The sequence below is a fragment of the Rhopalosiphum padi genome, chromosome 3 (assembly GCF_020882245.1).
Source record: "Rhopalosiphum padi isolate XX-2018 chromosome 3, ASM2088224v1, whole genome shotgun sequence".
Lineage (NCBI taxonomy): Eukaryota > Metazoa > Arthropoda > Insecta > Hemiptera > Aphididae > Rhopalosiphum > Rhopalosiphum padi.
This window is the reverse complement of record NC_083599.1, coordinates 39,457,503-39,529,591: the sequence shown is the minus strand read 5'-3', so window position 1 is coordinate 39,529,591 and position 72,089 is coordinate 39,457,503. Positions and strand designations below refer to the sequence as shown.

The 72,089-nt window shown below is 26.1% G+C and overlaps 5 protein-coding genes across 10 annotated transcripts; 1 reads left to right on the top strand and 4 right to left on the bottom strand.

Moving 5' to 3' along the window:
* Positions 1-28,997: 28,997 nt before the first annotated feature.
* LOC132924436 (cilia- and flagella-associated protein 57-like) lies at positions 28,998-30,130 on the bottom strand (the record flags this gene model as incomplete). Its single annotated transcript, XM_060988749.1, has 4 exons — positions 29,988-30,130; positions 29,618-29,912; positions 29,307-29,522; positions 28,998-29,243 (listed from the first exon to the last, which is right to left on the bottom strand). Coding segments are annotated over exons 1-4 (900 nt in total), but the record flags the coding sequence as incomplete, so codon positions are not given.
* Positions 30,131-30,146: 16 nt separating this feature from the next.
* On the bottom strand, positions 30,147-41,512 carry LOC132925045 (cilia- and flagella-associated protein 57-like). The gene is made up of 10 exons (XM_060989476.1): positions 41,277-41,512; positions 39,036-39,387; positions 37,086-37,240; positions 35,610-35,870; positions 34,403-34,607; positions 33,103-33,525; positions 32,077-32,292; positions 31,372-31,545; positions 30,394-30,413; positions 30,147-30,330 (listed from the first exon to the last, which is right to left on the bottom strand). Exons 1-10 carry the CDS (start codon positions 41,510-41,512, stop codon positions 30,147-30,149), a joined length of 2,226 nt encoding a protein of 741 aa, XP_060845459.1.
* Positions 41,513-43,076: 1,564 nt separating this feature from the next.
* Positions 43,077-51,108, bottom strand: LOC132926849 (MPN domain-containing protein). 4 transcript variants are annotated; one of them, XM_060991256.1, is made up of 10 exons: positions 50,977-51,108; positions 50,608-50,799; positions 49,893-50,039; positions 47,610-47,700; positions 45,363-45,492; positions 44,931-45,100; positions 44,618-44,866; positions 44,385-44,545; positions 44,190-44,282; positions 43,077-44,123 (listed from the first exon to the last, which is right to left on the bottom strand). In XM_060991256.1, the coding sequence occupies exons 2-10, from the start codon at positions 50,797-50,799 to the stop codon at positions 43,737-43,739; spliced, it is 1,620 nt and encodes a 539-aa protein (XP_060847239.1). In that variant the 5' UTR covers positions 50,977-51,108; the 3' UTR covers positions 43,077-43,736. The 4 variants fall into 4 exon arrangements, with proteins under 4 accessions (XP_060847239.1, XP_060847242.1, XP_060847240.1 ...); XM_060991259.1 differs by lacking the exon at positions 50,977-51,108 and adding an exon at positions 50,150-50,268 and having other exon boundaries at positions 50,608-50,746; XM_060991257.1 differs by having other exon boundaries at positions 45,363-45,489; positions 50,608-51,107.
* A 3,471-nt stretch (positions 51,109-54,579) lies between these two features.
* On the top strand, positions 54,580-58,808 carry LOC132924692 (delta(3,5)-Delta(2,4)-dienoyl-CoA isomerase, mitochondrial). 2 transcript variants are annotated; one of them, XM_060989129.1, is made up of 9 exons: positions 54,580-54,631; positions 55,123-55,161; positions 55,233-55,359; positions 56,415-56,503; positions 56,852-56,979; positions 57,150-57,276; positions 57,442-57,595; positions 57,811-57,937; positions 58,372-58,808. In XM_060989129.1, the coding sequence occupies exons 1-9, from the start codon at positions 54,595-54,597 to the stop codon at positions 58,468-58,470; spliced, it is 927 nt and encodes a 308-aa protein (XP_060845112.1). In that variant the 5' UTR covers positions 54,580-54,594; the 3' UTR covers positions 58,471-58,808. The 2 variants fall into 2 exon arrangements, with proteins under 2 accessions (XP_060845112.1, XP_060845113.1); XM_060989130.1 differs by lacking the exon at positions 54,580-54,631 and adding an exon at positions 54,704-55,047.
* A 287-nt stretch (positions 58,809-59,095) lies between these two features.
* On the bottom strand, positions 59,096-65,863 carry LOC132924691 (arginyl-tRNA--protein transferase 1). 2 transcript variants are annotated; one of them, XM_060989128.1, is made up of 10 exons: positions 65,380-65,863; positions 65,148-65,274; positions 64,758-64,900; positions 64,377-64,493; positions 62,776-62,853; positions 62,526-62,704; positions 61,059-61,208; positions 60,531-60,712; positions 60,212-60,461; positions 59,096-60,148 (listed from the first exon to the last, which is right to left on the bottom strand). In XM_060989128.1, the coding sequence occupies exons 1-10, from the start codon at positions 65,477-65,479 to the stop codon at positions 59,999-60,001; spliced, it is 1,476 nt and encodes a 491-aa protein (XP_060845111.1). In that variant the 5' UTR covers positions 65,480-65,863; the 3' UTR covers positions 59,096-59,998. The 2 variants fall into 2 exon arrangements, with proteins under 2 accessions (XP_060845111.1, XP_060845110.1); XM_060989127.1 differs by lacking the exon at positions 61,059-61,208 and adding an exon at positions 60,859-61,014 and having other exon boundaries at positions 65,380-65,859.
* Positions 65,864-72,089: the final 6,226 nt, after the last annotated feature.

Here is a 72,089-nt window from a genome sequence, read left to right as displayed (position 1 = left end):
TTCTTTACAAATATAACAATTATTATTAGACAAAAAACAACAAACGATAGATCATTTTATTTTGATATAATATTAGTATAAAATACGGACATTAAAGGGATACAATTTGTTGTATCTCCTTTTATTTAATTAATACAAATTTAAAATTAAAATAATGTTTCATATTATATTATATTATCGTAAATATATTACTAGTGCTGCGTGCGTGGACGCTTCATAGGCTTCATATTGCCTTCGTAACATTTTTTTATGGTATTCAATTTTCTATCTTTATCTACATAATATACACACAAGGCGGTAAATATTAACGTACCACAAGATGCATTTTTTTCTGCATAAATATCAGTCAAGTTTAATAAAGATTTACGTTCTCTGTGATCTGTTTTCGACATTTTTTTATAAATCTAAGACCAAAAAACACGTAAGCTACTCACATATTATTTCAATATATTATGTGTATATTATTTTATTTATTTAAAACATTATATTGATATAAGCGTTGTACAATATTATATTATTATTCGTGCACGTGATCATAGTTTTATTATCAATAATGAATGAGTTGTGGTTTGAAATTACGTCATACTGTGAAATAACTACCAACTGAGATGTTTTTCCCATGTGCAAAGTCTACTTTTATTTTTATTTTTAGGCACAGATAGTTTTTAGTCTTTTACTCGATTGGTTTTAATTTTTTTTATTTTGCAACACCTACTTTGTATTATGAGTCTCCAGTAACAACACTAGAAACTCAAACACATTGTAAAAATAATAAAACTTGCAAGTTAATGGATGTTAATTGAGTTGATTTGTATAATATTTTATTTATTTTTTTTTTTTATTTATTTTAATATCGGTAAAAGATTACTAGGCCTCACTGAGTATAACTATTTGTATATTTTAATATACAAATTGGTATATGCATATATACTTAACCTTGGTATATATGTTTTAATTAATATAGATACTCCAGTATAGACACTATACGTTATAATATTAATTAACATCGCATTATTATTTTTCAAAAAAAAATAAATTATAAAAAAAAAAAACCAAAATATTTTATTTATTAATTATAAATTATATAATTTATATCATACTTAATTGTTAATGAATCATAAGATAAAAATCTCAAAGATACAAAAACTGTATCCATATTCCAAGCACTAGCACTAGTAGAATATTCTTATAGGACATATGTAGGTATTATATTATTAAATTAACATCAATGTTTAAAAGGATGCTACACCCGTACCTATGTGTTGTTTTCGTCTTACAACTTACAAACGTACGACATAGCAAATTTTCTTTCAGTAGAAACGATTTTGTATTGTTATTTTTAATTTAGATCTAATTGAATTACTATCAAACTTAAAGGTAAGAATTTATCTGTTAAATATTATCTGTTATTTCTCGTCAGTTTTTACGATATTTAAATTTTTAAACAAGTTATAAGTACTTTTATACTTTAGTATTATACAAAGATACTCATAATTTGCTAAAAAAAAACAAAATGTTGTAAAAATCCAACGATAAATAACAGGTATGTCCTACCTTTAGTTTGATTTAAGGTCAATTTGCTCCAAAAATTAAAAACAACAACGCAACATTGGTTGTCCTGAAATTTGCTATGTTGTACGTTTTTAAGACGGATACAACACATACAGGTGTTGAGGTGTAACATTCTATTAATCGATAATATCTAATAAATGTGTCTCCAAAATGTTTTTGACGAATGGGGTAACAGATGAAACTTCGTTATTATGTATTATTGCATTGTGTATTTAAAGTCATTATGTTGGATTTAAAATAAAATACGGGTACATCTACGATACATATTATAACCACATAGATTTTAAATAAATATGGTATATAGATGGTATGTAACTAATTTGTCAAACACATTCTATTTTTTACATCGCATTAATAATAAAAAAAACTACTTTCGGTAAGTTATGGAATCTTTCAAAACCTACTGAATTAGGGGTCATCCTTGAAAATACGATATCTGAAAGAGAAATGTCTTTCACTCCATAAATGTCAATTTCAGTGGCCAAATGCAATAAAATAGAGGTGTCGGCTTCCCCAAGTTAAACCTTAAAATATTCCGAAGGGATACGTATACCCTGATCGAGTTTGGAAGGGGCGATACCGTTAACTTAACGTGGTCACACAAAGATATTTTAGGAAAATTATTTACATGATTAAACCATCGATTTAAAACACAATAAAATAGTCTATTAAAAATGAAAAACAATTAATTTATTAAAACCTATATAGGTATAATTAAATAATAGTATAATTATTATTATTAGTTTTTTCTAGAAATAGAAATATCTCAAATATCATTATAAAAATCCAAATAATACATAATCTATGGACTATCTTTTACAATCATATTCATTGACATTTTCGTAATTCAAAATAATGTACGTACATAATTAATATTATAAGCATACATATCGTAATAAGCATATATCAAATAATAACATAATATAATAAATATATGTATATGTATTATGTATGTATGTAATGAATATATTTTTACGTTAATTCGTAGATATGGATCACTTCTAAGAAACTCTTTACAAAACATTGGCAATCAAAAATGTTATGTAACAAAAACTCCTATTTTTTCCGTATATTTTTCATTAAAATAAATTAACCTTTTTTTAATTAAATTGGTTATATTTTAAATATAGTTAAGATATATCGTAAAAAATTGTTTTTTAATTTATTGTATTGTTTAATATTAAAAATATTACACGAAATCGTTTTTAAAAAAATGATATTTATTTTTATTCATATTTATATAATGCACGCCTCACAGTGTACAATTCAATTACATCCTAGTGGAAAATTCTAATAAACGACCATATCAGAAAACAGGAAAATTAAAGTAAAAGTATATATTGTTCAGATTTAAGTTAAAGTTTATAATCAACTTTTTATAGAAAAATAAAAAATAATATATAAGCTTGTTTTAAATTTAAATTGTTTGTTAATTAAAATTTCCAATTTTATAAAACAATAATTGTAAGGAAACAACAAATATTAAAATTGTATAATTGTATAATGGACCTAAAAATAATTCAATTTCAATACATATAAACTAGAATAAGATACATACAATTCGAGGTTTAGTCATACTTAATTTTTGATTAGTTGTTTAGGCCGAATCCCCCCAAAAAAAATTACAAAAATTACCTCTCTTAAAATATCGTGTTGGTATTATATCGTATTAATCAATTGAAATAAAACAGTTTTGATCTCTCCTTGTATCAAAAATGTATAATAGACACAACTAGATAATTGAAAATAAATTAAAGCAATAATACAGGTCATTTTAAGATTCCATATGAGTTCAAAATCTAAAAGCATGTATTATAATACTAAGTTTAGAGCGATAGGTATTATGAAAAACAAAAACTAGTTTGGTTTTTCTATATGATATTGTATAAAATGATAACTAAAATGTAATAATCTGTCTACAAAATTACATAATTATTGTTGAACAAAAATATATTAAAACGAAATGCTATATGATTTATTTAATATTTTATTATTAATTTTGTATTCCTATAAAGTAACAAAATCACGTCAAGTTCACTGCACCCCATATAATAATACGAATTTAGTCGTGTACTCGTGTTAAACATCATAAGGAAAACAACAATCAGTGTTCTTAAAAAATAGACACCGTTGGGGATAGAGAAAAAGAATTTTTTTTCCAACATATACACCTACCTGCTGGTAATAATTTGTCACATACGCCACACACGTACCTAACCGAAATGTAAACGTGTGGAGTATATCTTCCACGATAAAATACACAAACCGGAGGGGAATTGTGTTTGCCAATGTCCCATAATAAATATAATAATTTGATTTCGTAATTTCTGTTAGAGATGGCCAGGACGACGTCGGGACAACCGTTACTCGCCGCTCTCCCGAACATTATATATATATATACGCATAGTATTATATTATGGAATTCAATAAGTGTAACCGAATCCGTTTTTTCCAGACGACGACGCCGTCGCTGCCGACGTACCGCGCTGGCAGGGTTGATCGAAACGACACTCGTGAATTATACGTGCAAGAAAAATGTTCCCCTGAACGCGTATTACTCGAGTTCAGCTAGACCCTTCACGAAAAGATTCGATTGACTAGCGGTTCAGAAAGTGGACACACTTGAACGTCTACTCCGTGGTCAGTTTAAGCCATACATAGTAATTATTATTACATTACAAACATTTACTAACGATATCGTACGTCACGTTGGACAGGTAATAATATGGTAAAGCCATTTAAATACCAATCGCTTTAAACTTTTGTATAAAAGTATAAAAAATAAATATATAATATATATAATGATAATATAATATAAAATTGTATATAAATAAATTATATCAAATAATTAAATTATATTTAATTATAACAACTGACGTGTGATAGATGTACAAAACAATAACTATACTATCGTGTGAAATGGGCCTTAATAAAATAAGAATATCCAAATGAAAGTTTTTAAATAAATAAAAACTATAAGAACGTAATCTAAATAATAAATATTTTTGAAATAGCTGTAATTTTTAAGATGGTATTGGCTTAATTGTAATAACAATAATAAATTTATTCGAAAATTAATGACAAATCAATCAGATATTTTATTAAACTACTATATAACTAAAAAGGAATTTATATAGAAAATGCATATAAGATTATAAAATATCTATACATTTTTCTAAATTCTTATAATTTTAACTTTATTTGGTATATTAAATGCAACGAAAATAAAAAAAAACATTGCGTATAAATATTTCATCATTTTAAAGTGTTTTATATCGATATCTATTTTAAACGGCAAATAACTAACATACCCATTTAAATTTAAAACGAATAAAAATAAAATCAAAAAAATGAAATCATGCCAAAGCCAAACAATAAAAGAAAGGAGTTATATTCATGAACATTTTAAATAAGTTTGAACCATTTAACTATATTATATAAGTAAAGAAACCTAAACGATAGAGAGATGAGTTAAAACATATATAGGGTTTCTTGACATCATTTTCCGTTTATTTTATTGTAGCATATAATATGTTGAAATATATAGATGCACATAATATTTTTGAGTACCTACTTTTATTCAAACTTAAATTATTTTTTTTTTTAATTTAATGGCAGGTACCGTAGTGCACGGTTAAAACCTTGCAAAAATGGAACTTTCCTCAGAAGTACTTTCCTTGCATTGTCATGCAGTTTTTTTATTATTTAAGTGGAAATGAATAAGAATGAGTTCTCGAATCTGAATATTAATATGTTATACATAATCTTGTTTTAAAAACTATTCATAATTTTTCATATCTTTATTTATGTAAAAATGTTGATTTTATCGATTTATATATGCAAATTTAAATATATAGAAAAATCGAAATTCTCCGTATATGTCATTATTCTATTGAGCCACAAAAGATGTTGTATAATCATATACAATTTATCATGACTAATAAAGTATTGTCGTATTTAAAAAACGAAGTTTAGTTACCAAAGGGTAAATTTATTTTTATTTAAATAATTTGGGGAAACAATTTAAGTTAACAAGTTGTATGCAGTACTACAGGTATATTAAAGATTATAAAATAAATATTGCAGATATCTGGTACACTCAAACCTTAGATTTATTTTTAAATTGTTAACTATAATTTCTAGTAAATGGAGGAAACCGTTACCGAAGTTAATTAATACTTAAAAACCTTAAAAATATGTATTATGCATTTATACATTTAAAAAACAAAAATACGCAATAAATAGAAAATATATGCTCTAAAAAAAATGTAATATATAAAAATATATTGTACCTATTAATTATAATATGTATAAAAAAAAAACTAAAATATGATGTTTTAATTAATTAATATTGTTTACTATCTTTAATATAACATTACCAAAATATTCCTTTATGATTTCAAATTAAAATAAGTGTCTGTTGTTTGCTAACAATGTTAATATTATATAGAATTATAGGTATATTATATTGGAAAAATAATGATTAATTTATCATGTCAATGTTATTTCATAAACTCTTCGGGTAATATATCTATTTAAGTAGACTTTCCATTCAATATTTTTAAATTTGTATTTAATGGTTTGTACCCGTAGTATTTTATACTAAAAAAATATTTATTTTTTTTATTATATTTTTCACTTTCCCATTGCATCTAGAGCTCCAACATTATTTGAAAAAAATAATGTTTTTTATACAGATTTTATAATATCTTTATTATGCTATATAATTTTACCTAATATAAAAACTATCCAAGTGGTGTGTTTCTATATGATCTTCGTTTATTTGAATACTCAAGTATACATGTATACACAATAACAATAAAATATGCAAAAATATGCAAAATTAAATTTTAAATACAATACCTTCTTGTGTTATGAAACATATTTGTACACCACTCACATTTTTCTGCGATCTTCCTAGTCAAATATGAAAAACTAGAAGTATTCAGCTCTACTAATTATAAGTACCTGTCCTAGACAACTCGATCATATTATATACCACATTTTAGTAAACGGAGAAGCTTAAAATAATTTCTCAATTTTAATTATTTTATTTATACAAGTGCTTTCAATAATATAAACTTAAAATTCCTAATTTTAGTATTATCATTTGTTTAGTAAATTATCGTATAAATAATTCAATTATAAGTATACTCATAATAGGTAATTAGATATTAATATATATTTACAGTTTAAACAAATATATCATTACACTTTAAACAACATTGTTTGAACTATTATATTTTAGAATTACATAATAGGTTTTTATAGGAAAAATATAAGACATCGGCAATAAAGCAAACAAGTTAAATTTATGTATGTATATAATTATTCCATCTGTTGCCAGTTACTACGGTATACTTTGTCAATAAAAATTAAAAATGGCTTCGTTATTTCCTACATTACTCATTCATGAATAATTGCAGCAATACTAAAATCGAATGTCCGTGGAGTAAGTACCCAGAATCTCAGGGGTACAACGCCCACTATTAACTACAATAATGAGTCTCTAAGGGATCATATAATATGTAATGAACACCGCTAAAAATTATATTTCAAACAAGTTAGTAAAACTAATTTAATACATTTTAGTACAATTTAAGCAAATCGATAATAAAATCAAATGATGATTTAAAATTCTGATCACTTTTAATTAATTCAATAGATAATATACTTAAATTTAAAGTACAACCAAAACTGTTAAATAAAATATTATGTGGGTTAAAAAAATAATAATTTCGTTTAAAGAAGTATTATTTTTTTTTAAAAACTTTCTAAAATTACACATTTTGATTTAAAATATTGAAAATTTAATTTATACCAACCAATTTGTTGTTAATGGTTAAATCATTATAATATTATGTCTATTTAAAATTTAATAAACGATATTACGTTAGTAACCATATATTAATCATATTATATGCGAGCATATACACCTATTATATACAATCGTATACTTATACATTATATAACGTATTAATATTTCCCAAGTATATAAATCAAATACACATGTATTATTTCGTATCTGTATACGTAACAAAGATAATAAATAAATTGAAAAGTAAAATGAGTAAAAAAAAAATGTAATTATTTATAATTTTTAAATTGATAAGGTTTTTTAAAAGAAATTGAAAAGAATTTAAAAAAATAAAGAGAAATAAGAAATTGTATTTTAATTCGATTTATATTACTACATTACAATATATAATATGCTCATTATTCGTATTCGGTTTTATCGTTTCAATATTATGTAATTATATAGCTCTAATTAAAAATCTCTTTTCTGTTGTGAACTAAAAAAACGAAATCATATTTAAATCAATCCCAGATTTAGTCGAAATATATGTATTATTTGTTTATTGTTACTGAGTTTAATGAAGGATAAACACAGTTTATTAGCCGTAAAATAAGGTATAATTTATATATAGGTTAAATAAACTAAAAAATAAAAGCTTTTTATAAATCCAAGCAAAGCACAAATACAATAATTGTTATTGCCAAATAATCAAAAATATAGTAGCTAATTGATTGTATTATTTTTTGTGTAATAAATTATACATATTTAAAAAATAAAAACTTTTTCAAATATACGGCTATGTAAGTAAATAATGATGAACTTGATTCGAAAGTGAACGCAATTGTAAATCGTGGAAAAATGAATAGAAAATCGACAATAACTTTAATATATATAGTATAGTATAGTGTTTATCCTTATTGTCAATAATATGATTTAAATGGGATTTTCTCTTTTAAATAATATTAATCATTTCACATTTGATTAAATAGATCTATACTTGATGCTTTCATAGTTAAACAGTATTCACACGAATTCAACATATTTTGTGTTTTTTTTAATCAATCAATCGCATTTGTTTATATTCTACTATCAGATACCAAAGTTTCGGTAGGTACATATATTTTAATAAATTAAAAAAATAACACGAGTTATTCAGACATAACCAGGTATTACCTACCTATGTAATAATCACTCCAATGTGAAATCCAAAAAATATTGTACGTGGTAAAAATTGTACTTACTCCGTCCAGAAAAAACAACCCACAGAAAATATATTGTTATTCGTCAGTATAGGTTGCCTGATATTATACTTGGTATGTAATAACAAATAACGCGATTTATTTTCAACTAAGAAATCCCATTGCTTGGAAATACTTTCGTTTATATATTTAAATATACAATACACAATGCACATATAATAAGGTACCTATATAATATGTATACAAATTTTTTTTTAAATCTATCCAATATAAATATCATGAAATATTCCGACGGTGGAGATGGCAGGTCGCCGCACGCGCGTTAAGGCTGTACGAATGGGTTTTCCGTGATGGTGGTGGCAGTGGCAAAGGGTCGGGAAAAACGTGTTAATTTTATCGGTGTCCTGTGTAAAATTAAATGGCAAAAGAAGAACTGACCACCACATCCCTCGGTCTACGCGCACACGGCACGTATATAAACATGTATACATAATGTAATATATATATATATTATATATAAGCCCGTTTAGTGACCGTTTACCGGCGTGTGACACAAACTGATAAACAAAATGAAAAGGGCCAATTTCGCAGAGGGCTGTGGGTAGAGGGCAGTGGCAAGAGGGTGCTGCTCTGCTGATGTGATCACCGGCCACTGGCACAGATCCCATAACCATGTCTATCCGAGCAAGCCACCGCCGCCGCAGCCAGTTTTCAAGAATACACGCGCGAGGTCGAGCGCACGTACAAACACACGCACACCGTTTACGCACATAAATTCCCCACTTACACGCGTCCACACACACACACACATATATGTGTATATTGTATATTAATTCGCACACACAGACGAACAAACGGACGGACTTCGGAGGCGGTGGCCCTTTAACCCTTTCGCCGGTTTAGCTTACAAATTATTATTATTATTATAATAATATTCTCCCAGGAGAAATGTAGAAAGAGAGAGAAAATGTTTACCCGCGCGTCCCGACGACTCGTTAAAACAACAAAATGAGCCCTTTAATGGATTAGTTCATTAGTCGGAAGTCATTGTTGTGTATGTTCAACTGATAAACTTTCGCCCACCGCACCCGGTACCGCGGCGGCCGTGCAGGAACCGTTCGCGATGCCGTACACTCTCTCGCCGCCGATTGCAATTTTATGTAATATTCTCAGCAACCGCCGTACGTGTTTAACAAGCATTATAATAATATAACCCGACCACTTCGTTTTATTTTACAAATCGGTCTATTTGAATAGTTATTTAAATACGAGCACTCGGAATTACTCGTTAATTAGAGATAACCGATTTAAACACGGGTTTTTCTTGCTAACGCCATCATTGCCAGTCGGAGGGCTGTAAAATCGTTTTGTTCGTCACGATGTTTGTCATTGATTTCAATTCACAACCATTTCCGGCGTTTTTAAATGTATTCATTTTAATTCCACTTAATGAATATTTTTAATTTCTTGTATTTTAAAGTTTTTAAATAAAATTTAGGAAAGACCAAAATATATAAAAACTCAAAACACCGGGAAATTCGATCCCGAACAAACTTCGTCAAAAATTCAGTTATATTTTCTGATATTATATTGTTTTATATAAGTGTGATCGATACTATATGGACAAGATATGTACATATTTTAGTAAAAAATAAAATATCTGTCTGCAATCCTTAACGTGTAATAATTTAAAATTATGAACATTTACTCGTATATACACATATTATATTATGCATGTATGGCATAATATGTCAACATGTATAAGACTAACTTTGAAAAAACAATTTACAAAATCATTAGCATTTAACGAGAACATAAGTGTCACTAAAGTTACACAAATTTATGGAATTTATAAAACCTATTCTGGTTTACTGTATAGTCCTATGTAAACTGTGCATACGGATTTACCTAAAAGCCCATTGACTACATACACCCCAATACCAATAACAATAATGATAAAATCTTTTCAGCCTTGAAGAGGATGTTTCGGGCACTATAACTTAACGCATGTAATAGTGTAAAACATAACGCAGTGCCGAATAAGATTATTAATTTATCACTATCAATTATCACATTAGCCTGCATTGATATTTTATAGAACATATAAATACTATTATGATATTATAATAAATTTTTGTAGACGCATACTATGTTTATTGTATATTGTATACATTTGAATTGTCTTATAATAAATATATTTTTAAATACAAATGAAAATTTTAATGATGAAATATTATGTAATTTGTAAAATTAACAATAATTAATCTATACAATAATATACCTGTATAATAAAATTTTAATTTTTATGACAACATTGAGAACAATAATGGCTTATATACTTTAAATTTTTAATTACAAATATGTGTATTTAGGTTTATTATAAAATTGCAATTTCGTATATTATCTACTATTTTTATGTATACGTTATCCTTGCATAATATTGAAAATTTAAAATCCTAGGATATTAATTAATTAATATATAAGTTTAAAATAATTAATATACAATTTATGTACCTAAATTCACACTATCTATAATTGAAAAGCATTTATTTTATATTATACTATGTACGTGTCTATAATCGTTTGATGATAAATCATGAATTTAATGCTATTCATTCATACCATCATGAATGAAAAGTATGTGATTCTTTGGGTCTGTTAAAAACACATCAATGAAATCCCTCTTTAATGTAGGGAAGGGATATTTAGGACCCTTGTAATAAACGCGGTTTAATCATTTAAAAGGATGATTCCGTAATAGGGTTATAATACAGTAGCAGTCCATAGAAATTATTTTCACTGTGGTGTACCTACTGGTTAATGTTTATTAATTTTAAATGTTTAACCAGTAATTGGCTTTTGTAATTATTCAGGGTAGTATACGTTCTCAATACCATTGTGTGACAAAAATACAAAATTATTCTTAATTTGTATTTGCAGCTTAAACGTGATTGCAAATATTATATCTTTAATACAACAATAAAAATTAAATATTTCAACTTATATATTAAACGACTAAAACAGTTATACTGAAAAAAATAAGACAATTATAAAATGTATAGGAAAAAAATAAAGATACTTTGTGCACTACGCTAATCCTAACACTTATTGTAACATCACAAACCACGGATAATAATCGAATTACAACTTATTAACTTAAATGTGTACCTAATAACTGGATTTCCAATTAAATATTTATAAGACATACAATATACATAATTAAAAATATGTAATTTTAAACTTTTTAATATAGTTGGTATAGTGTATGCAATTAATTAGGCAATATTTAATAGAATGATGGTATATCACTCTTAAAATATAATATATTTATCAATAATAATAATATATTCAAATTAATAAAGTACATTAAGCACTTCAATATTTTCAAATACAATCAAAAGCAGAATATCTGAATATATTACACTTAATACAATATTGGGTGAGATCTTCTTTCAAATTATACATTTTCAATTTAATATATCGACTTATTACTGATCTCTTTAAATAAAAACTTAAACATTTTATGTTTTAACCGTGGTTTGAATAATATAAATATGTCAAAAGCATAACATTTTTGTAAAATTATTATTTAAAATGCATTAGTACACGGAGAAGAAGTTCCTATAGTTCCTACCTAAATTTCAAATGACCATTTGAATTTCACACTATACGAAAATGTGGACAAAAGTGTGTTTTAAATAAAAAAAAAAAATAATAACACTTAACACGTCTTCTGGAAATGTGAAATTTGTTTATATTATCAAGAGTTACAAAAATCATAGGTATCCAACGCAAAACATTAGCTGTTGACGTAAAAAATAAAGCAAGTATAACTGGCGACTCTGGAATAAAAGGGGAAAAAACTAATAATAAATATGCTATACCACACGATACAGAGTGGAAGGGCCGTCGGTACTTTGTAAAGTACATAAAGCGTTTACAACGATGGTTAGGGGACTTATATAGGGTGGGTTTATTGTCGGATACGTACATACCTCCTCGTATCTTATCTTCCGGACCGTCTCAATTTTATAGCTTTCCAATCTGCAATCCCTTCCTTTTATAGTTTCCCCTCACCTTTGGCCACTGTACTGCTTTTTAAAAAAAAAAATAAAGAATCGACCTCACTGATCACACACACTCGCACAACTACGCCACACATATCCATACAAACACATATAATTCTACGTCTCCATTATATTATTACATTAATGCTCTTTATTACCGTGGTAATTTATCGGTAAAAAGAAACACTTTTTTTAACGAAATACTTAAAAAAAATGTCTTTACTTTACTATTTTACTATAAATTATACACTTAATACCTACACATATATCTATCAAAGTTATTTAAATATTGACATATATTATATTTTATTATATAATTTAATGTTTTATACTTTATTAGTCATTATACATTTCAAATAATCAAGAATTTCAATTGTTAGTCGATTGTATTGAACAATAGCAGTACAGCAAAATTGCGAGGCTTTTTTTTCTTTTTTTGACCCGAAAAATCATACTATATTATAGTATCATGATTTCACACAAATATGAAGTGTTCAGAATTTTAGAAACATTTTTATATAATATTATCTTATAAATGTTTTTAATTTAATACTATTGTAAATATACGACTATGATTGTAAATATACCAAAAAAAGTTAACTGACGTAGTTTAGTTGAGCAATAATTATATTATACAAAGTGATTTTTTCAACTCCTTAGATTTTATATATAACAACTTATTTTTATTTTTTAATCATAATCACCCATTCTCCTGTACATTTTTAAATAGAACATTTTATTAAAAAAGTTTATATATTCAAATAAAAATTAAAATAAATACGAGTAGTTTTTGAGTTACAACTTTTTGTAATAATGATAATAGCCCCATGATAATCAGTTTGGACGATAAGAAGACTATGCTCTAATGGCGATTTGAAAATCATAATTATTTATCAATATTTTATATTATATAAAAATTGTTTGGCTCTAATAAATAGTAAATACTAAATTAAATATTATATCTATTTCAGAATTTTGTAAAACTATTTTCAAAACAAAAAACTAACAATTAGTGTGTAATACAATGCTTAACGTTATTTGTATATGAGTTGTTAGTATTATTATCACTTATCAAGTTAAGTAAAATGTTAGTCCAATTTATAAAGTCCAAATAATTTTTGGTTTGTGTAATAATTAAATAATCGGGTTTTTATTTTATCAAAATTGATTATTTATTCCATACCATACATCTAAATCAACAGTGGTTTTATCCGATTTACCAAAATTTCGTATTTGTCAATCGATTATCCATTTGAATCATGATTATCATCAAACTTTCCGAAATCGTGACTGAACCACTGAAGCCAGTATTCACAAACTTAAATGTACCAACAACCATTTAGTTTTGTGATTGATCACCTAGGTGGTCGATCATCCAGCAATATTGCTTTCCGATGTTCAGAAAGATCACCTGCCCCGCTGCTTAACATTCAAATAGCTATTATTTGATTAGTCGGGCGATAATACATTGTTTCTAATCATTATTAATCACTATTATTGAAAACGAGATTACGATACAGACGTACTAGACCTTATTATCTTACATACGACACAAACAAAATAAATTCTTAACCACAAAAATATCCTTAACGTTCAATAAAAAGAAACCACAAAAAAAAAGAAAGCTATTGCAGGATTATCATTTGGATAAGTACAAAAAAGTTTAAAATACCAGGCCAATAGGTTACTTTAAAAATTATTAATTATTGTACAACGTGTATTTGTATTTTTTTTTTCATTGTTCATCAAATATATAATAATAATATATTCTATCTATCACAAGAACTTTTTAAAAAATATGGTTATGAATGTTGGTATCTTACAATATTAATAAACCGATATCTTTTTAGAATTTGAGATATTAACTTATATATATTATATATATTTTCATGTTACTTTATTTTTTCAATTGATAATATACATTGCTAATATAATACTTATTTGAGTTGACGTTTTTATAAATAAACTGTTAACTCGTATTGAACGGTTTTATGCACTGTGCAATTGTGTATGGAAATACGAAATGGTATCGACGAATTTTATTTTTTTTTATGGTTTTGGCCTTTTGTACTATTTAAAGACATTTGATGTTTTCAAATATTTTTTGGTTGATATTGAAACAGTTTTTTCTTAGTCTGTATGTACTCTGTAACTTAAAAATATCATATATAATATGTTTTCATTATTTTTTTTCAAAAATATTACTTTAACATTATTATTATATTTTTGTTTGTATTGGTAACTGATTTGGTTTTTGAATATCTAATAATGCATCATGATTACAAAGCTGATATTTTCATTAAAATAACAAGAATGTTATTATTTTTTCTTTAAATTGTTTAATTAAAAATTGTATAGGACTTAATAATTATCCCGTGTAAGAGTTAATACTATTTCATTACTATCAGATTACTTACTTTTGTAAGAGTTTACCATTTTTTTTTTCCATTTCACCAAACATAACCGGTCTCTCATCTGCATAACTAAACTGAACACTCTAAAATGCCTATGTCTTTATTTTATCCTCGTTTTTTGCCTTCTTCAACCATTATCATGCACGTTAGGTTGCCTACTCACCCTTTTTTTCGATACTAATATACATAAGTATTATTATACCAGCCGTATTATTATGACGTATGACGTTATTGACTTATACTTTATAGGTTAAAACAACTATTAATATTGTACTCGTATAAAATAATATTATGATATATTCAATTTGTTTTTATACAATTATTTCAGTCTCGTCGTATTAAAAATAAAAAAAAATAAATTATTAATAGCATTATAAATATAATAAAATAAAATATCCTAAGATGTTTAAGTTAAAAATAATATACCTGTCTGAATACATAAATTATATGTAACCAGATTTGGTAAAATGTATTTATAAATGAGGTTTTGTATGTAATGATATGAAATTCATGTTTAACACATACAATGAACAATTTAATGTATTCAATGATGAGGTACATTGATATTATATATACGATAAAACGATTTCCCGGTGTTAAGTACCTACTTAAACTTCGATGTATGCTTTAAAACAAACATTCAAAGCTGATATTTATAAATAATATATGCTATATTATTATCATAGAGTTTATACGATTTAATCATGTATTGTTTGTTCTACATTTATTAAAATAATTACTGTTTTTCAATTTTTATCAGGTGTCATGCATAAAGAATTGTTTTTATATATTTAAAAAATGCAGTTGAATATATAGAAGAAAAAAAATTATACCGTTTTAAAAAAAAGATTTTGTTGTTCATTATCACTTTTTATCGAGCATTAACCAGGTCCGTATTTCTAAAAAATTGTATATTGTTAAAAAAAAGTTATAAACAAAAAACATATTATAATATTGATTATCATATAGACACGTACAAGTATGTAGATAGAGGTATGACGATATGTATCTGCTATCTACATTATGAAGAACCTATAAATAAACTATAATATAAAATAAACTGTGATATTATTTTATTATGTTTAAAAAATGAATTGCGTAGCACACATTTCTACATGGATTACGGAAATACCAAGTACCCATAATAAGAAAAATTAAAACTAAGGCACCCCCCCCCCCAATCAAGTTTCTAGACAACATCGTTTGTCTTCAATCTTCATTTAAATTTCTAATTTCGACAAAATATATCATATGTCAATAAACAAAAATTATGCAATTTTTTTGACCAAGTGAAAATAATATATCAACTTTTAGAGAAATACAACAAATAAATGAAAATGCCTATAAATAACTTATTTATTACTCATTTTAACCTGTTTAAAGTATAAACCAGATCCAATTTACTATTATTAATTACCCCCAAATATTAAAATCATATAACTATTTCAACTACTTATCGTGTATATTATACATGAAATACACACACACACACACACACACATCATTGTTAAATCAATAATGCATTCATCGCTCCGCTCAAAATTTAAAAATATTTCTATTTTTTTAAATCAAATTAGTGTTTGATTTTTAAAAAAAAAAGAAAAAGAAATACTAGATTATTGAGTATGATTATTGTTTTATACCAAAAATATTGATAATTTATTTATATATTATATTTATTAAATAATTTAAACATCATTTAATGCTTTTTTAATGCCATTTTAAATTATATTTAAAATGTATTTTAAAATATCATATACAAATATGTATATAAATATAAATGTATAATTAAGTTGTTGTAATATTTTTCTTACGAACAAATAGATACTCCATTTATAAAATACAACTAAACATTACACATATTTCACAAACAGCCCTGACGAACCTGTGAATTCGATTTCGGACGTGTACCAAGAATCGTCTTTTTTCCGCTAAGATTATTTATCTATCTTTTATCTTTATGTTTTAAAAAATATTATCCTATTCTATCTGCAATCAATTCACGGTATCTACGAAAGTCGAAACAATTGAAATTTCATTGGTGGCGGTTCCTGTTTTTCAATAATCGAATCTTTTTCTAGACCAACGATGAGTTACGAGTATTCAAAGAAACCATCATCAATGGGTTTCAGTAAATTTTCTTCATAAAATTATTAAAATTATATAAAATGTATATTAAAATTAAAAACAATTAGTATAGATTTTAAATTATTTCTCAAGTCCTCCCCCTCCCATTACGAATTTAGAAAGCAAACGTTTAGTAAATACTTAACATGCAATTAGCGTGAATATGTGTGTGTGTGTGTGTGTGTATGTAAGCGATCTACAGCTAAGTCTATCGCACTCATGGTTCAAAAATTTTATACATAGCCACGAAGATAACCCTATATACTCAAGGATGTGCTCTCGGGGAAATCTTTAAATTTTGTATTTTAAAAGGAACTCGCACAAGAATTTATCGGTTCGTGGAAAACGAATATTTTTTTTTGTACAGGGTTGTCATTAGTAACATAAAATAAAATAGTTATTAATTAACTTTTTTAGAGAATATTAGCATCTTATTTTGGCTATTTTAAAAGAATATAATTCCGGCCCCTAGTTATTATGATTGAATATAATCTTAGACCTTTATTTTATATTTTGTCAAACCGCCGAAATGATGACCATGTTAAAAAATGTTTGGCTTACATTTTAACGGAGTTTAAATCAGAGCAAATCCACTAGCATTATTTAATTTGTCACGAGCGAGGCCGCCGTGCAAGAAAAACATTTCTAAAGCTCTTGAATTTATGTGGCCTACTTCGAAATCGTACACCAAAAAGCCTAATTTTTAAGTATACTAGGTATATTGAAAAAAAGCCGAAATTATCTCGTGCTATCTTTAAAACTGGAGTCTACGCACGCCTATGTAATGTGTATGCTATCTACTATAAAGTGCTATATAACGCGGGAACTACTAGTTACTACCACTATATACTATTATATAGTATTATATCCACTTTATAAATACTATTATATACGTCTAATACACTGCTACTATGTTTATAATTTCTATACTATACCCTACGACGATGGCAAAAACACATGTGTTTCCGAACGTATATTTTTACATTGTATACATATAATATGCGTCCGCGTATATATATATATATATATGTCGAGTGTATACGCGTTTATTGGCCTTATTTGCGCTAACGGGTCCCTTTCGCGATTGGGGCGTAAGCCCTTTGTTAGCGTCGCGTCTCGCGGATGTCAGCAAAAGCACGCCCGGCTGACACGTCCTGACAGATATCCAACACGTATAATAATAGGTATACACCATATACGACACCGTTTTATAATATATATATATATATACGTATATAGATTATACCCGTAATATTATTATGTATAGTGTAGTATATTAATGCAATAATAATGCACCGCCCGGACAGTACGGTCGCTGTCATCGCCGGACTTCGTAGTTTTTTGCTCTGCAAAATAAATATACGTAAACCTATAAAATATATACACGACGTGCGACAAACTAACGGGGCGGCAGTAAAAGAAATATTGATGCGAACTCGCGTTGCGTTATTTTAGGGTCGCGGTGACTCGTTATACTAGGAGTATAATAAATGATATACGAAAAACATGGAAGTATCCCTTGCACGCCGGGTAGATCAATTTTTTCAGCTAGTCCGCCTAGTAGCCGATTGTAATATTATATACATTAACAGTGTTAAATAACACTCAAAATTAATCTCGATTTAGGTGTTATAGGAATATAAAATCAAAAGTCAGTATACCTACCATTAGTTATACACCTACTCGTGGTCATCAGTGTAATCCAAACTTTTGCAGTGGCGTGTTTGATGGGAAGGCCGACTGAGCCCGCGAGAGCGCTTAATTTTCATTTAACTATTTACTTTTAATAGGGTTTTTTGTATCACGTGTAAAAATGTGTTTATTTAAATACATCAGATATGGTCAAAATATATAGATAATATTATATTTATCTCAAAAAAAAAATATCTTTTACTCTTTAAATTAAGTGTTATTTTATAATTTTGTAATTTTTTTAAAAAGTCTACAAATTATAAAAACTGTCGCTATGTTATTTTATGCTTACGATTATTTTTTTTTTAATTATATAACTTTCTATAACTACAAATAATTATTACTATTAAACAAAATAGTATATTAGAGTTCATAAATATTGTTATACATTTTCGCTTTTCAAATATTTTCACAGTAAAACATTAATCATGTTACAGAAAGTATAATAACCATAATTAAAAATCCAAAAATTCTCACCTCGTGTATGATAGGCTCATCATTTATAAAACCAACAGACTATATAGGCCCTACATTAATATTTCCTGCCACAACACTTTCGACTACCGAAAAAAAAATAAATATATTTTAAGACCAATAGTCGCAATAGATAATATAAGCTAAATATATGTATAAACTCCTATCTCCTAATTTAAAATTTGAGATAATTTACAATGACTTAATGACAATGTATATACTTTTAGTGGATAATGTGTTATCTCGTGTACACGTGTTGTATAGGTATCTTATTATGCGCGCACTTATCTGCAAACGATGATGGGTTTCGGGTTAAACGACGAAGCGCTTATATATTATGTAGTCGGTATACTTTTTGGATTCGCGCGTACACGCCATAGTCATTAATAAGTTTAAGTCATCGCCCGAGTCCGCTCTCCGTCTCACCGGCTGGTCTACCTTTCTTTTTCTCGGCGGAGAAAAACGAACCGAAACAGATAGGGTAAAACTACGTGAAAGGAGTCAATGGCGTGTGCCCCTCGATATTCCATCATCTTTTTGACGTTGAAGAGGTTATAATGTTATACCACTGCCTGCGGGAGACTCGTGCATTATATAACGGCCGCCGCCTCCGTTGGCGTCAAATGTCAACATATAAATATTCAGCGGGTTTCCGGGGGACGTATTAATGAATGAAGATGAGGGTGCTTCACTATCGGTTCTGTCAAATGATACAGATTTTTTTACCTCTTTTTTTTTATTTTTCATATATATTTATTATATATTGATGACGTTCGTATACTTCGCCGAACGATAATGTCTGTCATGTAGTGTTAATTTTGTAACGTCTTTTTATATTTATTTATTTTGAGATGACTAATAACTATAGATGGTCTAGGCATATATCAATCCATGTACCTAGTTTTTGTTATTCTTAACCTAATCAAACGACTACCCGTGACATCAATTTTCGTTATAACAAATTATTATCCTATTGCCCCTTTAGAGTGTATAATTTGTATTTAGTTATTTAGTTTTACTGAAACATGCAATATTATGTGCATAATGAAAATGTCGTCAAAACCTTTAGCTTTGGAGTACTTACCTATAAATAGTATATAACCATTCACGTTTATGCAAGTTGTATGTATATTATTTTTAGAACGTTTATACATTGCAAACCACGCACGTAAGTTTAATCTATAATAATGGCGTATAAATAATGCATAATTAATGACAGATTCGTCGTCATATTCATTTGTTGTATACCTATAGTGGCTATATAACTACCTACCATTCCATATTGGTTTTATTCTAGTTACAATCATAAATTATACTCAATATTCACATTAAAATTTTATTGCTATTGAACTTTTTAAAAACTATTGGATAGTAATAATTATCATAGGTTTCATTTTATATATGTCATCAGCCATTTCTTATAAAAAAAAGCTTTTAAAATATTTAAGTAACCTGTAATTTTAAAACTATAAATAAAAATAATATATTTTAACATTCAATTTGTTTTATTTAAGTTTAAAAGTTAAATATTATTTTTACATCAAAAACATCCACTGGTTTTAAACGGTCTATATTGACTCATATAATTGAAACCTAAAGCTTACTCATTGAAGCCGTACTAATCCAAGTCTAGGGTTATTTTACTATGAAGGTATTTATTTACTCAACAGTAGTTTTATATGAAAATTCATTGACTAACAAAACGGACATATTACATTTCTTAGTTAAGCATTAACTCAATTAACTACATTTTATTTTAATTTAAAATAGATACAATAATACAATTATTATTTTCAGTAGGTATGTTATGTTATAATTTATTGGAAACTAACATAATGTTTATATTTTATACCTATACAATTTTAATTTATTAATATTAATAATTATTTGTCAATTTTTAAATTCTAAACATTTGATACACATTTAAACATATACATAATTACCTATTTTGGTTTAACTTAGATCTAAAATTGTTAACTAAAAATATTCGGTATCTTAACCTTATGTTAAGATGTATTTTAAAATAAACTTAATACGTATATATGTTATGGTAATAATAATCGACTTTATATGAAAATATTATATTTATTTTGAGTATCTTTAATTTTTTATATTTAAACTTAAATTTTCAATACAAAGTTATTTGTTTAATAATCAAATACCAATTTAAGATTTATTATATAAAAAACACATGTTTGTATTAATCATTTTAAATATATAGACGCAAACAATGCGGTATTATTATTTATTATATATATTATTATAAACTAGCATTATTGTTTAATATTTATCCAATAATATATGTGAAATAACAAACATTATACCTACTATAATAATTAATATTCGATTATAATACATAAATCGTACGTACTTTAAGTCTAATAAAATTTATGTCAAAAAACAAATAGGTACTTACCTATAAGAAAATAAAAATGTATCTGCAAATTTTTGATACAAAAATAATAATAACTAGGATGCTGTAAATAGTATTATAAGTCAGATGTTATTCATTTTATAATAATATGATACTAGTCATACAAATAACTCGCGTAAACGGGTGGGTCGGTCTTTCCTAACGAACATCAACCCAACTTACCCAGTATACCCACGTTAAACGTTTGACAAGGCATTCAACCCTCTTTAAATATTAACATTAAAGAAAAAATACTTATAAAGAAACTTCATTAACATCGTGGTGATATAAAAGATATTCGAAAATAATGTTGGTCTTGATTAATGGTTATTAAATCAATGATTTAGATATGGGCCGTTGAAAGAAAAATTAAAGTATTTTAATTTTCATGTAAAGCCTCTAAATATTCAAAACTATGTAGTTTAATATGAAAAAACCATATTTTTATACATATTATTTGATAGGTATTATAACTTATAGATATTTATAGGATTAATATAATATACTATAGACTACCTAGTACCTATATATAATAGGTACCTATACACATTTTTTATAATTAGTCATCTATCACAGTATCACGTACCAATTATACATGCATTACCAGATAGATGATTTTACGTGTATTTTATTATAATATTATTGTGTGTACGGTATGATGATAAATACAATTTAAAATTATTATATAATTTAATACACACATTTATATAATAAATTATATATACACTGTTTTCATCGACGATATTTCAGATTTTAGTTGTAACACGTGAATATAATATAATATAATGTTAGTGAAATATATTCGATGAAATGCAATAGATATCTAAAACTATATTAGTTTTCTGTATAACAGAAGTGTTAGTGTGTGTTACCGCCAGACCAATGCGTAGTTGCTACTTGTTATACAGCACATAAAAATACTGGCCTAGAGGCAATATAACATCTCGTTGGCAATCAATATTTTTTTCCAGACCTCTATACACTATATAGTTATGTAATACAATATAGATTTATACATAAGGCTCCTTTTATTTTATTGCTTAACAATGTTACGAATCCCAAAGAGATATAGGTAAATATTTAGATATTGCACGAAAAGTTGACGATTGACGAACAATGTAATAATAACTGACAACTGGTGTAACACACATACATATCAGTATGACCGACTTATTGACCGAAACTTATATGAACAGAAATAATAAGTGGTTAGAGTTTATAACGATGTAGAGAATGTTGATACAAAATACCTTTACTTGAGAAAAATTTGAAATTTTAATCAACTACTTGGTAATTTAGGTGGTAAAACATGGAAATGCAAAGCGGAAACTAAAATAGTATTGCTATTAGTTGCATGTATACAACTTTACAACATCATTATCCTTATCATAGTTGAATTGATTTTTAAAATCTTTCATTAAAAAGATAAATGTGTTTTGTATGCTTTTTTCGTTGATATTTTTAAATAAAAAATTTATAAAATTAATAACACGTCAGATTCCGTTATAGACTATAACCGTTATAGTTAACTCGTTCTGTTATTTTTTTTCGATTCGTGACACTTTTACTCAACAACGAAGTGTGGTAAGTTTACACGTTTTTATTTATTAATATTCGAAAGCTATTCTTTGATTCTATATAATAGACATATAGTATGTATAATTGTTGAATTATATGACGAATAGTCATATAGGTAAAAATATATTAAAGATTTACTTGAAAATTTATATTCGAAAAATCAAATTTGTAAATACTTTCTAATTGATGAATAAACTAAACTATCAATTTGCCATACCCTACTGACTACTATAAGTATAATATATGACATGTGACGTTTCAGTAAATTCACTATCCACCATTCGACGAACGTTGACATTATAACTCGAGCTTTATTTCAGGATATAATGAGCAAAACTTTTAGTTACCTACAATACTTCGTAACTGATGATTATTATAGTTGATATGAAAAATACTAGCTAGAAGGAGACCAATTTCCATTTTAAAACGAATTATAGAGATTTGAATTAGAGAATCATAAGCCATAAGGGTATTAAATTAAAAACATTATAATTGAAACGAATCCCAATTATTGATTTGTAATAATAGTGTAATAAATATTTAAATGTAAAACACAATACTAAAGCTGCACTTTTTTTAATTTATAAATATATTAGATTTTGATATTACATTTGCTAGTTAGAACGTATGATAAATTACACATTACACAACCCAATTGTTAACTATGGGTTTTTTCTTACAGCAAAGGAAATATACATTAAAACTAAATGTCGCGATTTCAGTAAAAACGTAGTATAGGTAAGCGTAGTGAACCAAGCCCAGAAAAAAATATTTGTAACGGAATGTAATTTATAACTATTTTAAAAGATAGGAAAATGTAATTTATGTAAGAAAATATTAGGGATGTTGATAAATTAAAATAACTGAAGTAAACACACAGAAATTTATTGTGACTTTGTACCTATATTTTATTAATTTTATGTAAACCTTTTTTTTATAAAATTCGTTTAATTGTCTAACTATAATGTAGATACTTTAGTATGAGCATAAAGCTCATATATAAAGCTTTATTTTTTCTTTGTATATATGTTTCAGTATTTATTTTTAAGTGATTAAGTGATATGTAATTGTTGAGAATGTCGAGATATTATAATGTATGTTAATATATAGTTATAATATAGTTATGATATTAATATAATATACTAAAATGAGAATAAATCACTCATTATATTTTCGTTGACAAAGATAAGAGGTAGGGCAATAGCAATTTTAACACACAATAGGTACTATGTTATTTTTTTGTATATATAAGGTGTAACAAGACTATTTGACAAACTTCCATTACAAATATTACTATTTTTTTAAATAGTCCTGTTATACACTCTGTATATACGGCCAATATATTTAGAAATTAGAATTTGAAGATATTTTAACAAATATTCCTGACCCAAATAGAAATAAAATTAAAGATAAATTTATGTATATAATTTAAAAAAATAAAGGATATAAAACTATGAAATCTTACTATGAAGTCATGTCAGTTAAAGCAGTTGTTTATTTAGATATAACGCCTAAATTATTGAATTTGTTTAAACATACACCAATAACTATATAGTGTAGTAGAAGTATAATGTATTTTTTCTTTGCACAAACATATTTTAAGTAATTAGAGATTTAATTTTAATGAATATAATTTGGAAATATATTTAATTATTATTTTAAATTCAAAAAAGTAACGCCACTGATAATTATAATAGATATTCAAAACAATAATATTATTCGGATAATAGATAATAGATAATTTATTTTTAAATGGATAGCACATACATTACATTGTACATCAATTTACACATTAAAACGTTTTATAAATAATGTTTTTACTTATTCCATTATAGGTGCGGATTAATATTCACACTATCCAGCGAATAATAACAAAATAATAATAAGGTATAAATTACCTTTTGTACCTTACCTGTCACATATACCTACATAAATATATAATATTACATTTTTTTTTTTAATGGGATTTTAACAAGGATATTATAATATCTCGACAAAAATATTACATATTCTTATTAAATTATAACAATTCACCACAAACCATACCAAAAAGTGCCAACTATCAGATATTATACGTACTAATATTTACACAATACTACCATCAAGGCTTCAAACCAACAACTAATTAAAAACTAATTAGTCCTAAAAAATAATATGCCTGGACCCATATCAAATCTCTTTCACTCACTTTTACATCTATGAAATCTATTTCCATCGGGTATTCGGATCTGGATAACAATCAATTGTAAATACATCAAATCGGCTTTAAATGACCATTTTCGTCAGTTTTAAAAAAAGTTTTGATTCCACTATTTTGGTAAAACCATTATATTTACATTTCATATTTTTGGAAAAAATTTTTCATTTCCATTTACTTATACGCATGTATAATAATAATAAATAACCAGTAAAAGAATTAATATAGTAGGTTAAATTTAAAAAAAAAATTAAGAGATTATTTGCAAGGTACTTATCTATGTTTAAATGTTTGATCAGAAAGTCTAACATGATCCATATGACAATTATATTAATAACTTATAGTTCAAATAAAAAACTAAGTACTACTATTTTTTTATTATTTCAAAAATTTCACTTAAAAACAATAATAACTAATAAATCATATCAAAATATTATAATATATCATATTAATATTTAAGTTATATTATATTATATTGTATATGAAGATTTTACAAAACCTTAATTTTATATACAACTTCTACAAGTAAGATTCTATATAATCCTTAAATAAAAAGAATGATACATTTTCATTGATATTTGATTGTGTCAATATATGTCGAAACGGAAATCAAACTTATTTTAATATTGATAGAGACAGGTATTTAAAATCTTGTCGAAAATAGGTAATTGTCAATTCAAAGATAAATTTCTTGTCTATTAGTACATATACAATGCTACAAATAAAATCCATAATAGGTATTCTAGTCTTCAACAATACCTGCGAAATTGTATACTTCTATGATATAAATATCATTTTTTAAACTTTTATATTTATTTGACTCCTAAGCGCATATTTTGTGTTTGGTACTCCAGCTAATTTTACCATTTTAATTTCTAGATTCAATACGGCAATATTACTTAATCGATTTTGACACATAAAATACTTATAAAAGCTGTCCTGGGAATTTTACAAATTATGTATTGTCTGTTAGTTGTGTCATGATTTAATAAATTCATGAGCTGTACGCCTGTACTAAGACATTACTATATAAAAACTATATCTAATAACAAATTCCATTTTAATGATTTCATTCATAACATACAACTTCGTGCGCAAATACATTTTATATTTTCTTGGCGATTATTGTGACTTAATTTTTTCAATTAATTTTTAAAATAATACATCAAATTAAAATTATATACCTAAATACATTTATGAAGATTGTAGCTATAGTTAAAATTAATAAATTTTTTTATTATTATTATTATTTAATCACAAAGTTTACAGAGTGTTTCACCAAGCATGCATATTGCATATAACTTCTTTAATTCTTAATAATGCATTTATTCAAATTCAGGATCTTTTCAGATAACAATTATTTAAGATTTTGTACACAATTTAAAATGAGTCCTGTGGTTACTACCCATTACCGTAAATTGTCAAACAAATAATAAAAATAATATTTTAGGTATGTATCTAAAACGAAATTAAAACGAGTAGGTTTTGAGTTATAAACTTAATACACCTACTAATAAAAACGATAATTTATAATAGTTAAAAGTTAAAATAAAAATAGTTATTAATTATTATGACCAGGAAATTTTTACAAATTATATATTAGTAAATAGAAAATGTAGAATATATTATTAACAAAACATTTACCTAGTTAATATTTGAAAAAAATAAAAATTGCAAAATCACTATATATGTAATACAATCACAGATAATAATAAAAATAAATAACCTTATTTATTTTTAACTGAGCTGTGTTCAATTTTTTCTCTATATATAAACTTAAAATTTTTGAATTAAATTATGTATTGTAACAACTTATATTTTAACATTCTTAAAGTTGACTTTACTTACCAGTAATACTATTAATTAACTTAACTATAGTTTTCATTTACTTGTCCACCTTTGCATAAGTAATTATATATTTATATTCAAATATTATATCTAATGTGTAAAATCAAAATTTGTCAAGAATCCACGACTTACACTTATTATTTCACTACAAATACTCGTAACGAATAAAAATAAATCAAAATTTACTCACATTTATATAAAGCAAGCAGATACGTTTCATAAATTTATTACCACCTACATTGATAACATACACACATGTTTTTTATAAGTGGTATATTTTATACATTTATAATATGTAATTTAATTATTTTTTGTACATGTGACTTAAAATAAATATTTTAATTAACCTTTCACGCTCAAACAGATTCGTATAAACAATATTAATTATGATTAAATAACGATTTTAGACGAAACATTTTACTTTATATAAATCCATTTAAATTATATTTAATTTATACATTTCCATAACACACATACCCACACGCACACACAAGCATTTATATAAACACATATAATATTATGAAGTGTACATAATCATTAATTGACATACAAAACAATATTTTTTAAAGTCGTAAACATACGCATAGCAGGAAACTACAATTTTAGCAGACTCATGTTTTTCGAAAACACGGTAGTTTTGGATTGTGTACTATATGTACGAACTTTAATGAGCGCTCCAAAAAAGTGATGATACAGAACATTATACAAATTTAACGTTCGTGTGTGATTGCGTTGAATATTTTTCGGATAATATTGTACGTATTAATATTATTTATACATACAACATAATATGTTAAAAACATTTACAAAATTAAACGATCGACCATTTAATAATATGTTATTAAAAAATAAATAATGATAATACGTTATTAAAATGTAAGCAGTCTAGTTGATATTGAATTGAAATAATTTCAAATCGTATAGTGATAATATTATCATTTGTTTATTTTGTTGAAAAGATCCGAAAATAAAATTAAAAAAGCTCAAATGCTGTGACACATAGGCGATGGCAGGTTGTCTATCTACGTTCACGTATTTCGAAAGCAGCTGAAAGCAATAAATTGGCGGGATGCGATATTTTAGATCATGGTGTACAGTATGCACAATAATAATAAGTTATCCTAATACTCATATTGAACTACATAACTGTATAATTAGTTAATTTTCTTTTTTTTTCTTTTTTACTTATAACATAGTAATTTTTTCCAATACTATATTTAATAAAATGATCTACGTTTAACAGTAATACCATGTGCTCTCGAAAAAAAATTATTATTTAATACTTATAAAATCAAATCTTATTTGTTGATTGTTCATACAACTAAAAACTATTTTTACGTCATATATAATTATTGTATTTAAATAATTCATTCACAAATACTACCATACCTTTAATTTATAATTTGTAATATTTCCCACCAATTTTAGATTGATGTTTCTACATCTAAAAGTTATAAAAGTTGTATTTTTCTTTTTTAACTAACGAACTACATTCAAATCATAATAATATATTTTATTTATTTTACTTACGATTGTTTAAATTATTTTCTTTTTAATGCCTTTATGCGTTCGAGTTCTTTTTTATATTCTTTCATCTTCAATATAGATTTTAAATCATTGTACTTTTTTAAATATATATTAGCTTCCTTCCGTAGATTACTAATTTCGTTAATGAGATTCGTGTTTTCTTCCATTATTGAATAATAAAATTCAGTTTTCTTGCCAAATGCGTTTAACATAGCTTTCAAACTATCAATGCGGTGTTTCAAAAAATCATCCTGCCTGGTAAATTCTTCTCTCCCTTTTATTTCTTTTTCTTCGATTTCACGAATCTCGGTTTCGCTAATATACTTCTCGAATAAATCCTAAACAATATTTATGCATTTTATTTTTTAACTTTTCTAACTCCAAATAACCATTCAACTTACAGTTATTAATCTTTTGTTTTCATGTGCATTATTATAATCCCAAAAAGCCTCTTGTATGTCAGTTTCCATTTGTTTGATAATATTTGTCAATTTGTCTAAATGTCGTTTTTTTTTATCTAGTTGAAATTTGGTGTAAAATTCCTTACTTGATAATGTATGCAAAGATATATCTAAAGTTTTTGATGCTTCAATATCAACTTCGAGCTTAATGTCTATCTGTATATAAATACCGGTACAAAAATTATAATTTAAATAGCTGTCTATTTTTTAACAGCAACTATTATAATATAAGTAAAATAATTTTTAGTTACTTGATCATTCGTATTTTTCATTTCTTGAATCTCCAATTCTAATGGTTCTGTGGTTTGTTCCAATACAATAATATCTTCCTTTATCACTTTCAAATCTTTTACTAGTAATGACATCTGTTGCTTAACATTTAGAATTTGAATATTTTTTTGCGGAATAATGTCCTTGCATTGTTTTATCAATCTTATCAAAACAGAAATTCTATTTTTTTTTTCTATGTTCGCCAGATTTAATTCTTCCATATCATTTTCAAGGAGTCCTATTGATCGCCTTAGATCCTCGATACTTTGTATATCCCTTTAACAGTGTTTAAAATTGATACACCATTTGTTTATATACTGTTATCTATTAATACGTCATAAAACTACATACAAGGTATATTTAATTTTATCCTCTGCTAAGGTACTCATAGTTTTTGAATATAAATCTTTCAAATTATCCAGCTTATCGGTGAATTTATTTTTTATACTGAAAACATTTTCATCTACATCATTCTCGGTATCACCTACCAACATTTTAGTGTTATTTTTTTCATTTATCAGTTTTTCCTTCGACTGAAAACAATTCCATCATAATTTTAACTTTGAATACACACTTTATTAGTAAATCATATACCTGTATTATGTCTTCAATTTTTTCTTTAAGCTCTTTCTCGTAGTTACTTGCCGTCTCTTGTAATTCTTTGTCTAAAGTATCTTGTACTGCTTCTAAATTTCTAATTCGATTAAAGTAAATTATATATTATTATATTATAATGTATAAAATCATAAAAAATTACTTTTTTAACCCAGAAGTCAACTGAAATCCGTGATTTTCAAGAATTGAAAATTTTTTATATTTGTATACTAATTGTTTATTATAATATGATTCTAAATTTATTGTACTCTGCTCATTTATTTCACTTAACTGATTTAACTCAAATTCAAGTTTACTTATTACATTTTTTTGTTTTTCTTGCTCCTCCTTAAATCACTTATATATTAATATTATTAATATTTTATCATATTGAATATAAAATCTATTACTTCGTTTTTTTTAATAGTTTCATAATATTGCATTATATTTGCTTTATTTATATCTTTAATTTCCTGTGCTTTTGATTTTATTGTTGTATTTATGTTAATTGTATTTTCTGTCTCTAATTTATTCACCGCTGCTTCAATTTTCATATTATTTTCATGCAATTTATCATATTCCGACAAATTAACTAGTATTTCATCAGTATATTCATGCGTTTTTTCAATCTTTCTAGTTTTATTCTCTGTGTTTTTTACCTCCCATACACATATATTCGAATCTTCTGAACAAGAAACCAAAACTGAGCCGTCTGTTGCTAAACACATCTTGTCGACAAATAAAAACGATTCAATAAATACAATAGTCGATGATAGTAATAAATAACTAATTATATTTATTACATCAAAGAAAAATAATCTTATAAATTCATAAGCAATAAAATTATGAAATGTGTAATTTAATGTTGCGCGTATTTGTGTAATATTCTTGAGTGTATTTTAAATTTAAAATAAAATAAAATTTTTATAAGTTAATATAATCTTTAAAGTAAGTATAATCAATATAGTACTAAATAGTTAATTTAATTTAATTTTTCACTGTAGTCTGTTGATTTAATAAATTATTTTAATTTTCACTCATATTATGATAGATTAGTTTTAAATACTTTTAATACGCTACGTTTAATTTTAAAATGTTTTTTAGCCATTATATCCTAAAACAACCTTCATACTTAACATACCTTCTTTATACTATGACTATGGATTTTGAATTCTTTGTATTCGATTTGAACTTCCATAGGTAATATTACGGTCAATATAACACCATTTTCAGCTGCTATGAATAAAATCAAATTTGACTGAGAAACTGATACTGCATTCAATGGTGTTCCATAAAAATTCACTTCGCGTTTAACCTTAAACAAAACATTTTTCAAAACGGTAATTATCTATCTAATTTACCTTATCTAATATAAGACTGTTTTAAATTACTATGACGCCACACTAGAATTCGTTGCATCTATATTAATTATTAAATAGTATATAAAAACATTATTTGGTATTATAATTTGAATTTGTTTATGTACTACCTCACTGATTGATTTTTGAACTATCTACCAATTTGTACAACTTAAAAAAATAACACTGTCTACGCTTTGTTCATATCAATTCTGGAGATATTTAATTTTGAAACTTATTTTTTGTATAATACCATTTATGTCATGTTATTTAAATTTAATCTAATTTACAATTGAAATTATATCAGCATTAAGTAAATGCCAATAATGTTATTCTCATCTAAAAAATGAACTATAAAATTTGGAACAAGAAAAAAATATTTTGGTTCAATACTTCAATATTGTGCGTACCCGTACCAGATATTATTATGGAGATGGCACATTTTAGAGCGACGTCTTCATAAACCAAACATGAACATAATTGATAACCTTTCGGTCGTAGACTTCTTTCAAACTGCCGTCCTTAGCAATGACGAATAATTGATTAACGTCCTCTCCAACTGCCAAATCCGTATAGGCTGCTCCCGAGTAGGGAGCGATATGCGTGAGTACTTTTCCGGTTTTTGTGTCGAATGTACATATGGCACCAAAAATGTCGTAAGCGACTATGTTCATATCGTGGTTGCACCAGACCAACTTTTCAATCTAGTTAGAGTTAAATTTGCATCATATAAATGGATAGTATAATAGATGCCTCGGTGGCGAATTGGAGGGAACCAGAGGAGCCCTTGACCCCCTTCTAAGCAGTTATATTATATTTTTAACGCCTAATATCAAATCCTAAATTGTGTTTACAAAATTAATATTAAAAATGTTACCACTCCCTCCCAACCCCCAACCACCCACCAAAAAAAAAAAAAAAAAAATTCGTAGATCCGCCACTGAAATGCCTATAAAGTTATCATAACTTAAAATTGTATTGATTAGGTATATAATATTATAATATAATGTTTAAAAAAACATCACTATTATAAAAATATAGACAATTGTTTTTTAATTTTTTTTTTTAATGAAAGCATATTTATTTATTTACTAAGATTTCACAGAAGAATATACAGAACCTCACTAAAATAATTCAAATGAAAATTCTAAAATAGTAATAAAGAATAAATAACAAAATGCATTATTTTTTAAATTTTACTATGAGTGCATATCTAACGAACCATTATACATTGGCATTACAATTTAATTTTAGACTGTTAAATTTTAATGTATCGTGAATTTTAAAAAAATCAAACGAATAATGTTTTTTATTGTTAAATAAAACTAAAATCCATGACGTTTTCATACATTTTTTGAATAAAGATTTGTACAAGGATTTTTAATGTTTTATTTCTTTAATTTAAATTCTTTTTGTCATTTTTTTAATGGTTCAAAATTTGTACCATACTTATAAGTTAGCCAGTTCTTTAAGTCATATATGCTTTATGAATAATAAATACATCCGATACTTACTGGTCCCAAGTGTCCTAGACACGAAAAACATTTAACGAACATTAGTGAACAGTAGACATCTATAGCGCCCGGTTTAGCCACAGCGAACATGTGACCAGACCCGCTGAACGTAACTGCTGTGCAGTTCCTGAATGGGAAGATTTTCAACGGTACCAGATCGTTCATCTGTACCATCTGGAACTCTAAGTGGTCCAAAAACGCTGCTAAGGAATAAAGCCCGGTGGGGTGCAACGAAACGATGCACACCGGTTTTGGGTAGTGTTTAGACAGCAACAACGTACACTGCACATAGTCCCACACCTTGATGGTATAGTCCAATTTGCCGCATGTCATTAGAATCGGTTTCCATAAGCTCGTTGATAAGCTCTCCACAATACCATGATGCATATCAACGCCAAGTGGTCCGGGTATGATGGGCAAATTCTGATGAAGAAATAAAAAAACACTAAACCTGTAGTGTAAAATACATTCATTTTCTGCGCAGGTAAACCAGAATAATAGCATTATACCTATAGACATTATGCTAGTTATACCTCTAAATTGTGGTATATTGATTATATCATATAATACATATCATTAACTGCAATTAATAAAATTATTTTTCGGAACGTCTTAGATGGATGCTTCCCTAGCTAAAAATACGTTATAGGGTAGCATATACAAATCTAAAAAACTAGTTTTTGTTATGTTATGTAAGAAATTTTAAATTATTTCTTATTTCTCGAAAAAAATATCTCCGGTGTATTTTATTTCATTACAGTTAGGTTGGATTTTTTTTAGATTACTTTAAGTTTAGGATTTTTATATTGAGAAGTTTACTCTTTTTGTACTTGAATTGTCTCTGATACATTTTACTTAATCTGTAAAACACATTTCCAATTTTAACTTTAAATATTTACTTGAACCCTAAACATTGAACTCGGAATTTAAGTAAAATTAATTTAATTGAATATTTTAATGTACCATCAGCTCAATTGATAAAAGCATTGAACGCTATAGTAGTCAAAGTAAAAAAGAATACCATGTTTAAATGTTGAAGGCGATTCGTGAACACACTGCACAGGATAATCAAAAGAAGAAAATTTGAAAAATTGCAGCACTGAATAAAAACACTAGCCTAATAATGGTTTTCTAGTAAAACCACAAAATACGGTGGAGAATCTTTTAATTTTAGCAGCACCGAGATTTTGTCACTATAGATGTTCCTACGCTACACGTTACAGGTATTTCTGTGATAACACCGATTGCAATAATAATATACGAGTAATAGAAAAAAAAATATAGTAATATATTGTCGTACAATCATCGTTGATTCGTCATCATCATCGTCCAGTTGAGACAGTAGTGCCTGGTACAGTTGAGGCCGTTTCGTTATAAACGTCAATATCTTGCTATTGGGGCTAACGCATACGCTCTCTATGTAATGCATAGGTAACTCATCCTTTACTTCTACCTGCTGCAAGTACCGGTACTCTTCCTTAATAAACTTGTCAATTTTTTCGTATCTGTGAAAATTAAAATCAACTTAGTCCGTGAACGGTTACTTAAAATTCCATGTTGGACTCAAAAACTCCATCACTTTTCTAGTTGTCACATTTTAAATCCTTAAGCATATTTAACTTACCTAACTTCAGGGCCGTATTTAAGGGGTGGTTCGGAAGGGCAATAGCCCTCCCTGGAATATGTCAAGAGGCGCCAAAATTTTTACGGAGACTATAAAAAAGTAGTAATATCGACTATCGTCAAAATTGTACTGTGTTGTGTTCTGTCTTCTGTAGTGCTGTTTTGTGAAGTCCACTGTAAAACTGATTTACTATGTTAAAGTTTCATTTATAAGATTCATATTAAAATAAATTATATCTACTTATATAGTTATACTTAAAATATTTATAATTTATATATAATGAATCAAAAAAAAAAAAAAAACTTACACCACAACTTACTACCACAAATCCCTATAATTAGTATTAGTAGTATTACTCACCAACTAGTTTTAAATTTAATTATAAGCAAAGTGGGGGGACGCTAAAATTTTGTTGCCCACGGGCGCCAAAATCTTAAATACGGCCCTGCCTAACTTATATATTATACAATCTCATGAAATGATTTCTTGATTGCAGGTATGAATACCAACACGTCTGACCACTATATTTGTTAAATAACTTTGTATACAATAAATAACTTAACTTTAAATATAAAAAATAACACTACAAATTATAGTGGACTGTATATAATATTTTATTGTACTACCGCACGTACGTAATGTGTTCGCACGGGAGTTCACATTCGAACTGAACTACATGCTATTATTAACATGTATATACTAATTATAGCGGACAAAATTATCAAATAACACTCTATTATCGACTTCAGCACTAACAAAATTTATAACCACCATTATAATATGATGGTGCACCTATCTAATCACCGATAATCGATCGATTTGAAAGATCCGTTACCGAGTGTGTGTGTGTGTGTTTGTGTGTGTTGCGTATGTGCGTACTTACCTCCGTCCTTCATCAATTTTCTGGAAATGATAGATGGTAAAATCACCAACCAACATCACCAGACCAAATTCGAATGTAAAACAGCTCCGAATGACTTCATTCCGTGATGAATTAGCGAGCGTTGTGGTCAGGGATAGCTGATGGGTCTCTGTCATTATCGTTGTCATATCGATTTCACTGATCGCGTCAACGCGGTATACAGCTTGTAGATCGCCGTTCTTGAACAGAACAACATTGCCGTCAGTGGTGCCCGCCAAACACCTATACAACCCCGTAAAACAAATAATCAATAAATATTATATAGTACATTACACTTATAATTAAACGCTCAAATGACAGGCCTATCCTGCAAGTAAGAGCAAATTTACTTGAGGGACTTTTATTATGTCAGAAATAAAAATATTCAGTTATTTTTTTCTACACACACGGATAATTCAAAAATTGTCTTGAACTTTTTATTTTTTATTTAACATCTTTAAAATATTTATTCATTATTTCTTAAATGTCATTAACAAGGTAATTTCCAAAAATCATCAAAAAAGTATTTAAAAAAGGCTCACAACAATAATAAATTTTAGTAAGTACTAAAATAAGCATTTAAATACTAATAAAAGAAATAAAAGAGAAAATTATTATCCCCTTCCCCGTGTTCGAAAATGTCTGTTTTTATACATAAAAGATAGAATTAACATGAGGATAGAAAAAGAGGAGTGACCTGGGAGCAGTGAGAGTGGCTATGGAAATAAATAAATATAGAAGGAAAGAGAGAAGAGGAAGATCAAAAAAGTGATACATAGAATAGAGAATATTAAAAAATAGGTGGTGTACTGATGTAGATAATAGAGCCCTATCCCCAATCTTAAACACTTTGTTGAACAAATGTATTACTATTTAACTCTAGAATAGACAAAGCCTATATTATTATTTATTATACTTGTTGAATATTGTATTTTCAACTTTTAATAAATTAATGTTATTATAAATAATTGTCTCATAGTATAATTAAATACATTGTTTTATATTATAGTTATAGTCTTATAGTAACTTTATTACCATAGGCGCAAATAAGGGGGGCTGTGGGGCTTAACCCCTTTTAATTTCCATAGTCACTCCTAAAATAAAAACTAATGATTTCACTATCACTACATAATACGTAAAGTATCATAAAAGTATCTAGTATAGACCTGAGCTTCAGCGTTCAGCCCCCCGCCACAAACTTCGAACACTATTTTCACCAATGTGTATTACAATAGGTACATTATCATTTATGATTATTAATAAAAATACAAACCTATTTCTACTTAGACATTTAGTTAAGACAATTATTACTATTATTGTTATTTATTTTTACTGTGATATCCACGAGCATTTTACTAAAGGTATTTATTTGGCAGACACTGATCAATCAACACAACAGTTATTATTTATTAAATTATATTATTATGTAAATATAGATGCTATAGACGTATACAGTACCTGTCTCCGCACAACCAACAGACGCACGTAAAGTGTATGCCGTCAGCTTCGCGAAAACCATATTGCTGCCAATCCTTTTCGGGTTTGGTCATCAACCGAAACAACTCTTTGCCTACGAAACAGCATATTGCAGTGTCGATCGGATTCAATGCCACCTGCGGATACACGATTAGGCCATAAAGGTTGGAGTGAACCATAGGTGGAAGATTGAATATAAACAAATGAGAAATATTTACAATTTTTTTACTCTCAATATTTATTGTTAACTATAAACAACTAAAGTATATTACTATATTACTCTGTTTCAAAATTAAAACATAACTCAGTACCGCATTTACTAAAATGGGGGATATGATGAATTGACCAATAATGGAAATTGTCAATAACCATCCGTCTATAACTATATGCTTCTAATAATAAGCGTTTTATTGCTATTTTAAGACAATAACTCGTGGGTCCATAGTAAATGATAAACATTATAATATACAATATTTGAATACTTAGCAACCCGTACTTTTATATTACAGCCTAAAATGCAACAAAAATGCAAAATATATTGCAGGGTGAGGGCATGTATTAATTGGTGTGTTATAAGTAATACCAAATAATGTAATACACGTATACCTACTTACATATAAGATATAAATAATAAATACATATTTTCGTTCTACGTTCTAAATAATTCCATTAAGGCAAAAATCAACGAAATATAGATAACAAAAAAAAAATACGAGTTATCCTTTATTTTTATTCCAGCATAACTCACTACTAACTATAAGCATTGATTATAGAATAGTCTATTCTATAATCAATGCTATAAGTGACAAACTCGCGCTAGTGCACTACTCCAACGGTTATCATTAACCATTAACCCTAAGGTTATGTTTAATGTTCGATTATTCGAGACTTCAAGTATACCTACCGTATACCAACAAGCTATTACTGTGATTTATTTTTAAATTTAAAAATTAACTGTTTTAGTGGTTTCATTATTGTTAATTTATGTGTGCATAGTAGTCAGTAAATAATAATGAAATCACTAACGTCCTATATAACAATTTTTATATTTATTAAATTATTTTACATATTTTCATTTGTCGATATTTTTTATTTAAAAAAAAAAACAATTTTATAAATAGGTATAATAAGTATATGTGTATACTTACTGATAATATCAACCCTCGAAATATTTGAGAAACTGTAGTAATGCCGTAATGGCAATGGTAAGTGTACACCCTACTCCCAAAAAAATAAATCCCAAATTCGCCACTGGCTTACATATATTATTAATGTATTGACTTAAAACATAAATTACTCCCAAAAAAATAAATCCCAAATTCGCCACTGGCTTACATATATTATTAATGTATTGACTTAAAACATAAATTACTTTAACATTTATTTTATACATAGTTTTCATTATTTATAAAAATATTTTTGGTTTGAACGTTTTATCATGCCTAATGCATAGAAGCAAGACATAATAAATTTTAATAATATAATATACCTATAACATGTATCCGTGTAGGTGTAATAACATATAGTAAAGGGTAAAATTGAATTAAAAATAATTTATATTATTATTTTGTTTATACTAATTATTTAAAATTTATAAATCGAATAGATAAATACATTCCAATTTTTATATTATTAGAATATTTTTATTTAATTTATTTTTTTTTACCTATGTGAGAATATGAAACTATATTTAATTATTGTACTGTAAAACACCAAAGCAATAGATATTATAAATTTGTGATGTCCAAAATATGTGTAAAAATATTTGTAATGAATTTGGGGATTGAATCCTCAATAAATAGTTAGCACTTAGTTTTATGTAAAAAACACCCTTTAGAAAATATTATTTTTATTTTTTACCTAGTAATTTTGCAAAGTTCGCCACATAACACATAGATACACACACGACATGCGTTTAAACTCACAACTTACGTCGGACACAGGACCGTCGATCCGCACGTACGTTTTCACTGTTGAATTTCTCCAGCTGTAATAATACAGCGTGCAATCCGACCCTTCATGACCGCCAACGACGAGAGCCGCCATGAAGATATTGTCCCACAAAAACTGAATTTTAGTGAACCGCCGCTGAAAGGTGTTTTGCGATCCGTCGTCTTGGCCATCGCCATCTTCGTCACTGTTGTTAAAGTCCGGCTCCTTGAACACGTGCTTCAAGTCCAACGAATGCAGATCGTAAATGCTGATCACCGGTCTTGCGCTACCACCGCCTTCTGTCTCATCCACAGTGTCTTTCTCATCTGTCGTTGCTACAGCCAAAACGTGGCTGCAAGGTCGTTCAGAGTACTTAGGTATAAGCAGTGATGTAAGAGATACTTAAAAATAAATATTGGTTTATAGCGATACTATGGATACAGATACACCATACTTAAAATCTCATTAAATTAATACTATTAATTTAAAAAAATTATTCAAAAATTCAATATTTTGCATCGTGTTTATTTTTTTATATATATATTTTTAATATAGGTAACCTTAACGGATGAGTTTTATATATAAACATTCAAAGTTAGATGCAAATCGGTTCATTATCTGGATTTAATAATTTTATTATTATTATAAAATAATTTACTCCGATTATGCACATAAAAATATAAATATAAATATATATAGATGGTTATGAAATTAAGAATACAATTAAAAAAATGGAAAAAGTAGGTAACCGATCTGCTATATATTTATATATATTTTTTTATTAATGTAAAAGCTTCATTGCTTCAACAACAATGGTAGTGAGCCTACTTAAATTAAACAAATAAATATAATATATAATAGTTATAGCAGGTATAATTTATAAATCTGTACATTATATATATTATATACTGCTATTATTATAGTTATTTATTATACTATACCAATTAATAACACGGTTGTTTTAATGTTTTCTAAAAAACATTACATTTACGATTTACTTATTAATTATTATATTATTAATATTACCTATGATAGTACCTATTATATTCACATCGTGTAGGTATATAGATAATAATTGTTATACATTTTTAAACTATTGTTTTTAAATTGCATTTATCTATACCGTAAGGTATAAAACGACTAAGTTAATCTAACCTAAGCACTAATATAATGACAAAGTCGGCAATACAACGTTATGACTAGTTGTTCTCCAGTTGGTATATTTCTATAGATTATAAGTGCGAGCATAGGCGTAACTAGGGAGGCTTGGGTGGGTTTCAGCCCTGCCCCAGAATTTTTGGGTACATATTAAGGTGCATATAAACATATTAGTATGTTAACTTTATTTTTTCCTTCAATATAACAAAATATAATGTTAGATATAAACGAATAATCATTCAAATCAGTTGTAAACACCAATAGAAACAATAAATAATAATCAAATTAAAAAAAATTTGCTATAAAACATTTTTAGGAATTTAGCCCCCTAACTTAAAGGACTAGTTATGCCTATGAGTGCGAGGTACTCTATAATATTTCGGCACTGGTTCTCAGTTGATTTTCAGACAGTTTTGGATTAAATTAAACGTTATACACTACACGTATACACATAATAATAGGTAGGTACCTAATCACAATATGCACAGTAGTGTTTAACAGCCTAAAACTGTTCAACGTATAGGAGCTATACAACTAATACAGTAATACCATTTATTACAAATACTAATAGTGCCTACCAGTGCTCGAATTGGAAAAAAAATTGAAGACGAACGCTGGTTTTAGTTCAGAAAACAACGTTCCATAGCAAATAAATTGTAAAGTAACCTATTGTAGACTTCGTCCCTCACACCCCCTGTACATATAGTAAGGTGCTATAAAGCTAGTATTTCTCCTCGCTTAATTAAATGAAGGGGGACGAAGAAATCTATGAAAAAATGAAAGCGGACTACGTCCGCCTGCGCCCCCCCCCAATTCGAGCACTGGTGCCTACCTACATGAACTTTGAAGTATTCGTAAATTTGTAATCAATGTCCATAGTGGCTCATAGGTACATATAAAATATCGTTTGGTCAAAAAAATTAACATGCTGCTCGTGCAATTAGTGACGAACTGCATAGATTAGGTCAATTTTGAGGGGCTGTATTTTATATTATATCGGTGGTATGGGCTGATAGACGAGCGAAAGATCGTTCAACAACACGTTGGGTTAGGTGTCATACACTCATGTTTCATACTACATACTTGCTGGAGTTCAGGTCCATTGCCGTGATGACTTTCCGCGGTCCTTCGGGCAGGTTGATGAACCTCTGTGTGTTGTTCTTGGTGTTGTAGATGACGATGACCGACATGGCCGGGTACACGATCACGTCGTTTTTCCAATACAGACAGTTTCCCACCACGTTATTGGTCATGCCAAACACGAACTTGGGCTCGATTTCCAGGGTCGCCGACGAGCCGAAAAACAGGTTTGCGGTCATTGTCGGGCCGGTATTATTGCAAAACTCTTTTTTTTAGCGTACACAAACTGTAATATGCAACGTTTGTGTCGGTATGGCTAGCTGTACGGAGAGGTAGATACCTATTATTTTTCTTGTTGTCGTCGCGTTTGCCGAATTTTCCAATTCGATGCGATATAATAACATAACAAATATTGTGTGCTGCGACGATATAGTCGTACGTTTTGTATCGGCGTTTTGTTTCCACGACGCCGAAACGTTACTATGTTGTTGTTGTTTTTTTTTTTCATTACGGCCGTGTTAGATTGACACAGATTATATTCTAGGTTAGATGTAAAATATATGCATTCATCTTTCCCGATATAACACACTGAATTTCTGTGCCGGATATCGTTGGATTGTTGTCCCGGGACTTTTATGACTAGCTAAGGCATAGGCGCAACTAGAGCTCTATAGTCTATTTCTGAGTATAGGCTAAATTGATATCAGCATCACGTGGGGCTTTGCCCCTCCCCTGGTGTCGCCTATGACGTTAAAACAACGTTGACCATTGGGTCAGATACCTAACGAGTATGACGACGACTACAAATTAAATTGCATAAATACCGCTAGAAACACGCAGATGCATTTGGCTGTCTATCTACTCTATCTGTTTATACAGAAAAGGCTTCAATTCTTCAAAACAGATAACCCTTATCGATGGCAATTGCACGGGTAGCTACGTATTAATCGTAGTGTTATATTTTATATTTCCATTGAAACAACAGATTAATTTTAACTCGAGCCGAGCAGGTATACAGCCAGTTCTATATTATATACCTGAATTAAGTTTTAAACGTTAAATATTTTTCCTACATAGGTAACCTATTATATAAAAATATAATGAATGCTATTGTTTTAACCGAAGTCCAATCGGATCATCATTGGTAGTAATTGAAAAAGTATTTCTCTTTTAGTAATTTCCACTAGTAAATAAGTACCAGTCTTCATTAATGTATTTATAAACGCACATAAACATTCCATGTGTCATACAAAAATATAAATGTTCAAAAGTTTTTGCTCCAAAAGTCCAAAATCCTTCATATTAGAATGGATTGGCTTATTATCAATCTTTAAATAAAAAACATTATCAGTGCTTGTAAGTTGGTTAATTACACAACACTTCAATTGCTAAAAGAGTTATTAATTTATTATTGTTATTAGTATGTGCATGATTGTATGACACATTTTAACGATCATAATTCACTTATAAAATATAAATTACTATTTAGTACATTTAAGGATAATACAGGCCAAATCACTAAAATATTATAGCCTACACCCAACAACACTAAATTGGTTTGGCTTAATGCAAATTTACCAGGTTGTGCCTTGTGTGAATGTAAGACGAGACAAATACAAAATATATTCCTCTTAATGAAAATATTATCCTTATACTTTTTTTTAGTGTTATCTCTTTCATAACTGAAGAACAGAACCACTAAAAATGTTTATAATAAATTACTATAGATGTTTTAAAAAATCAAATTTTAACTTACATTATGAATAAATATTACTGAATTATATTTTGGTATAATAAGTTAAATAAACAAAAAATATTTTTTTATTTTTATCCAATATTTAAAAACACATACACATACTATTATTTAGCACATTTAATTATAAAAAAGAAACATTAAAAAAAAAATAATAATAAAAAATAGGCTGTTAATTAATTATTACATATTTTTGTTTTAATAAAATTAGATTGTATATGAAGATCATTTATAACAAATTAATAACAAAATTATTTAATCATAAGATCCTGGTTATAACAAAAAAAACATTGCCATGATAAAAATTTTAGATATTTTTTAATCATAATTTAAAAAAAAAAAAAATTATCTAATAATTAATAACCAATAACTTTTTCTTAAAACCAATTTTACTGTATTTTAATAATGTAAATTTTTCATATTGTAAATTTCCAAAAAAAAAAAAAACATTGTAATATTTAGATTACATTCAAATAATAAGGTACAACTTTCAAAAACAGATTTTTATATTACACAATACAATACATGTTTCAATACAAAAATGTTTTCTTATTTAAACATTTATGAACTTATATTGATATTAAGTTTATTTAAAAGGATTTATTTTTTATTAATTAATACATAATAAGTATAGATAGATGAAGTATATAGATATATATTTCTAATATTTATATAAATTACTACAAAAATTTAATTAAAAGGTTGTAAACCTATTTTAAAGGATCTGTTTGATACCGTGATGGAGATAGCCCTATCAAAGACATTGCTTTAGAAAAGTCTAAATCGTTAAATAGAGAACTGGCAATACTCGCTGAGGTTATGTTTGAACAATCACTAGTTGTAGGAACATCTTCTAATGTCAAATTGTTGGCATTACATGATTGCAAATAGGACTCTAAATGTTCAATCAAAGGATTTGGTGTTTGAAAACTTGATGTTGACAGCAAGAGTTGACGCGATGAGATTACAGCAATCAAATTTTGCAAATTGTTTTTGGCAGTATCACCTGAACTACCAATACAAACTATTTCGCTTAAGAAATTCCATAAAAATCTGTGTATTGTATCATCTTTTGGAAATTTGTCCATTAACGAAATCTATAGTAAGACACCATATTAAATAATATTAATTATTATTTTTAACAATTGAAAAATAATGTATACCTTTAGCTTTTCTAAATAAGTCACGTCGTTTTTGTATTTATCTTTAAAATTAATTACATCTGGATCATATTTATTAAAATCAACACACTTTTTCTGAAAAAAAAAAAATATATTTTTTATAATATTTGATATGAAAAACCTAAAACATTTACAACAAACTAATTAAATTTAGGTTTATGCTTGATTATAACTTACTAATGCCATAACAATATCTAGTGTTAATGATTTTTCTGGTTTAGTAGTAAAATGCATGTTCATTGGACGTCCATAATCGTGTATTTCATTTTCAAATGATGGCAGTACCCAATAACACGTGATAGTTGAATCAAGGGTTGATTTTCCTTTATCATAAGGTGCTAAATCAACATTTATGAAATTAAATCAATAATTTTCAAAAGAAATAATTAAACAATAAGAAAATGTCTTACAACAAATGATTCCAACACATGGGATATATGATTCAACAGTCGGTCCTTTTATTTGTACTTCATAGTCAAGTTGGGCTTCGATATCTCTTAATGTAGGTGTAGCGATTGTTTCAGGATGTGAATGATACCATCCAACTAGAACCATATTTTTGGCTGTAAATGTGTTTCTTATTTCTTCTTCAATCAATGAAGTGAGTTCCGCATCATGTAGTCGACTTCTGAATGGGTATGCATTTTTTACAGTCAATGCTATAAAATGTATATTACATTGATTAGATATCCATTTAAAATTATATTAAATTGAAACACAAACTTTGTGTTGAAAAATCCCAATTTCCGGCAAGAAATCCAACAACTTCTGAACTCATCAAATGACAATGAAAATCTAGTAACAATTTTGCGTTTGCTGATATATTAACATGAAATGGTTGAACTTTATTAATGTAAGACCAATCTGTACATTCCACTAATGTATTCAGATTTCTGTAAAATGTTATCATTGAAACTATTAGCTTATAATATTATAATAACTCAAGATAAAAGAATAGTTATTAGGAAATGCATTATAAATTACAGTTATTTTATTTTAACCAAATTTAAAAATTAAACTAAATTGTTTTTTTTTTTTTATTATGTTAAATAACTCAGTTTTCTAAAATTTATAGGGTATTACAGTTTTTAAATATATGTATAGAAAACTTTGTAAAACATTTGTAACTGTAGTGTATTGAGAAAATTAACTTACTGATTACTAGATCTTGAACGGATTTCGCTAAATTTGATAGGTTCTTTTGCAACAGGTGACTCAATTGGTGAAGTCAATGGTAAAATTTCATTTTGAATCGCATATGTAACATCAGATTCTATATCTTCTACTAAAAACAGTTCTTTATTAACATTTATTATTATAGAATTGTTTTTACATAAAATAAGCAAATATATAAAAATATTAGAAATTCTGACACAGGATGACATAACAGCATGTATGTGTTCATTGTTGACTCCTTCATACAAAAAAACAACATAGCGAATTTGAATTCAAAAATCAATTTTATGTTTATAGCTTTAATTTTAAACTGAATTAACTTATTATACAACTAAAAATAAACAAAATATTTATATTTTTAGGATTGTCTTTTATTTTAGTTTTTAAGTGAGTTACAAATAATCAGTATGTAAATTTAATTAAACAAGTCTAGAACTCAATATCGTAAATCAATGTCATTTTTAAAGAACATATTACTGTAACATAGAAAATTATATAATTGAAACTTTAACAGTTGATTTATATTATGTTTGTTAAGATCATGAATCACGTAGACATAATTTACATATTTTTATGAGTATGTAAGATATTACAATTTAAAAATGCTCAAGATCATAGATAATACTCTAACATTAAAACTAACAACACAAAACTTATACTGCTATACTAAACTTTGTTCTATTATATGCGAGTCATAGATAAAGCAAATTGTGCGTAATTTTGACATCAGTGGCAAAAAAATGGTGGGAAAAGGACTCCCCCACCCCATTTAAATTCTTAGGAAATGTATTTTTTTTTTCAATTATAACAAAAAACTAATATATATTATACCTATTTGAATTAATTATATTTTACTTAGTTATAGCAAATTGTCTATCATAATAAAATAAACGTCTTAAACTATAAAATATCTTTCCAATATTGTTTTATGTAATTTAGATTACAAATATTAAATAATATATATTATATATTTATAATAAATTAATATTTATTATTATGTATTTGAGTATTTCTAAGAAATCGCCGTATCCATGTATTACTATGGCACTACATCCCAATGGCCAATAATAAGTATTGATTATTTTATAAAGACATTTTTAAAGCATAATTTATTAAATTTTACGAAATATTTTGTTTAGTTCAGGTCCTCAAATGTGTTAATTTAAAAATTAACCCCTCCCAAATAAAATTCAGGTCTCAGTACACCACTGGTTGACATCCTATGTAAAATTAACATTAAAAAAAAATCTATAGCTTCGCTATAACCAGTGCCAGCGCTAGGTATTACGGGGGCCCTGGACAAAGTATTAGCCATTAGGTACCCCAAAGTAGCCCATTCTAATGTTATACATGTGTGATGTGTAGTATAGAATAATCCATTTATAGACTTATATAATTTGTTAATTTAAATTGTAATTATGTAAAATGTCAATGTGTCTCATTGTATTAAGATGATAATTAAAAATCGCGGGGCCCTTTAACAAAAGCGAAGCCCTGGACATTTGTCCCATTTGTCCTCCCCTAGCGCCGGCACTGGCTATAACTGCAATCAGTTAACTAGTCGTACGAATTATGACTGATTACTTATTAGTATATTATTAATAACAGCAAACTTATTATAATATATGACCAAAATATTTTTAAGGGAATAGTGAAATATATATATTTGTAAGAACTGAATAAAGTAAACTGTATTATGTACTGTATTACTATTATGCTTAATAAAGTAATAAATAACTAAAAATAATATGACTGATTAACTAATAACAATATTAATTGGAATAATCAAACATTTATTAAATTTATAATTGCATTAAAATAAATACGTGGTGATAATTGCAAATCTAAATAATGTTTTATGAAATATAACAAAATAATGAAACTTGAATTAATTGTAAACAGGTAAGTTGTAAAATGCTTCCTTAATAAAATATAACTAGATAAAATAACTTATTAAAAGTAAGGGTCATAAAAATCTTTTAGAACAATAATATTTTTTAAAAAAAATGATAACTAATAAAAATACTTAGTTTAGTTGGTAAATTTATCTAAAAAGAATTAAAATCTAAAAAAGTTAAAAAGACTATTAAATCTTGATAATATTGCATGTGCCTCAATGTTTTTATCAAAATAACTGTTTTTAATTTCAATTATAAAACAAACTGTTCCAATTAAATTTTATAATAATAAACAGTTTTAAATAAATATATATATTTAAATTCTTACCTGGAACTGTATTGTGTTCTATACTTGAAGATTCTCTTTTTCTAAAATATGCATGTTTATATGCATCCAATTTCTTACCTTTATACCGAATCTATGAATAAAAAATATTTATTTTAAACATTCATGTTTTATAAAAATTTAAATAAACTATAATTTCTATTTAATACTAAGTACCTATATGTTATTACTTTATTAGATATTTTATTCCGTATGATTATGATATTGCAATTATGTACAACTATAATATAATATACTACATTACTGCATAGTACCTACACAAACTTTAAAAGGTGAAACGTAAAAATGTAATTACATTACATGACATGTACGCAAAATTAAATTTTAATCGTTATAGACATCTATGTTTTTTTTAATATAGTAATAATCATTATTATTTATTAATTAATATATTTATCATCACATAATATAATTGCTTGAAAAATAAGCTACACAATTCAATAAAATAAAGTTTCTGTAATGCGTTTACTTTAATTTGAGATGTAAATATTAAAAATTAATACTTTCAATTATTTAATGCTTTTTAACATTATACTAATAAGCTATTATAAAACAGTTTTGTTAAACATGTATGTGAATTGTATTCATATATTTATGATTATTACATAGTATGTTATACATATCTATTTGTCAATGTGTTAGCAAATAGGACACGTATATAACCCATTCGGTCCACATGATAACATGCCTATAAGCCCAAGAAGACTAGATTAGTACAATCTAAAGGCTTTGGATGGATCACTTACACGGACCATTTAGACAAGTTAACAGTTGATTAAGCCCAATCAAGGGAGTGATAAGCATGTTAGTGGATAGAACCTCTTTACAAAACTTCATAAATTGTTTATTTTCAAATCATCCATTATGTTTCTTAGGTCCTCTATTTCTGAATACCTGTCTTTCATCATATAGTTAATTTGTAAGTTCTTAATTCATACCAAAATTATGGGTCAGATTTATTTACATATATATTTTGTTATTTTATGACTCAGATATGTACATAATATAATGTGAGTTAAAATATAAGTTATGAATATGATATGGAAAAACTATTAGAGATGCAATGTATTAAGCTCTATTTGAATTAGAGTACTTTAGGTGACAAATTAAAAGATGAAAAACTTTAAATTTGCATATGTATCCCAGATTCGGTTAGTCACCATTCACCATCTTCCCATCATATATGCAGATACAAAATTTTATACTTATAAATTAAAATTTTGAATAAAATACAGTAAAGGGCGTCGGTGACATAACCAGGATTTTAAAATGGGGGGGCGAACCCAAAATACTAAAAAAATAAAATCAACAATTAACAATAACATTTCATTTTTATACTAAGTTTATACAACTAATGTGGGGCATGTCTCACTGCCCTCCCCCCCATGGCTACGCCACTGAAGGGTGTAGTTACTAGTTGGTATAATAGCAGAAATTCACTTTGGTTTATTAACCATGACAAGGCATAAACACATGAGTGTGTTCAATATATCTAATGATTGATAATTGTGGTTAAAATATATTTTACTAACAATTCAATAGGATAAGCATATAAAAATGAATTATTAAGATGATATATCTTAATTAAATTTTTATGTTAATAGAAAAAAATGTATTTCTTTTCATACAAGTTTTTTTTCTAATAAGCACAAAACACTAATATTTAGTTAAATATTTGATTTTTTAATGTTAAAATAATTTTTATTCAACCACAGCATTACAGAAATTTATTAGATACTAGATAGTATGCTTAACTAATAAAGTATTTTTCTTTAAGAGGACACCATTATGTCTTAAAACTGTTTCTCACTAAAGTAAACACAATAGACTAATAGAGATCCAAAAATAACTGGAAATTAAGACTCTATTGTATAACATATTGTTATACATCATAGTACAAGCTGCATTGTTAATAACCAATGTTTAACCAAATGGAATAAATGGATAACATGTTATACAACAAAAAAGTATCGAGTTACTATAATTTAGAACCATTGATTTTTGTACTATTAGACATAAGATACCTATTTGGTTAAATAAATTGATTGCAATGGGAGGCATGCCACTATGGACTACTCTACCCCTCCCCTTATAATGACTGTGTACATATTGTTTTGTTAAATTTACTTTGAAATAAATATCTATAAATGGTATTGTATTTACAACCTAAATGATTTTATTAGATACCAAGAAATATACCTATTTAATGAATTTTAAGTTAAATAAATATTTTTTTTTTATGTATTTACTATGAATTGTACTTACTGATGACCAACCACAACCAGCTTTTTTTATTTTGTTAATTATACTTTTACAGTTATAGGCCCAAGCACTAGGAGATGCAAATTCATTTAATGTCTCAACTGAACGAATTTTACCATCTGGTAATAAATCTCCCATAAATCTTTGACCCTAAAGAAAAATATATATATTAATTAGCTTCAAAATGGTATAAACTAAAAATTCTGAAAAAAAAATATGATTTAAAATAATTTTAAAATTAAAGTAAAATCATAACTTACATTTATTTTATACTTCTTGTTAATATATCCTTAAATAATATTACTTTTCAACACAATTTCAAAAACAGGAATATAAGTATTCAATCCGTTTGACAATTTACTCACACAGCATTAATAAACTCAAAAATAAACAAAATAAAAATTATTGAATAATAGCACAATAGAGAACATATATGAAAAATACACAATTATTATGTATAATCGATATGCCATCTTCAGTTTCAAACTTGTGCCACAAAAATGAAAATAAATTAAATAATAAAATACAGCATAACACAACATACGTTTAAAAATAATACCAATCAATCATAATCACAAACTAGCTACTGCAGTCAGGTATTACACGTAATGTTGTTAATAATACAAAAGGAAACAAAAATTAAAACCAACGCAGATCAACTATTAGCAAGTGCATGCCGCTTGATGGATGGGCATATGGCAAAGACTGTTTTATATACCATGTACTCGAGTGACAAGACAGAATTGCCTGGTTCGAGTATGTTTGTTTCCAACAGCATTTGCAATGTGACAGTGCGGCTAGTAGTACCGCGTACACGCCGCTTATTGGACCTGGCGGACGACGTCGACGGTCCTACTGTCACGTCCGAGTCCGCCACCGCCGTCCCGTTCATCCCACAGCCGTTCACCATCTGAAGAAGTACATGTGAAAATAAAAGAAACAGGAAGGCGCGTGTCGTCGTCAAGTCCGGTCGAGTGAATGCAAAGGCCGCGACGAAACAAAGATCGAGACAAAGGCCGCATCGGCGTACGTACGGGACCGATCACTGTTCGGGGCGCCGATAACGAAAAATCGAATTTGTACTCACTGGAAACGGGGACCGCAAAGCACGACTGGGGATCTGTAGACGTTACGTAAATTATCCGCGAAAAAATTCAAATTTAAATGATTGGAATAATTTAATGATAATATTGATAATAGATGCGCACATAACAATTATCAGCGACCGTCTTATCAATATTACACCACCGCCAGTCATAAGTTTACAACCACCGCGATCGCCGCGCACCAAGTTCTACGCGCAAGACGTAATCTACAGCTAAAATAATAATAATAATAATAACAATAACAATAATAACAATAATTAATAAATAATAATCATAATTCATAATAGAAAAAAAAATGTGTCAAGCGTACCGCTCAAACCACTCGAGATATTTGACGGCATGATTAAGAAATGGAACCATTTGAATAGTAAATACGTCGTATTATGCAAATTTGGAGTAATCTTAAAATTTTTGAGTTTCAAGTGGCTATGTAAACTGAGTACTGACTATAGACGAAGCACGGAGAATTCGATTTTTTTCTGGTGTTGATAATATTCGCCATTCGATTCAAATATTTTATCGCCAACGTGTCAAGTGTTTATAGAAGAATATATTTTAACTAGTGCTGTAGTAGGTATAATGACTGGGCTCAAAAGAATACATTACATTATTACAAATTTTATAAATTTGTCCAATGCTAATGAATTATGGTTGTGCCAAAATGAATGAACTTTTGAACAAAATATAGCATTTTTATTATAATCAATTTTTAACAATTTTTGTTTTGATTTTCTTAATGTTCAGAGAAGAATTTTGACCAATATTTAGAAATTATAATTTTAATTATTATTTTTATATTGTTAATTCTTTGATCAACTGCTTATATAATTATTTATAAACTTCCATCGACTACTTTCATTTATAAAGATTTATCATTCATATTTACTAATTGTTGTTAGTTTTTAAATACTTAAAATAAATAATTAATAAATTAAATTGTTAATGTTTAATAATTAAAAACAATTTTAAATATTAATTCTTACCCTTCATCTTATATATACTTGTGTAATATGTTTTATTTTTTTTATATATATAAGTAAAGTATAATAATATAAATACAATTTGCAAGCCCCCCAAGAATAATATTTTTAAATTATAACACAATAACTAAAATTTTTATTCTTTATAAAAAATTTTTTTTAGATTTATTGGTTTCTATATAAATTATTTAAGATAAACCTTGTATTAAATTTTCAAATGTTAAGTACTATATGATTTGCAAATTTTTGTGATTTTGTCAAATGTCCCAAATTAGATAAAAAGAGGTAAAATATATTGAAAATTCTATTATAAACATTTGGTGAAAATAATAAATATCAAGAGGAAACTTAAATTACATTTTCAAGTTTTATTTATAAAAATTAAACATTTTATAAATTTTAAAAATTATTTAAGATTTTGACAATTTTTTACTATAAATGCATATAATACCTATTCCATAAATATTCTTAATTTATAACTTGAAACTTATCTTGCATAATATAATTACTAAAACTATTATACAACTAAAACAATTTTCAATATCTTACCAATAGTTGTAATATAATAAATCTAATTGTTTTGCATTTGAAGATAATGAATAAAAATTAAGATATGCGTTATTTAAATTCAGCATTATAAATTCCTTGTAAAATTGGTTATATTTTTTACACAGTAAAATCCATTTAATCCAGATTAACTAAACGTTATATTAGTTCCAGCAGCCACTGGAACGTTTATAATTTAATTTGATCTAGTGATTTATTTTAATAAAATATTTAATTATCGAATTTTGTGAAAACATGAACTTATCTATAAGAGCGACAAACTTCATGTTTTATACAGTTTATTTAAGTTAATACAAGATTCACTAATCCTAAATTAATCATTACTCCTAACCTAATATAATGTAACTTTTTGACTGAGTAATAAAACCCACGGTGCATGTAATCATGTAAAATGTAATATCTTATTTTAATTTTTAATGATAAGTTCAAATACATACAATTTTTCAATAATATAAATATGATAATACTTTAATAATATACAGAATTATATCATATTAACAAAAAATGAATGAATGCTAACACATCCATGACATTCTTATTTTTATAAGTATTTTGCAAAATAATCATTCTTTTTTTTATATAAAATATTCTCTAATAACCAGCCAATTACATATTTATTTTTGCTTTTTATAAACATCCTGCACTAGACTAAAAAAATATATTATATCCATTTTCACAGCCACAACGACAACTGTACTTTGAATTTTGATAAATGGTTTACTTACAACAATGAATACATTTTTCATTATTTTCTACTTCTACAACTGAAATTGTTGGTTTTACACTGTCCAACTTTTATGATGTTAATTTTCAGTATCTATTTCTGCTAACAGATATATTTTTTCAATATCTGACATAAGATTTGTAGCTTGACTACTTTCCTTCACTCCAAAGTTGTGAATTGAAACAATTATATAAATCAATTGTAGTTAATATAGTTTGTTAATTTAATATAATACAGGTTATAATTCTAATACTGTAAAAAAATGTACAAAAGTATATAATAGCGCTAAAGACTCAATGACTATGGTAATTTTGAAAATGCTGTGCTGCCAACTCCCTAAAATATATGCCTCATCTCCTAGACCTGATGTCCATAATTTGGCTATAGCCTAACTGTTGTTTCTTTTTGGAAAGTTGTTGTTGGTCGACACGGATAGGCAAAGTACGTACAAGTTACTATTACGTAAGAGGATAGGTCAAACCCTGAGTACATTTTATTTAGCTTTTTTAGTGTTTCGCATAATATAACTTAACATGTTAGTTAAGTTGTGGTGTTTAGTCAATTGTATACAGTATGGAGTTTTACAATACTCTTACTTCTTAGAAATAATAACAACAACATCACTCATTACTGCTAATAAGAATGCGTGATATGACAATCTGTTCATCACAATTTGTGACAGACAACAGTCAATAAATACATAATAGAACTAATGCAAATAGGGTTTTAGTTTTATTTATGTTATTATATTTTAATATTTATTTAAAATGTGAATAAATGATAAGTACTTAGTAACTATGTATTGTATAATTGCACTACACTCCAATCTAATAAGTAATAAGTTGTATGAAAATGGAACGGAACATTGTTAACTATAATACAATTTTATAGTAATATTAGAAGTTATAAATTTCACAAGATCTTGAACATTTGGACTTTGGTAATATTATAATAAATCATTAAAACATAGTCTTAATAGTTGCCCAACAAACCATGTCTAAATAAATCTTTTTAGTAATGCAATAAACATTTGTGTTATTGTGTCGATTGTCAATAAATGTTGATAGCCGATAGGTAAATTATATTTTGCATTTCTTTTCACTATTGATATTTGATTTAATATTAGTTTCTTTATCGCTCAGAAGCTTCTGTGCTAATGCGAATCACCGTTGACCGTTTCTCTCTCCGTCGTGTTGATAAAAACCATATGTTTATTGTTTACTGTTTAGTGAAGAGAAAAATGGAAAAATATTATGTTTATAATATCAATGGTCAATGCCCCTACTCATGACTAAAGAATTCAGACAAGTTAGAGTGTACTGCCTATAATGCAAATAATGCAATTGCAACTGCTCCTACCTACAGGTATCAACCATAGAACCCTGAACCATATTATAATCTAATATTATAGTATCTATGCTACTGATGTACTATTGTTATTTGTCCTACAGTAGTTGTTGTACTGATTTGCAGTATTCGCTAATCATTGTATCGCACTATCGTCTATCATCTGTGTCCACTGTACTGTGAGCAAAGTGAAAGTTTGATATTGGATACATATTACATGTTAATTGTTAATATGTGATATTTATTACTAAACACAATACAATATCGTACACTTAATTGTTATTAATATTGATTTCGACGTTCAAATTAGTAATATTGCAATTTTAATTTCATATTATTAGTTATCGCTTATCATCATTGCAATATAATACATTACGATTATTTAACAAAATCGTCTAGTCTCTTGTATTGCGTTAAATAAAAAATAAATAAAAGTAAAACCCATTACCAATATACTTACTTGAATAATATTATTTCCGCAGTGTTCATATAATTTACCATGTTTTTAGGAATCTCTAGTTTTCAAAAAGGAGTTTTATTTTTCCGAAGTAAATATAAAATTTATATCAACGTTCAATAAGAACAAATCAACCAATGTTTTTTATCGTTTATTTTTTAGATATATCAAAAATTAGTGCAATGTCTCAATATCATACACTAAAAATTGAAAATCCTAAAGAATTTGTTTATAGTGTCCAATTAAATAGACCAGATAAGGCTAATGCAATGAACAAAACGATGTGGTTGTAAGTAATATTTTAAAATTTGCACATATATTCTACGATTGATATTTAAAGATATCTGTATGTAACCTTTATGGAAATTCAAATTTTTTTTCTCCTGTAACATTTAATGAGACCTAAAAAATTAATACAGATTAATACTAATAACAGTGAACTCTAATTAATACAGATCTAGAGTCTACTGTTATTAGTATTTTTTTTTCTCGTGTAATTTAAGACAGTACTGATGATTAAAGACTAACCAAAACTGAAACTCACAAAGTTCAAGTTTATTGTTTATATTAAACATAAGCATGTACACAGGAGAAGCGGCTCCAAAATGTTCTGTCCCCAAGATCTTCTGTCAAACTATTTAATAAATATATATTTTTCATTTGCATTATGCAAACAAAATACTAACTAGAATAATATTGTACTATTATATATTATGATTTTAAATTTTCTAATGATAAGAAAGCTTCAACAATGATTACTGGTTTGTTTTATGAAAATAATGACTGCACAACAGCATTAAATATATATCACAACCTCAAATCAGTAAAACAATTAAACAATTAAAAAAGTACTGTTTAAACATTAAAAAATTTGTGTTTTTATGTTTTCTTATTTTTTCAAAAGTTACTGAAAACTGTTATAATATTTCTGTTTTAATCTATAATTGTAGAAATCGATATGTAATATCGATAATATTGTGTGAAAATTTCAAAAATTGTTGACTCATCTTGAGATTCTAACTAGTAAAAATGCATACACAGATCCTAAGAACCCCAAGCTATTGCACTATTGTCTCCCATATTAAGAGAACCTATGCACGCTAATGATGTTAAGGTTGTATTAATTAAATTACTTACTAAGTGTAGGAAGTCTGATTTTGAAAATCATTACTATAACTTCTATAATTATGTATACTTTGCAAACAATATAAAGAACTAATACATAAGTACGTAATGTTACAAATAACTTGTAGTCTTTAGATTTAGTAAGATAACTGACAAAACACATAAAATACAAGTAAAACATATTATAACCAATGGGCAATATTATAAATTTATTTTCAGGGAAATAGGAAAATGTTTTAATGAACTAAATGAGAATACAGACTGTCGAGTAATTGTTCTTTCAGCAAATGGAAAATATTTCACTTCAGGTATAATTTAAATATTATATTGCATACTAATAATGTAATTATATATCAGACAATACTCTATCTAGTGAGAGAACATGTTGCAACCTGACTAAAATCAGTTCTTCTGTTCATCCCCACACACATTCTGCTATAGTAGAACCAGTGTTGCGTGAATCAGTGTGTTCTCTCACTGGATTGAATTAAGTATTTATTGAAATCTTGATCGATAACAAATAATTATTATGTTTGATAAAAAAAAAATCACCTGTGTTTATAATAAATAATAATATTAATTATTCTATAATATAATAAATTTAGGGTACAGCATAATCATTATTATATATACATTATACTCATTTTTTCCAATAGGAATCGATTTATTTGACATTATGAATCTTGGCCAAGAAGTTGCAAATCACGATGACATTGCAAGAAAATCAAAAGTTTTACGGTGTTTTATTAAAACTTATCAAGATTGTCTTACCGCTCTTGAAAAAGTATTATTAACATAACTATTCTTAAAAACACCATTAACAATTAAATATAAACAACTTAATTATTCAATTTAAGTATGTATAAACCTAATATAGAGCATTCATCTATTTTATATTATTATCGCTTGTTAACATTCAAATTTTAATTAAAAAAATTGTAATTTATTTGTCAGTGTGATAAGCCTGTGTTGACTGCTATTCATAATGGATGTATTGGTGGTGGAGTTGATCTAGTTTCAGCAGCAGATATACGATATTGTACAGAAGATGCATGGTTTCAACTTAAAGAAACCGAAATTGGTTTGTTGAACCTATAAATATTATGTTATAATATAATTATTATTAATATTTTGTTTTTTAATTACTTGGTTATTTTTTTTTTTTTTATGTAAGATTTAATACACATTTTCAGTTGAGACCTTAAAATAAGGCTAAATTAATGCTTTTACATGTTTATTTAAATAGGAATGGCAGCAGATGTTGGTACACTGCAGAGGATGCCAAAAATTATTGGAAGTATGAGTACATTCAATGAACTAGCATTTACTGCTCGCAAATTTCATTCTTCGGAAGCCAAAAATATTGGTTTTGTGACTCAAGTTTATGACACCAAAGAAAGGTAATTTTAATAATGGTTTATCTGTGCATATTAAATTCTAGCGTTTAAAAGTAATTTGACAAGTTTGTTATAATTAAAGAAAACAAATTATGTATTTTTTCTAATTTAATTTAATTTTTATTTAGTTGTTTATCTTACTAATATATTTTTATATTCATTTTAAATGTCAATTACTAAATAATAATTATATTTTTTTATATAATCATACATTATAGTATGTTAGAAAATGTTATGAACATTGCTACGGACATAGCCAGCAAAAGTCCTGTAGGAGTCCAAATGACTAAAAGAAGCATAATATATTCACGAGATCATACTGTTCAAGAAGGATTGGATCACATTGTAAGTTAACAAGTATTAAAAATGAATAATAGTAGTATATTGTTCTAGTTATTTAGTTTAGTATCTAAATAAAAGTTAAAACAATATTATACACTTACATAATATTAAATAGCTTCAAATGGTTTAAAATTACTTATTATTTAATTGTTTATTAGACTCTTATAAATACATTAACTGTTTATACTATTTTTTTTTCTAAATAATAAGTAATATTAATACATTCCTCGTGATCAAGGAATAATAATATTTTATGAAATTTGTAAATTCAAGTATAATACTAGGCTCAAATTTTTCTAATTAAATAATTGTATTAATTCTATGATATCCAATAACTTGTTTGAAAATGGTATATCAGTTATAACATAATTATCTTCACACATTAAAAATTTTACAAAAAACAAAAATTTAAAAATATATGTATATTTAATTTACAGGGAGACTGGAATCAAATATTACTACAAAGTGAAGATTTCATCAAAGCGTCAATGGCTGTTGCAACAAAGGATAAAAAACCAACATTTTCAAAACTATAATTTAATTTAATTATTACCACTAAATTTAGTAAACTTATTTTTAAATGTAATTTTCGACATAAATCAATAATAATTGCTCTCAATAAAAATTGTATCTCTAAAGTATATTTAAAATTGACAACAACCAGTAGGCACCATCCAAATGTAATTTGATTTAAAATATTTTTATTTTATATTGTTGGTTACTTTCAAAAGAGACAATAACACCTAATTTTTGTAAAATATTACTAAAGTAAATTGTATTATTAAAGCTAGTGTTATTAGTTATTACACAAATACTTTACAAAATATGATTTGTTACAAATTTTAAATATATATTCATATATGTTCGTAAATTATTTACACATTTTTTTCATCATATTTTTCCTTATTCTGAATCTTTATAATTATTTTTAACTACTCCGTTTAAATAATTCACATAATAGGTATTAGGTAATAGTTAAAAATAATTAATTATCAATTGCAATTTATAATAACATAAACACAAGCTTTAAGTTTGTAGAATCTGCAAACTTGTTATAACACTGTATCTATTCTCGATTTTTTATCTATTATATTAAAACTAGAGTGCCTTGATAAAGGCACTAATTAAAACCAATACTTAAATTCAAAAAAAAAAAAATGATTAAAAAAAAATTGAACACATTTTATTGATGACAATTTTATCAAATTATAATGTATTAATTGTGTCAAATAAAGGTTTATTACACTTAAAAACATAGTTTTTCAATATTATTATCAATCGTATTAGTTCTTTTTGCCAAAGTTTACAATGCCAACACTAAAGATTTATTTCATAGATGCATTTATACATATTCAATAATATATAGTTCCAAATATTTATAATTGACAATCAGAAAAATGTATTGATTGGAAAATATTAAGAACAATAAACTGGTAATTATATATATCCAAATATTGGCTAGCACAATTAATACAAATTAAGCAAAATAATTACAACATTAAATTGGAATATTACTGAGGGTAATTGATACAACTAATAAACATTATTTAAAGATTAGACAACATATTATGTTGTAATTTTAATTTAATTTTTAAAATTGTTATTATATTATTTAATACATTTCTGTGTAGGTAATATTTTGATACAAATAATATGTGTAATATAATATACATGATAAATTGATAAGTAATTATTTTTGCTAACTCAAGGTTACAGTATAAGAGCTTCTAATAATAAATGTTCTATACTTAGTATTTAGTTAAAACAAGAGTTTGCTTAAATTTCATACATATTTTTAATTATTATCTTCAGAAACTCTTTAGCAGCTCAAGACACACTTACAAGATAAGCAAATAAGATATAAAATTATAAAGCAACTTATGGTTTCAAATAATTATACTCATTTATATGATTGACAATTATATATATATGTGTGTGTGTGTGTGTGTTAGTTTTAAAATAAAGACAATAAAAATTAAATATAATATACATTTTTAAACAAACGATATTTAAAGTTGTTAAAAATATCAGATCGATGTATTAAATACAGCGGACTATTTAAAATTAATCCATAATGCAGTAAATTAATTGTCGTGCCAATTTAGGTCCAACTAACATTTTAAATTCTTTAACTTGTTCATCTTGATGTTTCATACGACCAATTGTTTTGTATGCTGAATAAGGCATCAATGAACCACGATATAGAACTAGAATCTATAAATCATAACGTTATCACATAAAATTATTGTATATAAATTAGTTTCATTAATTATTTACATTATCTATTGTGAAAATATCATCTTCTTGAGTATCATCAGACTCGTTGAATATTGAAAACATTTTATTATCAAGTTTCGGAATGCATTTTTCAATTGCATGCCATGTGTATTTAAGCGGGCATAATAGGTAAGATGGACGAATTTTTGCTTTATAGCGCATTTTTGGGCATGAATGTATGTAATAGCCCATATAGTAATACTTCAAAGCAGGTGACATGTTGTGCAATTGTCTCACTAAACATATCTCCCTAAAACATTCTTAGCATTAATAAATTTCAATTTAAGTAATATTTTATTATAAGCAATATTTAATTTACCTTAAAGAACTGTAAGTTCCTAACACCAAATGATGATAGTCTGGGTCATAAAATAAATAGACAGATGATACACACTTTGGTAAGATATCTATTACTCCAACAGCTATTAGTTTATCACCAAGCCAGTACTGTTGATGAAATGAACCATACCCAGGATGATCAGGATGATTTGATTTTTCCGCCTAGAAAAAAATTGTTAATATTTCATTGACTATTATGATGAGTTGGAAGCTTTTATCAAATTGGTGGATCGATCAGACCGACAAAATTAAAAATAATTGAGCATTACACATGGCATGGTATTTAAGTCCTAGGAAATTAATGATACCTTCAAAGGTGAATCAACAAGAAATGATAAGTATTGCTCCATATTACAGCCATCTGGTGTGTCGTTGTGCACAGTTATTTGATATTTGGCAAATAGGGTAGCTCCAGCAGTGAAAGTTCGAGAAAATGCTTCTGTGCCGGTCTTGACCAAGGACACCTTACATACAAAAAATTTTAAAAAGTTAAGAAATAAAAGCTTACTTTCAGAGGTGAATCGACAAGAAATCGAATAAACTGTTCTCTTGAACACCGTTCAATTTTATCACCATGTATAACAGTTTGATATAATTGATATACTGCATACTCATCTTCAAAAGAATTGCTTGAAGATCTCATTGTTAATAATTTTATCTAAAATTGATTTTTTTTATTTAATTGCTAATCTTAATTTGTATGAGATAAAAACGGGACATGTATTAATTTATTATTACATATATCTATAAATTAAATTATTTGTACTTTTGTGTAACATAAATGAAATAGTTATTAACAAATTTAAAAAAAATAACTATTTAAATAAATTATTTCTTTTTAACATTGACTACTTTAATCATTATAGTGTTAAGATCTTTTTTCTTACAACACTCTTCTTTGACATGTAAATTAGATTTTATAAACTGAATTTAATTAGTAAAATTGTGGATGTGTAGGTTATACATTTAGCTTTTAAGTCTTTTTAATCCACTATTCTATAATTTATTGTAATGGTGTGATTTATGTTTTTAATATTGATTTTATTTATAAAATATATAGTATAACTATTTATTGGATACAACTCCAGAATTATAAATTTAAATTTTAAATTATTAATAAATTATAGCAGGATATTTAGTAAATTTAAAATTTATATTCTTATTACTTTAAGTAACAATTACAACATTTATAAAAAAAACTAAATCCATACAGAGACAACAAAACAGTGTTAATTATTTAAAAAAAATTTAGATAGTCCCATCTGAGATGAAAAATTTAAGTTTTCGTTTACTATTTTACTAAGCTTATATCAAAAATGATAAAATGGTAAGTTTATAAAAGTATTACCATTAGAAAAATATTTGTATAATTTTATGTGATAAGTAGTATTAATAAATGGTATTAAGCTATAAGAGTTTAAGAGTTGGTGCAACCTCATTATTTCAACAGCATTCAATATAAAAATAAAACTAAAAAATTACTAGATATTTATAAAATACAGTATCTGCAACCAAGGAGATGGAAATACTCAATTAATAATTAAAAATATACAATTAATGTAAATTTAAATGTTTTACGTAAAGTAAAATAAATGTATATAAGGAGTAACAAGACTATTTGACAAATTTCCATTACAAATATTACTAGTCCAGTTACACTCTGTATATTAAAAGTAGATAATATATGTATTTATTAAACTAAAAAATAAAAATAAATTTTCAAGTACTATTAAATTCAGAAATCTCACATATTTTGTAGTGTGTTAATAGTTTTATTGTTAGATACTGATAAACCAATAACTTATTAATACTAGTGAGAAAATGTAGCTAAAATCAATTAGTTAAAAATATGACAACAATAAGACATACTCATTAAAACATAAAAAATATAAATTGAATTAACATTGGTATAAATTTATAATAATACTATGAAATATCTCTAAATTAATCTATTACTATTAATATGACTACTTACTCTTAATTTTTTATCCCCATCAGTAGATATTGAATCATTCTCAGCAATAAATTCTTCTATGCATTTTTGTTGAGGGGGTGAGATTTTAGGTACAAAATTTGGATCCTTAGCTAGTTTTTTTTGAATGCGTAAAAACTTTTTTTTTTTTGAACTCGGCAAATTTGGATCAGCTCCTTTACCTTTAATATTTAGATAATATATTAATATTATAAACGTTATTTTAGGTGTAAAATGAAGAAAAAAACTTTACCTGGTTTAACTTTTTTAGTTTCTTTCTGAGTTTCAACGTTGCAATTTAAATTAAGAGGTACAACCATTTTACTATCTTCTATAAATTAATAAATATTAAAAAATTATTATTATTATGCATATAAGGCTATCTCCCAATATGTGGTCTATCGCTGTTTTATTTACTACTTAACTATAAATAGGTGTATAATATGCGGTATACTAATCTATTGTATTCTACTGTAGATATGATACATCATGGCATCATTATACTATAGTATTATTTATCATTTTAAACATTTACAATTTTTAACCAATGTATACATTTTATCTTTATATTACCTAGTATCTATCATTGATAAAATCAACATTAATAAAGGTAATCTACATTTCCGATTATAAATAAGTGGAGGCAAAGTGAGAGTATACTGCTGGCATAACAACAGTTTAGAATGTTTAGATGATTTAGTGTAATTTGTAGTATATTGAACTGTATAGTATAGTAGATTATAAATAACTTTTTAAAATACTTTTAAAATAATTGTATAGCATATCTTTTACTGATAAATCCACAATTAAATACTAGCCAAAAAAGTGGTAGTAAAAAAACAACTGTAAAAAAATTATCGATGAAAAGTACTAGAAGTTTTCAAGTGTAAAAAAGACTGCCAATCTACCCAATCGGCATGTAAAAAAAATGCATCTTATGTAAATTCAAATGACTAAAAATGTAATGGACCGAGTCTCAGCAAAATCATAGAGATAAAGTACTCTTGAGTAACCGAAAATAGATTTATTTGATTGTAAAATTTACGAGCAGATCTAGAAATACTGTTTGTGACTGAATGAATCTTTGTAGAAGCATCATTGAATATCTATTTAACAAAAGACAATATTTTGGGGGTTTTAGTAAGATGGCTCAAATTGACAAATGTTTGTTCTATGGTACACAAAAAAATAATAAAAGACAATTTTAACTTGCTGGATTAAAAGCTGCATTTATATCCAAATGGGGAGATGAATAAGACACCAATAACAATATTGATACAAGAATTGGTAGACAGTGAATTGTATTAGTATTTGAATTGTTATATTTTGGAAAATGGTTCAACTGATAAAAGATTTTTTATTCACAAGAAAAAGGTTAACTAACATCACATCATATAATTCAAAATTAATTATGGAATAATGTGTACTAATTATTTAACAATTTTTAATTATGATTTGATTTGATTTAGTTCTAAGGTATTTCTTTACTGTTTAGAAAATGTGTCATATGAATGAAGACTTATTATATAAGTCAATAGCCAAATATAGGTGGTGAGAATTAAATAAAAGTGGTAATATTTTTTATTCATTTTTAAAAAATATGAAAATATATTTTATGGGTAATCCATAACAACCTTAATTGTAAACTGTGAAAATTTTTTATATACATTTATATAAAATTTAGGTAGACCATATAGTATACTATATTTATTATTATGGTAGGCCATATTCATTATTAGTAGAATGGTAAATGACATATTTTTTTTTGTTGAACCATGTATTAGGAGATAGCTATACATAAATATATCATTGAATATAGTTGGTAAGTTTAATAAGTTTTTTAATTTATATTACCTTTATTTGTAATAACTGAAGTACTATCACATGAACCAATATCAGAAGTACTTTGTTCTTCATCAAATAAATAATCACTATTAGTAATTTTCATTTTATCATCATGATTTTGTATGTCTATAAGAAAACGATAAATTATTTATGTATATAACCTTGTTTAATAAAGGCTCGTTAATAATTATATGATTATATAACATATTATAAGGCTTTAATAAAGAATTAATAGAATATTAATAACATAAAACTAATTTACTAATAAGTAATAAATTAATATTATAAAGTTAAGATAATTATGAATGAATATGAAAAAGTATCTAACATAAACTCAATACAATAATGTCTAAATCTAAACCAAAAAAGAAAGGAAAACAAATAAATTACCTTCATATTTCATGAGGGGTTCTCTTTCAGCTTGTTCAGTATTTATTGGATTTTTTTCATATTCTTCATTTTTTAAAAACGCAGTTACTCTTTTTATGATTTTTTTCTGTGACTTTGATATCTCAAAATTTAAAGCTTCACATCTGTTTTATCAAACAACTAGAAAGTTAGTCATGTACAGGCTTAAAAATAAAATTTTATTTTATTAAAATAAATTTTAAGATAGATTGTTCAGATAAGCATAATTCTTTTAGAAGCCATATCTTAAAGTTTTAACTTTTTTTGTCATACTATTAATATGATAAAAATGATTAAATAAAATTCACTCCCGGTCTAGAAAAAATAAAATAATTAAAATAACTACTTATATTCAAACATCACAGATTATACCTGATAGTGTTAAGTGGACAACAAGTCTTATCCATGATTGATTTATAACAATACTTGCCAGCACGTCGCCACCCACGATCAATCATATCTTGGTATGCTTCTACTGTAAGACTAGAAGCCCACATTCCTATCAACCAATCATATTATATAAGTAAAAACAATGTATATTTAAGGCCATATACCTACCAAATAGGTATGTACAATGTACTATACTACTATAGTCTATACTTACCATTGCTATAGCTAGAATTGTCTTTCTTACAGTAACCACAAGAGGATTTTTCAGTCGACCCATTATAAAATATTATGCTTTTTGCATTATTGTGTTGCATGATGAACAATCGACTTGGAAACTAAATTGTATTTAAAAAGTCTAAACACACTAGATTAGAGTTCAAAAATTAAACACCGTGTAACCAAAAACTACACTCTGTTAACAGTGCAAGGTATATCTACAGAGTTAAATTACAAATGCTAATATGTATTCAATACACAACAGTTTGTTATCTTCAGACTGCAGTACAGTAACACGCAGTAAAATTAACACGATGACAGTATGTACGCTAGTCTATGCAGTATGCACAATAATGCTGTGCCCAGTGATCGCGATTAACATAATTATTTATTATTATTTATAAATCTAGAAAATCTGTAATGTCTGAGAGCTGTGCGTCTGTATCTACAATCTGCTTCAGTGTTGATAATGAATGATAATAGAATTCCATTTCACAATATAAATAATATAATCACCGGCTGTAGATAATATAAAATCTAGTCATAATGAATAATAATGTAGAATATAAGTCAGAGAAGGCCTTCTTAGATCAGAGGTTTCCAAACTGTGGGTCACGAATCTCGAGACCTAAAGAGTTGAGTTTTGAAATATTTATATATATTTTTTTATGATATAAAAAAATAAAATGTACCTATAAATTATTTTTGTGTATATGATATGAATATGATATTTTAAGTATGCATACGAGTATAAATTCAAATGAATACGACACAGCTCATTTTTCGTGTAACATTGTAACTAGGTAGGTATATTAAACATTAATGATCAAAAGTTCGAATTTAGTTTTATCAATTATCAATGATCATTATCCACGAGTCCACGACGATTGCAAATGAAGGTAGTTTATAATCTATAAACCTTGCCTAACAGTGAAGCGTAGCATGTCATCACGACGATATGACACTGGCATAGGTACTAAAAGTGTTTAGGTACTAAGTTAGAGATCAACAATGAAACAAAAAAACATATCATTATTAATAGGTATGTCATCAATTGTAAAAATGAAAATATGTACAATTTTTCAAAATCGGTCTTACAGTGAAAAATATAAAATCTTTTTCGATTTTTTGCTTAGTTTTTTTTTAACTATCAATAAAAATATTTTCATTGCTAAAAAATTATAAAAATATAACACAAGATTCATCATACATTTTTATTAATATAAATTTATAAAAAATTGAGCGTAAATCTATACAAAAAAATGTCTTATAAGTTTTTGAAGTCAGAATTTTAACGAATTTCGACAAAATCACAAAAATTAGCAATTTACTTTATAGTTACAAATCCATACTAAAGATTAGAAAATGTATTACAAAGTTAAAAGATTTGTGAGCATTTGAAGTTCAAATTTTTAGACTTGGTTTATTCAATCTACAATCAATTACTAACTAGCGTCCTCGAACGATTTTTATCAGATACCTACTTAGAATTTTCAACAAATGTTTATATTATACACTCCACATAATATAATTTTAAAAATATTTTAGATATTTTTTAAATATTTATGGTCATGATAAATTTTTAATTTTTTTTTCTATAATTATCGATAAAAAAATATTTACTAAACCAAAATCTTTAAAAATTTAACACAACATCTCAAATAACTTTTTCTTTTTTCTGTAAACAAATATTAATATTAAAATACAATTTTTAAAAAATGTTATGCATTTTAAGTTAACATTTTTATAAAATTCGTTAAAATCACGAAAATGTATAACTATTCCTAAAAGTATTTTGTGGAAAAATGGTAAAAATCTTCAATTACTATATAGCTAAGGTTTGAACATTTAAAACAATAATTATCTAATAAGTCATAAGTACACCGAAAAAAAAAATCACAATCATATTGATAAAAAACTATGTTAGAATGACAATAATCTTGTTAATATAGAACCAACAAGATTTTTGTATCAATTTAACAATACTATTGTTGCACCTTCTGGCAATGTTGAATCAATTAATAAACATTGTTAATTTGACAATTTTTTTGTCGATATAGAACCAACAAGGTTTTTTTATCAATTTGACAATATTTGTTGCAACTTCCGATATTGTTGAAACAATCTATAAAAATTGTTACTTTGACAATTGGTATAATTATATATATAAATTAGTATTGTTGCCATAATTAAAAATATTGTTGAATCAATCTAAATAAATTGTTGCTTTGACAATTGGTATAATTATATGTATAAATTAGTATTGTTGCCATAATTAAAAATATTGTGGATTTGACAATTTATATTATTATATATATAAATTATTATTGTTACTATAATTAATGATTTTTTTTCAGTGTACAAGAACTAAAATGTCTAAGAAATATATAAACATAGTTGTTTAAATATATTACCTATATACATGAAAAATTCTCTCAATCAAACGATTTGAAAAGTCTCAAGATTTCTCACAAGTTTTTGTTTTACATAGATACAATTTTTTTATATTTATTTGAAATTACAATTTTAACAAAATTAGATTTAATCACGAAAATTTAGTAATTAATTTTTAATTAAAAATGTATGAAGTGCTTAGTTTTTATAGCTAAGACTTGAAATCTTATTAGACGATTTTTCAATATAATTGATACTGGAACCAAAAAATGTATGAAACATTATATAATATATACTTAATATTTTTTATAAACGATTAAAATTTAAATTTGAACGAAATTCGTCAAATGTAAATTGTTAGAATTAAAAACATTTAAGGCTTGAACATTAATACAAAGATCCTCATAAGTTATTCTTACAGTTATTAAAAAAATTGTCGAAATGTAAGTGTATAATCAAGATTTTTTTTATTATAAATATTTAAATTTAAAATTTTTAAGAAATTCGTCAAAATCGAGAAAATATGTAAATAATATAGGTATACATTATTATTTATTAATAAATGTATAATAGGTATTATAAAATTTGTTATAGTGAACATATTTATACCTATTAATTAGGTACTAATTATAAAAAAGTAGCCATTAAATCACTAATTATGGGTATACGGTATACGCTACTTAGGTACCTATTTGAAGTATAGGCGGTAGAGCGATTGTTTTACTTATTACGCTATTACCTACCTACAAAATTTTATAAATATTTGTATTTCATTGTAATCAGTATTCAGTGTATGCAGTCATAATTTCAGAAAGTATATATATTTATTGTTTGTGAATTTGTGATCAAAAATGATATATTATTATTTATTATGGGTTATTTACTCCTTCTCCGTTAATTAAATGTTTGTCGCTGATTGAGAATTGAGAATGCGACTAGTCGCAATGGTATCCTAGAAGGACATTTCGATTAGTTCTGGTTATTTTTTTTTATTATTATTCGCACTTTCACTTTACCACAGTTAATGTACTGCTAGTGGTTCATTCTAAACACATATTAGTGTGATACAAATAATCGTAACGTCAAGACTTTCCACAACGTTTTGTTTACTTCGAATTGTTTATATTTACATAAGTTTTATAAGTATTAAATATATATTATTTTATACGTTTAAATAGCTTTTTTTTTAAATAATCAAATCTTTATTGAAAATGGCTACAAGTATGCTAGTAAATCCGTGGTCTATGAATCCGACCAATTTTCGGTATGATCAAAGGCACTATAAAAAAGACTCGAGATTTGTAATGGACTTGTACACATTGACTTATGACTCACACGAAAGTCTGGATTGCCATGGCGTTGTAAACAATATTGTAAGTTAAACATTTCAATATCTCATAATTTATACATAGGTACCTATACAAAAACATAAAATGCTTACATATTATTATATTACATATATTATTATAATATAGCCATTGCAGTTTACAATGTTTAAAATATTATTTAATGTAGGATATACATATGCTACTCTATGCTAGATAGGACGACAGGTGGCACATTTTATTTGTATCTTGTATGTGGGTCACGCATTTACATTTTTACACATAAAATAATAACTGTAATAACTAATTCATATTATCAATTTTATCAGATATCGCATCAAACCACATAGATAATAGAAATAATGCCTGACAAGTAATAATTAATAAGGTAACCTATATATAGATTTAATTTTTAATAAACTGTCGTCCTGAATTCTGACATTCAATTTATTTATTTTTTTAGTCTACATAGACAATGGCCTAATACAACAACACTATATGGCTACTGGTCATAATAATGATATTCAATTCTCGTTTTTAATTATTTTTTAATAAACAGCTAGATCTCTCGAATTTATATTACTTACAACACAACTATTGCAGTTTATTTTCCTTTTTTACATTTTACCCACTTCACTGTTGCACTGAACAAAAAAACCTTTTTCATATTTAAGAATCAAAATTGTTCAAATGTTCATAAGATATTTATGTTATAAAAAAATTATTTTATTCAAGCTAAATACTTAAAATACTTTAATACTTTTGTCAAAGTGTGTGTACTATTAACGTTTCTGTTTTTCGATCAATCTGACAGTATAGCTGTCCTATATCTGATATAGTTACCAATTAGTACCTAATAACTATAAGTAATTATTATAAATATAAGAACCTATCTATATTAATTTATATTTAAAACTAGAAGCTAGATATTATATAGTTTAAATAAATTATTAGTAAAAAAACAATATCATTCAGTATTCATTACTTAATAATTAATATATTTTCAGCTAAATTATATACCTATACAGTATATACTATGAATTTGAATGGTAATATATTTAATTGACATGCATGATTATTATTGTAGGTACTTATCAATTATCAACGTAATTAAAATTGGTAATAATATGCTTCTTTTGTATAGCAGTGTCGTACAGTTGAATATTTTTAATAGGGACACAAATAATATAAATTACATTCAATGTTCCAATATTTACTATAATATTGATATCTTATAAAGGTAAAATTTTTTGCACGTATAAAAATATAAAAGTAAAACAAAATTTAGCCTATCCTATACCCATGTATTTAGAACGATTAATGTATGACGATAAAACAAGCTAAGGGCCTTTCAAGATACCCGCAGTAAATATTTGCATTTACCTATACCTACAATTATGTTTTATTTATTGGCGTTTTTATTAAAATATTAAATACTATAATTAATAATTACTATAAAAATGGGGAAAGTAATATAGTGAGATACTGTACCAGTATAATATAGGTATAATGTGTCTATGTAACATATTATATAAATTATGACTTATACAAGAATTACGATAGATACACATATTAATTAATTGGAAAGTCAGTTAACTATCATAATTAGATCTGATACTTATAAAACGCGTATTATTTTTAGTATATAGATATATTTGCAGAATATATTATAGTCAATCCCAATAGGTTGTAAATATGTAACCGAAGTCCGAAAATAAAATTGCTTAATTTTGGAATCACTTTAAAAACAATAAGTTTGTATCAAAAATATGTGTATATTTAATACTTTTTTAAAATTATAAAATAATTATTAATTATTATATACGTAGCTAAAATCAGTCATTAAAATAATCTAATAATCTACTTATATAGTTATATCATATATGTACAATAATAAACATTTGATTACTAATTTAAAAATATAATTATTCTATTGTCTCCTCTATTCTGTTTGTTATAAATTTGATTAGCTTTGCTTAACCTTGACTGATTTGCATTTCAAAAATGTACAAAACCCGCATACATTGTCTGGGTAGTCCTTAACAAAGAATTCAAATAATGAACAGTGACAATAATTATTTTCAAGGTATCTATCGACTATTACGGAGAATAATATTTGACAAATAGTAAAAATTATGTTATTGGAATTTTTGGAAATTATATATATATATAACTAAATCATGCTTTAAAAAAAAGTTTAAGCAACTCACATAAAAAGATCAATTATAAATTTGAAAGATACTTTTAATTTTTAAAACGAGGATGTTGTTTTGCTGAATAATAGATATATGTTTCGAACAAGCCTTATCATTGAGTATATCACTGACTACTGTAATGACTAATGGTATCCATCAAATATTTGAATTAAATAACAAATTAGTGGACCCCTTCCTATGAAAAACAATTTTTTTCGGAGACAGTGGTCAGCCTCTGTTTCTAAGGATATTTTATAATATTTTTATATTACCTACTATTAATAGCAGGTAACTTAATTTTTATATTTTTAGGAACCAGTAACGTAATTGTGGGGAAAAAATGTGGTAGTGGTACTTGTCCCCTTGACATTTTTGCGGGGAAGAGCAAATGCATCATTTTGCTTCTCAGATTTTCCAACAGTAGAAAATTTAAAATGTTTTGAAATAAAAAAAAAATCAATACATTTTACACAATAACATTTATAAGATAAATTTTTTTTTCTAAAATTATTGCATAAATTCAATAAAATACATTTATTTCAAAGTTTCTCCTGTTATGTAATATTACGTTTGAAACATTTTTGCATTATAAAGATTACAAAAATAACTCAACAATATAACTTCATGAATTATTTAACAGAATGATTACAGAACTTGATTATTTTCAAACATTATTTTATTCAAAGCATATATTAATTGATTTTTATGTATCTAGAAAGTAAAACTGCAGTAGCCGTAATTTCTCAGATGACACCTACTTACCTATTAAAAAATATTTTAAGAACAAATGACCA

Bases quoted from the DNA above. Each gene is read 5' to 3' on its own strand.
- LOC132925045 (XM_060989476.1), bottom strand. From the start codon at position 41,512: ATGACCGCAAACCTGTTTTTCGGCTCGTCGGCGACCCTGGAAATCGAG. The intron at 34,608-35,609 runs GTAAGTACGCAC...TAATTTTCACAG, and splicing joins AAAATTGATGAAGGACGGAG to ATACGAAAAAATTGACAAGT. The intron at 30,331-30,393 runs GTAATTTTTTAT...TAATCGAATTAG, and splicing joins TTGACTTCTGGGTTAAAAAA to AAATTTAGAAGCAGTACAAG.
- LOC132926849 (XM_060991256.1), bottom strand. From the start codon at position 50,799: ATGGTGAACGGCTGTGGGATGAACGGGACGGCGGTGGCGGACTCGGAC. The intron at 47,701-49,892 runs GTAAGTACAATT...TTTTATTCATAG, and splicing joins CTGGTTGTGGTTGGTCATCA to ATTCGGTATAAAGGTAAGAA. The intron at 44,283-44,384 runs GTAAGTTATAAT...TTTTTTTTTCAG, and splicing joins TAGATATTGTTATGGCATTA to AAAAAGTGTGTTGATTTTAA.
- LOC132924692 (XM_060989129.1), top strand. From the start codon at position 54,595: ATGCAAATAATGCAATTGCAACTGCTCCTACCTACAG. The intron at 55,360-56,414 runs GTAAGTAATATT...ATTTATTTTCAG, and splicing joins ATGAACAAAACGATGTGGTT to GGAAATAGGAAAATGTTTTA. The intron at 57,277-57,441 runs GTTTGTTGAACC...TTATTTAAATAG, and splicing joins ACTTAAAGAAACCGAAATTG to GAATGGCAGCAGATGTTGGT.
- LOC132924691 (XM_060989127.1), bottom strand. From the start codon at position 65,479: ATGCAACACAATAATGCAAAAAGCATAATATTTTATAATGGGTCGACT. The intron at 65,275-65,379 runs GTAAGTATAGAC...ATTGGTTGATAG, and splicing joins CAATTCTAGCTATAGCAATG to GAATGTGGGCTTCTAGTCTT. The intron at 60,149-60,211 runs GTAAATAATTAA...TATGATTTATAG, and splicing joins ATATTTTCACAATAGATAAT to ATTCTAGTTCTATATCGTGG.